The 72,089-nt window shown below is 41.1% G+C and overlaps 5 protein-coding genes and 2 pseudogenes across 5 annotated transcripts in view; 3 read left to right on the top strand and 4 right to left on the bottom strand.

Annotated features, from left to right (window-relative positions):
* The first annotated feature begins 2,045 nt into the window (after positions 1–2,045).
* Positions 2,046–3,597, top strand: LOC113562361. Its single transcript, XM_026971715.1, has 3 exons — positions 2,046–2,255; positions 2,426–2,565; positions 3,245–3,597. The coding sequence occupies exons 1-3, from the start codon at positions 2,084–2,086 to the stop codon at positions 3,371–3,373; spliced, it is 441 nt and encodes a 146-aa protein (XP_026827516.1). The 5' UTR covers positions 2,046–2,083; the 3' UTR covers positions 3,374–3,597.
* Positions 3,598–31,347: 27,750 nt separating this feature from the next.
* Positions 31,348–36,059, bottom strand: LOC113562425. Its single transcript, XM_026971858.1, has 2 exons — positions 35,930–36,059; positions 31,348–32,378 (listed from the first exon to the last, which is right to left on the bottom strand). Exons 1-2 carry the CDS (start codon positions 36,057–36,059, stop codon positions 31,348–31,350), a joined length of 1,161 nt encoding a protein of 386 aa, XP_026827659.1.
* Positions 36,060–40,743: 4,684 nt separating this feature from the next.
* LOC113562424 lies at positions 40,744–42,872 on the top strand (annotated as a pseudogene).
* Positions 42,873–44,626: 1,754 nt separating this feature from the next.
* Positions 44,627–45,250, bottom strand: LOC113562423. Its single transcript, XM_026971857.1, has one exon. It carries the CDS (start codon positions 45,248–45,250, stop codon positions 44,627–44,629), a length of 624 nt encoding a protein of 207 aa, XP_026827658.1.
* Positions 45,251–46,299: 1,049 nt separating this feature from the next.
* LOC113562422 lies at positions 46,300–47,292 on the bottom strand. The gene is made up of 2 exons (XM_026971856.1): positions 47,029–47,292; positions 46,300–46,965 (listed from the first exon to the last, which is right to left on the bottom strand). The coding sequence occupies exons 1-2, from the start codon at positions 47,290–47,292 to the stop codon at positions 46,300–46,302; spliced, it is 930 nt and encodes a 309-aa protein (XP_026827657.1).
* A 5,544-nt stretch (positions 47,293–52,836) lies between these two features.
* LOC113562420 lies at positions 52,837–54,742 on the bottom strand (annotated as a pseudogene).
* A 16,997-nt stretch (positions 54,743–71,739) lies between these two features.
* Positions 71,740–72,089, top strand: part of LOC105278954 — a 4,102-nt gene continuing 3,752 nt past the window's right edge. Inside the window, exon 1 of the mRNA XM_011338418.3 lies at positions 71,740–72,089. This exon is cut by the window's right edge and continues 136 nt beyond it. The gene's annotated coding sequence lies outside the window, so the exon portion shown is untranslated.

The raw sequence follows: 72,089 nt of genomic DNA, 5'->3' as shown, positions 1-72,089 counted from the left end.
TCCGTGATTCAATTTTATATTACAACATCGCCTTTTGTGTCCGAACTTTCGTTCTGTTAAGAAGCTTTATTCAAACGTCCTCATACCAAGTTCGCTTACAAAATATGTTATAAATGTGAAGTGTTTTAAATGTTAAATATATCCTTTGTTGGTCAGAATTGTGTTATATCGTTATTTCATGTAATTATATGGTTCGCTAGTTCCGGCGCGCCATAAAAATCTTTAAAGTGGCGCCATCTACAATTAAATTGATAATATCATTATCTTGCCCCCTCGAAGTTATAAAACTTTTGTCTGAAACATTTTCCCGTATCTTTTAGACTTTACGATATATTTCGATGCGAATGTTAAAATGGGACATCCTGTATATACAGGGTGGCCCATTTTAATTTATACAGTCGATTTTTTAAAACATTAAAAGAGATACGAAAAAATGTTTCAGACAAACATGTCACGATTTCGAGGGGGACATAAGATGATACCATTGGTTTGACCAGTCGTTTGAAGGTCACGCGAAGATCACCTTCAATTTCTTAAATTGAAACCCCAACTTTTTATTGCAGATTCTTATTCTCGATTGAAAAGTAAGTAACTTTTGTCTGAAACATTTTTCCGAAAAATATCATCTTATGTCCTTAAAATGTCCTCAAAACTCATCTTGAAGATCATTTTAAGGACATAAGATGACATTTTTCGGAAAAACGTTTCAGACAAAAGTTGCATGTTTTCTCGCGTAGAATCCGAATCCGTAATAAAAAATACCATGTCTCATTAAAAAAAAATTTCAGACCGGAAGTTAGAATTCTGAAATTTTTTTTTAATGAGACATGGTATTTTTTTATTACGGATTCGGATTCTACGCGAGAAAACATGCAACTTTTGTCTGAAACATTTTTCCGAAAAATGTCATCTTATATTGTAAACCATTTTTGGTTTTCCCGTGTTCTCCATTGAATCAATTTGTCCAAAGATAATGCTGAAAGAATCTATCCGTCAGTTCAAGAGTTTTCATGGAGTGTCAGCCTCCTAATGCGAGTAGAACATAAAACATTTTTAGTTTAAAAACACACATGTTACTCGGGTACATAACGATTAAGTTTTAACCATTCCTATAATACATTATCATAAATAAAACGTATTTTTATCTCGGAAAGGAATTTCCGGGCCTATGCCTTTTTTCATCCTGGAAACAGTCCTGATTCTTTTCTATAATATATTAGATACAATGTTTGTCGATCATACTGACTAACGTGTGCTCGATGGTCAGCACTAAATACGCGATAAACTGCACGCCGACGGGGTTTGTCAGTCATATGCAGTAATAAAGGAGCGTTTCGTCTTGAGATCGTCTGCAGACTCATCAGTAGGGCGTATTTAGTGCTGATCATCGAGCACACGTTAGCCAGTATGATCGACAAAAATTGTATCTAATATATATGAAACTGAACTGGCGATTAAAAATAATATTTCAATCTTTTCTATAATGTTTAAAGTAGTAATTATTTAGTAAAATCAATCCAATCAACGCCGATCTTAGAAGTATAGTATACACGTGTGTAAGTCACACAGACTGTCTTAACAGCATAAACGCAGCAGCGGAATACTCCCGCACACTACCAGTCGCTCAGCTCACTGACCCGGTTAGAGGTTGGCGCTGATTGGATTGATTTTACTCAATAATTACTACTTTATTAAACATTATAGGAAAAAATGGTTCAGGACTTTTCGACTCAATTTTTCATGAGAAACATCACTGTGCAAATAGTAGGCGCGAATTAAATTACACCTTGTATACATTAATTTTATAACATAAAATATTTTATAACATATAGAATAGACAACTTTTAAACAACAGAAAATAAAATTCTTCAGACCATCACTACATTAAATTGTGTTGCTATCTAGACGCAACCCGAATTACTTAGTTAATTATCTAATATATCATTCTAAAGGAATTCTTATATTGTCTCTAGTATTTAATATTAGGAACTTCCTTGAAACTTTATGGATTTTTTACAAAAACTATGTATGTTATAGACACGCACGAATACACCTTCACAGAATAACACTCGATTGCGATCATATGCGTACTATTAATAAAAATTTAAGAAACGAAATAAAGTTGAAGATAATGAACAAGTTTGGTCAGAGAATATCCTTGAACAAATTGTACGAAACAATACTTCGCCAAATCGTATACAATGTCAAAACGAATTTGAACAAAACAACGATTTATTTTACTAAACGAATGAAGGGTAAGTTGCGTGATATAATTAATCTACTTCTTTATAATGAGATTTATTATATTACTTTTATAATAAAATTTATTACAGACTTATTTTAATAAGGTTCATCATAATTTTAATAAGGTTAACTTTATTCTTCAATGTATTGCGGTAATCTATATCTAAAATTTGTATCACAGATGTGAAAGAAAGTTACACAGAAGGATTATCTACGTTTAGCAAACTGATCCAGGAGCACACGCAAAAATTAAGTTTTGTGACACTTTTAATAGAGGAAGAATCGAAACTCCAAAAGTTGAAGCAACACGTCCCAGCAAATGTAGATAACATTTTCATATTCGATATACAGGATGCTCCCGGATTAAATGGTCAAACTGAAAATATAGATTCAGAATATCACGTTCAGAATATATCGTTACGTTAGTGTTGGGCGTGAGAATTTATTGAAAGATAAATACGACGTTATTAAACGTAAAAACGATAAACGAAACTTATATTTATTATCTGCTTGTATCACGACGAACAATGACCATCATAGGCAAAAGAACGTACAACCATTAAATATAATAAGACAAAAGACTTAACACATTCGACAAACTAACGAAAGCAACGCCATCTATTGTAACTCTAACATATTTCTTAACAGGTAGTAATGATTATTTGGTATAAATGGACGGAGCTTTGTTGTCTCCTATTTTTGTTTCGAAGATCAAAGATCATTTACAGGTTTTTGTTCACACCATAAACAAATGCTAACGCTGCTCGCCGTGAATACGTCGTTATATTGCAGCATTTCGATCAAAACCCATCAACAAGTATCCGAACTTTAGAAGTCAATATCTTTTGAACGAAGCGTTTGCGAACATATATCCAGAGGAAAATTTTGTTTTGTTTTCAGATTCTGAATCTATATTTTCAGTTTGACCATTTACTCCGGGAGCACCCTGTATAGTTGTTATATTATATATTTATCATAATCCATATCATTATTTGTGCAGAAGTCGCAGTTGGAAGAGAACTATAAAAGCGATATAAGGAAATTGAAGAAAATTTTTGAAAATCAAATGCAACAGAAATATTTATACCAAAATAATATGAAGAATCTTACATTAAAAATAAAATCATAATGTGCAATATATATAGTTTAGAAAATTACTTTTCCCAAGGGATAAAGATAATCACATTAATTAAATAAAACAATAAGAGGTAAATATATACAATAACGGACCCAGCCTCAATGACCTTGACCTTGAATTATATTGTAGAGGTCACCTCCCTGAGTGACCTTCAAGAGGTTTTAGTCGTCGCTCGTTGTTTATTAAAAAGTTATTAACAAAAGAAGTTTAATAATTTTGCACGAAGTTTGAGCTGTCCACGCGAAGCAAGGACTTGAGTTTGACATATATTACAAAGGTCACCTTCCTGAATAACCCGCACTAGGTTTCACCCTTCGCTCGTTGTTTGGTAAAAAGTTATTAACAAAAATGTTTAATGAATAAAGCATAATTTTACGATACCATATACGTTTATGAAAGAGTATATTTGATGGAATTTTAGCTTTAAATCAGATATAGGTTTGGGTTAGGTTATATTTTCCAAAACTGGAGCCCCGGACACATACGCTCGTTTTCAGCCCGCTTCGTGGGAGGGCGGAGGGAAGGGGCTATGCCCCTCCCCCCGCCGGGATCCGTGGCGTGTACCAGGTGATCAAAATCTGCACGGTGAAATCTGTTACACTGGCCCCGGCGGGGGGAGGGGCAAAGCCCCGCCCTCCCGTGAAGCGGGCTAAAAACGAGCGTGTGTCCGGGGCTCCAGTTTCGGAAAATATAACCTAACCAGGTTAGGTTAGGTTAAGTTAAAGCAGAGAATACTTTGTATTTAACTGTTTGGGCTTTTGGTTAAAGTGAAGAATACTTTGTATTTAACTGTTTGTGCTTTTGGTTAAAGTGAAGAATACTTTGTACTTATATTAAAAGAAACTATTCTATATATTAACAATTCACTGCTTTAAATGACTTTCCTTTCTTCGTTCATATACATATTCGTCGTTTATATCTTTCAATATTCAAAATAACTACTATATTTTCGAAAATTCTTATGTTAATAACTTTTTCATAAACAACGATCGACGACTAAAACCTAGTCCTGGTTATTCGGGAAGGTGACCTTTGTAATATATGTCAATATCATGTTCTTGCTTCACGTGGACAGCTAAAAATTCGTACAAAATCATTAAACTTTTGTTAATAACTTTTTAATAAACAACGAGCGACGGCTAAAACCTTTTGAAGGTCACTCAGGAGAGTGACTTCTATAATATATATCACGGTCAAGATCATCGGGGCTAGGTCCGTTATTGTACATATTTATGAAAATATTAATACTAAGGAAATGAGCAATTATTCCTTTTCTATTTCTATTTGCAGCATAACATAGTGTTACGTCCGGGTTGGCCACCCGGTGTAACGCGAGTCGGTCGGCTGTCAGCTGAGCGCGGATCGGCCGTCGTGGAGAAGATGTGAGCTCTGTGAAGTTAGCACCCCCAATTTCGAATTTGTATAAAATTTTGATAGCGTTCGTTTGTCCACATTTGTCCAACAAAAAATTTCGTTTGTCCACCTCCCAAAACAGAGTTATGACAAAAACATTTTTTGAAAAACTTTTATCACTAGCACCCTCCATGTAAAGATTTCTTTACGTTCAAAGCACCAAACGATTGTCCATGATTAGTCTATGTCTGTCCACTAACAAGTTTCGTTTATCCACCTTCCAAAAAAAGTTACAACAAAACAATTTAAAAAAATTATATTAGCAGTACTCCTATAAAAAGATTTCTTTGTTTTCCAAGCATTTCTAACAGCATTTTCTGCAAGTTGAGCACTGCAATCGTTTGTCCACACGTTGTTTTCGTTTGTCCATGGATAACTTTCGTTTACCCACCCACGGAAATATAGTTATAAACAATTAAAACGAAGTAATTAACAATATCCGCTCTGTGGGCATCTAACAGCATTTTCTGCATTTTGAGCACTGCAATCGTTTGTCCACACGTTGTTTTCGTTTTTTCATGGATAACTTTTGTTTGTCCACCCACGAAAATATAGTTATAAACAATTACAACGAAGTAATTAATAATAACTGCTTTGTGCACATCTAACAGCATTTTCTGCAAGTCGAGCACTGCAATCGTTTGTCCACATGTTGTTTTCGTTTGTCCATGGATAACTTTCGTTTGTCCACCCACAGAAATATAGTTATAAACAATTAAAACGAAATAATTAACAATATCCGCTCTGTGGGCATCTAACAGCATTTTCTGCAAGTTGAGCACTGCAATCGTTTGTCCACACGTTGTTTTCGTTTGTCCATGGATAACTTTCGTTTGTATATTCTATCAATAAAATAAAAGTCACGGAGTATAAAATAACTACCATTTTCAAGAAAAAAAAAGAGGTAAAATTAAAAAGTAGTGTAACGTAAAAAGTTAGTGTTCAATTAGTTTTTAAGAATTTTTTTTATATTATACAGTGCTGGCAAAAAGTTCCGGAACGGTTAAAAATCTTGGAAAATAATGATTTAGTGAAAAAGTGTTTCAAACAAAAAGTGTAGGGCTTAAAAAAATCTATAAGATGATGATATATATTTGACCTTGGTATGACCTTGGAAAGCCCGGTCATGGTCAACATAAAAATCTTAAATGGAAACCCCTATTTTTTATTACATATTTTTGTAGCTCAGCTCGAGAGCTTTTCGAAACGCTATAATAAATTTTTTTCTTTTACGTACTTTTTGACTTATAAGGCTTGAAGTTTACACAGTACCGCCGGCATTAGAATTCCCCAAGGTGTACCGCGTGGAGGTTGCACGGTCGGATTTACACCTCTTTTGTGTGTGTGTGCGTGTGCGTGTGCGTGCGTGCGTGCGTATGTGTGCGTGTATGAGTGTGTGTGTGTTCTTCATAAAACTAACTTCACAAAAATAGTTTATACTCGTATGTACGAACAACGGCATTAATGCCGTCCGAATACCCGTTTGATCGCACACAACGATCGGGTCGCTTACACAATGCCGGTTGTAGGTGAGGTAAACACGAGCGAGCAAAATAGTTATCGGAACACCTCACCTATACACGAGAAAGTTTATAAGTGACGCGCTTTCTTAGTGTGCGTCACACGTATTTTCGGACGGCATTAATGCCGTTGTTCGTACATACGAGTATAAACTATTTTTGTGAAGTTAGTTTTATGAAGAACACACACGCGCGCGCGCGCGCACACACACACACACTCATACACGCACACATACGCACGCACACACACACAAAAGAGGTGTAAATCCGACCGTGCAACCTCCATGCGGTACACCTTGGGGAATTCTAATGCCGGCGGTACTGTGTAACCTTCAAGCCTTATAAGTCAAAAAGTACGTAAAAGAAAAAAATTTATTATAGCGTTTCGAAAAGCTCTCGAGCTAAGCTACCAAAATATGTAATAAAAAATAGGGGTTTCCATTTAAGATTTTTATGTTGACCATGACCGGGCTTTCCAAGGTCATACCAAGGTCAAATATATATCATCATCTTATAGATTTTTTTAAGCCCTACACTTTTTGTTTGAAACACTTTTTCACTAAATCATTATTTTCCAAGATTTTTAACCGTTCCGGAACTTTTTGCCAACACTGTATATGTTTATATGTATATATTTTATATTTGTTACATATTATATTTTATATTTTATATTTTTTTATACAGGGTGTCTCAAAACCTCCGTCCAATATTTTAATAGCGTATTCTAGAGGTAAAATAGAGTGAAAAATTCTAATACGACAATTTCGAGGCTACAATAGTTTTTGAGTTAGAAGCGATCAAAGTTTCCCAATAATATTGCGTAAAGCTCGCGCACTCAGGCCCGTGACTACACGCATACCGATCTGTCATCTGTTATTGATTTTCAAGTCAGGTGATATGGATTTTTACTGCACAGCTGATTTTGTCATTTATTATGTATAGCGAAAACATTTAATTGTTTTAAGTAAAAATTTAAATAATTAATTATCACATTTGATACAACATAATGTTCTTACACATGTGAAAAACGAAATACATTTTCGTTTTAATCAGAAAGATAAAAATTAATTTATTATTATTATTTTTTCTCTTGTGACAGGTTCTGAGAGGAAAATAAGATTAAGTTATCCATTTTATCGAAATATTATTTTTTATTAATATACCTTTAATTGTTTGTAAACGTAAACATTTAGAAAAACATTGTTTCTAAATGTCAGAACCCGTCACAAGAGAAAAAATAATAATCATAAATTAATTTTTACCTTTCTGATTAAAACAAAAATGTATTTCGTTTTTCACATGTGTGAGAACATTATATTTTATCAAATGTGATAATTAATTATTTAAATTTTTATTTAAAAAATTAAATGTTTTAGCTATACATAATAAATAACAAAATCAGCTGTACAGTAAAAATCCATATCACCTGACTTAAAAATCAATAACAGATGACAGATCGGTATGCCTGTAGTCACGGGCTTGAGCGTTCGAGTTTTACGCAATATTATTGGGATACTTTGATCGCTTCTAACTCAAAAACTATTGTAGCCTCGAAATTTTCGTATTAGAATTTTTCACTCTATTTTACCTCTAGAATACGCTATTAAAATATTGGACGAAGGTTTTGAGACACTCTGTATATTATATTTTTTATATTTTGTTATATATTATATTTCTTCCATATTATATTTCTTTGTTAAATATTTATATGTTATTATTATACGTTATACGTAATAGGTATAACGTATTATTATACGTTATACGTAAAAAATTAATGTTTAAGTTTTAAGAACTATTTTTATATTATATGTATTTATATGTATATATTTTATATCTGTTACATATCATATTTTTTATATTTTATTTTTTTTTATATATTATATTTTGTTATATATTATATTTCTTCCATATTATATTTCTTTGTTATATATTTATATGTTATTATTATACGTTATACGTAAAAAGTTAGTGTTTAATTAGGTTTTAAGAACTATTTTTATATTTTATATATTTATATGTATATATTTTATATTTGTTATATATTATATTTTTTATATTTTATATTTTTATATTTTTTATATATATTATATTCTCCCATATTATACTTCTTTGTTATATATTTATATGTTTATATATTTATATGTTATTTGTTTATATGTTATATAGTTTTATATTATATTTTTATATTTTTATGAATATTATATTTATCATATAGGGTGTCCCATGGGAAGTTGCTGAAAGTAAACGATTGGTTCTCCCCTCCATGACTTCAGAAAGGGTCTTACGGTTAACGGTCGTTCATCTGAGTGTCCGCAGTTTTATTCTGATTGTGGTAGATGCAAGTCCGTGCGTGTCAAAATGAGTAATCTGACGACGAAAGAAAAGATTTATCTTGTCGAGTGCTTCTTTTCCAGAGGAAAAGTTTATAGCAATGCTTACAGGGGGTTTCGTACTAAATACGGAACACATAAAGTTAAGAGCGAAAACACGCTGAAAAGGTTAGAATTTATTATTTCTTTAAACGTATGCGTTACGTCACTCCATTTTTTGGCAATAAATCTGCATTAAAATAATGTTTTGTGTTATTTTTATCAGAATTATCGATAATTTTATGCAGTATGGAACTATCCAAGACCGTAGACATGATCTGCCAGGTCCTTCTGTGTCTGTAGCTGCAGAAGAAAACATTGAAGATATTAAGAAGTATTTTGAAGAGAATCCAAATTCTTCCATTCGGAAAGCTGCCCAAGGTCTTGAAATATCCAAAACAACGTTACACAGGATTTTAAAACATTTCCTGAAAATGCATCCCTATAAAATAACATCGTATCAATTACTAACCAAACGCGCTATGACGAAACGTGTGGAATTCTGCAAGACGATAAATGGAATGTTTGAAGATGGAGAACTTGATGCAAAATTGATAATTTACACGGACGAAGCACATTTCTGGCTAAATGGTTATGTTAATAAACAAAATTATAGATTTTGGGGGTCGGACAATCCCAACGTTTCCCTGGCTAAACCTTTACATCGACAAAATATAACAGCATGGGCTGCGATCTCGGTAAAAGGAATTTATCTGCAATTCTTCGAATCAACAGTCACTGGTGAAAGTTACAAGCAGCTTCTCAAAACACAATTCTTCCCTCATGCAAAAAAAGAAGCCTGGTCGGAGGATTTCATTTCATGCAGGATGGAGCGACACCACATCGAACCCAGGAGGTCTTCGAAACAATCCATAAAGTTTATGGCAATCGAGTCATCGGTCTGGGATACTCCAAATTTGCTCAGGGGGGAGGGGGCTAGAATGGCCACCGTACTCGCCGGATTTAAATCCATGTGACTTGTTTCTTTGGGGATACATTAAGGACCATTTTTATGCCGGAAATCCAGAAACAGTGTCAGATTTAGTAGTAGCTATTAAAAAGGTCGTCAGCAACATTAAAGACGACATGTTAGAAAAAGTTTTCACAAGTTTTCGTAAAAGAATTGATTTTTGTACAAATTCAGATGGTGCACACTTTGAAAATATTTATCATTAGCTTACTTGATTATTAACATATTTTTCATTAATAAAATAAACTGATATACAAACATTTTGCTAAATTTTATTTATACCCATTAAAAACTGCAGACTTTCCTCTTTCCAACGCAATTTTTGTTTTTTCAATAACTGCATACGTTTAAAAATGACAGCTGATTAGTTTCAGCAACTTCCCATGGGACACCCTGTATATGCCTTTGTCACATGCGGGTTTTTAACTGTATGCAATTTTCGGCTCATATCGTCGTGTTCCGTCCATACACCTGTTGTATTTCTACAGAAAGCTGTAAAATGTCCAGGTATATATCGTACAATGCCACTTAGGACATATGTCTCATTATCAATTTCAATTTTCTCAGGAATGTTGCTTAACATTATTCCATCTGGATATTTAGTTTTATTTTGTTGAAAAAAGAGTTCAGTATCTATAAATATTGGGTCGTCCGGAAAGTTCGTACCGATTTTTAATAGATGGCGTTGGAACATGTCTGAATATATCAATGTTATTGAAAACATACGATTTATATACATATGCTTAAAGGTGACATTTCAACGCATCTTTAGGAAAAAAGTTGTTTGAGATAAATTGATTCGTGTCAGTTTTGTACTCTTTTGAAGATGGAAGAAAACAAAGAACATTTTAGACACTTGATGCTTTTCTATTACCGGAAAGGCAAAAATGCCTCACAAGCAACAAATTCGATATGTTCTGTTTACGGAGAAGGCGCTTTAGCTGAAAGAACCGTACGTAAGTGGTTCGCTAAGTTTAGAGCTGGTGATTTTAACTTTAAAGACCAAGAACGCTCGGGCAGACCCTCTACTACTGATGATGACCAACTCAAGACACTGATCGAGAATAACCCGCGCTACACGACACGTGAATTAGCAGAGATACTGAAAATATCGAAAACCACTATCCACGATCATGTAGTGAAGCTTGGTTACGTAAGTCGCTATGATGTATGGGTTCCGCATAATTTGGCCGAAAAAAATTTAATGGATCGCATTTCCATCTGCGACTCGCTGTACAAGCGCAACGAAAACGTACCATTTTTGAAGCAATTAGTGACGGGTGACGAAAAATGGATCATTTGCAACAATGTAGAACGAAAAAGATCCTGGGGTAAGCGAAATGAACCAGCATTAACCGCTCCGAAAGCCGGCCTTCATCCAAAAAAAGTCATGCTCTGTGTCTGGTGGGATTAGAAAGGAATCCTATATTATGAGCTCCTACCACACAACCAAACGATAAATGCAGATAAGTACTGCTCGCAACTGGACGAATTAAAGACAGCGATTCAGGAAAAACGTCCAGAATTAGCTAATAGGAAGGGCGTCGTGTTCCATCAGGACAATGCCAGACCTCATGTTTCTTTGACTACCCGACAAAAATTGTTGGAGTTTGGCTGGGATGTGCCACCTCACCCACTGTATTCACCAGACATTGCACCTTCAGACTTTCACTTATTTAGGTCTTTGCAAAATTCTCTTAGCGGCAAGAACTTCAACTCTTTGATCGACATAAAAAACCACCTTGAGGAGTTTTTCGCCGAAAACCTAAGAAGTTCTGGGAGAATGGAATCTTCCAGTTGCGTGAAAGATGGACAAAGGTTGTGAAACAAAACGGTGCATACATAAGACAATAAATATTTATCGACATAAAAAAATGTTGCCTTTGCATTTTCCTTCAAAATCGGCACGAACTTTCCGGACGACCCAATAGATAAAAATTTGGCTTCCTCTTAATTTTTATTGTCGATTGACAAGTTTAACATGGCACTATTTGTGTTTTAAAAAATTGTGAGATAAAAGTAAGAAAATCTTGTTTAATATCTAAAGTATCTGTAGTATTAAAATCTATTATAAACAGTTTTCTTGACTTTACCTGACATTTATTATTAGTGCAAATGTTACTTTCTTCGACGCTACAAAAGTCTATGATAAGTTTATTTAATAACCAATTAGGAGTAGTAGTACAATCGACAATATTGTAATACATGTCGAAGATTGTAGATAAGATCGCACCTCGCTTTTGATAAAGAGAGTTGTTGACACCTTCAGTAGCATATTTCTTTATAAAAGATAAAAATATATTTTCAGAATTTTTATCGATCCAATTTTTAAATTTGGAGTAATTGCAATATGATGTTGTTAATATTTCAACCAAAGAGTCAAAAGCACATGTGTTTTTCACATATAACTTTTTGTCATTAACAATAACTAAATTACAGTTATTTCCATTTCTCAATATTTCATCTTTTCTTTTCCGTAATGGTCTATAGTATGTAAGATTAATATCTGGACGTGACTTTAAATATTTTCCTCTCTGTTTGTTACATTTATTTTCACTTAAGGGCTTCTTTTTTACATTTATTGCTTTGCTTTTCCGTGTTTTTGCGTTTGTGTATATATTTTCTTTATTTGTGTTGTCCTTTATTTCATTCGTATTATTGTTGTTAGTTAAACCAAAATCTTGTGATACGATAGTTGAGCTTATAAAATCGTCAGGCTCTGTATTGTGAGTTGAAACTTGAATATCTTTTAATTTACTTGGCTTTTCACGTGCTTCAGTATTTAAGCCTTTCCAATTTTCTTGTTCTTTCAAGTGAAAATAATCATCTATTTCCTCTAATTCGCCAGAATAAACTTTTCTTTTTTTTGTTATGTTTCTTTCATTTTGTAGTGCAGCAACTTTTTCGTTAGCACGTTTTATCGCAGTATGTTCTAGTTTACATAAACTTTCAATTGACTTGATATGGTGAATAACAAATTTGTCTGGGCGCATTGGTTCATAATTGGACCCTAAATCTGAGTGTTTTAATTCTTTAAAATAGGCTTCACATCTACAAGATGTTGCTACATTAGAGGATAAAGGAAAATATCCTGTCATAATTCCTGTCCAGATAGGAAAGTGTTTTGCTAATTTAACTAAATTGGTTACAAGTTCTGGACAATAAAAAATGTTGTATGTGTCGGTCTCTACAATTTCTTTTGCAATTTTTTCAGCCTGTTCCCTGATATTATTAATAAATGAATTTAAATTTTCGCTCTCATCAAAATCATTTAAGTAATCATATTTCTTGTCATTATCGTCATCAGTAAATGTAAATGATTTTATTCTTTCAAATAAAAACAATCGTTTTTCAGCACAAATTACATCGTTGCCATCAATATCTTGGCCATCGTATTCACTGTACGCAACAATGAATACTGAAGTCAATAATGTAATGAAGTCTTCGATGTTATCACATGTTGATATTATTCCCACACATCTTACAAAAAAATCTTTTACTTTAGGATGTTTTTTATCAAATGCATCTTTACTGCAAATGATTTTAATTAAGTGAGCAATGTCAACTCTAATGTAACATCGAAGTGGATGTTGTAAGTTCTCGCCAGAGATCCATCGGTAGCAATCAGATATACAGGGTGTCCCGGGTTTTAACCGACACACTACGGGAGCATATTCTACTAGTGGAAATAAGAAAAAATTCTTATATCGAGTTTGCTTAGAAATGCTTTATTACAAAGTTATAAACCAATATTGAAAAGAAATATGAGATAAGTAACAACGGAACATAGTGTAGAATTTGGAAGGTCGAAGATGTTTATGTTATGTGTATTCACATGTATTCATGTTCACTATGTTGAAACGATTCAGTATGATTGTTACTTTCACAACAGTAGCTGTTAGATTTCAATCGTCGTGTGAACTAGCAATTACTATCAGAATGCCAAAAGTGTTTTCAAATGAGGAATACACTAATATTCATTTCGTGTACGGATTCTGTGACGGAAATGCACGAGCTGCCGTACGAGAGTATCAACGTAGATTTCCTAACAGGAGAGTACCAGATAGTTCTGTGTTTAGTAATACCCATTTGCAATTACGTAATTTGGGTTCATTTCGACCTATGAATGAATATGATGATGTTCGTTCAGCTCTAAGACACCGACGACCGAAAATGTGCCACTGCAGTTTCGTCAAAACAGCTGGATACAGTTAGACGGTTGTCCATCGCACTATGCTAGACAAGTTAGAAACTGGTTAGATGAACATTATGCTCATAGGTGGATTGGTCGAGGAGGATCGGTTTTCTGGCCTCCAAGATCGCCCGATTTAACGCCTCTTGATTTTTATTTATGGGGAACTTTAAAAAATAAAGTTTACAGTACAGAAGTAATCTCGCTTGAAGATTTAAAGCAACGAATTACTAATTCAGTTACTGAGATGCAACAAAATTTTCAGGAATGTCGTACTGTAACAGATTCTGTACTACGTCGATGTCTAGCTTGTATCGATGTGCAAGGACAACATTGTGAAATGCGTCACTAAATCATTGCGTACATAATTTTTATTTTTGTGAAAAAATCCGTTGTTACGTATCTCATATTTCTTTTCAATATTGGTTTATAACTTTGTAATAAAGCATTTCTAAGCAAACTCGATATAAGAATTTTTTCTTATTTCCACTAGTAGAATATGCTCCCGCAGTTTGTCGGTTAAAACCCGGGACACCCTGTATAATTTTTCAAATTGCGTTCATTGAAAGCCAAGCTTGTAGCATTTAACAGAGCCATAGAGTAATCGCAATCAACTTCCGGAGGTATTGGAGCTCCATATCTTAAGATTTCTCTTAACCAATATGTAATTAAATTCGTGTCGTGTTTTTCGGTAATCATTTGAAATAGTGGTTGGATACTATTTTCACTTTTAATAATAATTTGGTACAAAAATATGTTTTTTTCACCATTTAGTTTATTTATTGCTTTCATTAATTTTCCTGTTGCATCAATTTCAATTTTTCTGACTTTTTTAATTAAAGATTTATATAAATCCATTTGCATGGGCGACCAGTAAAAACAGTACAAATTATCTTTTGAAATTTCTTTTATATATCCTGTATACTGTCCTCGATATTTTAATTCAGTCAATGAATTAATAGCATCAACATTTTTGTTGATACCTAATTCGCGTACGATAGCTTCTTCTTTTATTTTCCTTAGAGTACATTGTCGTGCAATATAAGGTGGTTTAGAATCTCCATAGGATAAATCTTTTACAGCGTCATTTCGCCACTGTCTCGGTTTTTTATTTAAAAGTTCTTGTCCAATAGCAGCTCGAGTATTTCCTTTTATTGCTCGTGTTTTCTCATGCGGTATACCAGAAGTGTCAACTGTATGAACTCTTAAAACAATACCAGTGTCAGGCGCCGGTTCATATAAACAGTGAGCTTTAAATTCTGCTCCGCATTCTTTACAAAAACCATATATTTGTAAATATATTTGTGCATCTGGAGAATCAAATATTTTACTATATTTAAATGTATAAGCACATGGGAGTTTATTTTTAATAAACCAAGCTTCAGAAATAACATCAGTCCAGCCGGTATTAAGAACTATATAAGTTTTTCCATTTCTTCCTTTCTCTTTATATAATTTCGATACAGGATAAATAGTTTTCCATTGCTCATCGGATAAGATTAGATCAAAATATAATTTAGGCAGTTTATTATTAACATTTTCTGCAATATCAAATGGTTGGAATTCTTCAGTGATATCACTTTCATTGGTGATATTAATACTATCTATTACATCTTCTTCGACTGGAATATTGAAATGCTTTTTTAAATTTATTTCCAAATCCCATCGATTATTTCTGACGTAAAAGTTTAAAGTATCGGGTAACAATTTATCAGATATTAGTGCGCATGCATCTTTCCACACTTTATCTGAACGACACTTTAATTTGTGGTTTTCATCAAAAATTTCAAATTTTTGAAGTACCTTCAAAATAACCGTGGAACTTATTAATGCTTTTCTAGGCATTTTTACGCTCGTTTTTTAATTACAAGCTACGATAACAGTGCAACGATAATATTGAAGTGAGTTAGCACTTCAGGATTTAAGTCCAAATTGGATTTAAAACGGAATCGAGGAGTTATAGTTCCGTTCAGGCTATTATCGAGTGCAAGACAACAGTGAGGATTTGGCCGTGTGCCGCTGAGGATAAGACTTGTCTCGAAACCGAGTATGTGAGCGTTAATGAGACCTCAAATGTCCGCGAATCATCAGTTAAAAATACTGGTGATAGGATACGGCTTAGTTTGCTGTCGTAAGAACGATCAACAACTCAACCCAGCAGGTACATCTGACGGAAGTTTCGACTCAAGACTCCAAGGACTATCGACACGAAATACGAGATACGGGGAGAGTTCCGTATAACAGAAAGCTTGCTAACGCAGAGATCGTGACCTGAAAAGGCGATGAGTACCACATTTGTCGTGGGCGCGAGACAAAAGACACATAGAACGCATAGAGTTCCGAGGATCCCGGCGCGCTCGTTTATATTATTCAGCGATGCGAATTCGCATGCGAGTGACGGGACTCGCCGTACGCCGCGTAGCGGCTCCCGCGTGAACTTTGGGCGATCGCGGGAGTTGGGTGAGAGCGAGGCCGGCATAGTTTTTATTTTACTGAAATGGTAGAAAATGTTTTTTCATTTTAATTGTTTATAACTACCTTGTTTATAAAATTTTATGCTATGTGTTATTATGATGTGTGTATTCACGCAGGATCATATTTTTGTGGTTGAATAAACGAAAGTTATCCATGGACTAACGAAAACAACGTGTGGACAAACGATTGCAGTGCTCAACTTGTAGAAAATGCTGTTAGATGCCACAGAGCGGTTATTGTTAATTACTTCGTTTTAATTGTTTATAACTATATTTCCGTGGGTGGACAAACGAAAGTTATCCATGGACAAACGAAAACAACGTGTGGACAAACGATTGCAGTGCTCAACTTGCAGAAAATGCTGTTAGAAATGCTTGGAAAACAAAGAAATCTTTTTATGGGAGTGCTGCTAATATAATTTTTGCAAACTTTTTTGTTGTAACTTTTTTTTGGTAGGTGAACAAACGAAATTTTTTGTTGGACAAATGTGGACAAATCGTGGACAAACGAACACTATCAACATTTTATAAAAATTCACAATTGGGGGTGGTAGTGATAAAATGTTTTCAAAAAATTGTTTTTGTCATAACTCTGTTTTGGGAGGTGGACAAACGAAATTTTTTGTTGGACAAATGTGGACAAATCGTGGACAAACGAACGCTATCAAAATTTTATAAAAATTCGCAATTGGGGGTGCTAACTTCACAGAGCTGAAGATGCGGGTTCTTAGCGACGGGGTTGTCAAGGATATTAATAAACAGTTTGGAATAGACAAAATAAGATCTGACGTGATCTGAGCCGGACGTGTTGTATCTCGCTCGTGAATTTGCAATAAATCGCTTAAACGTTTATCGGAGTGTGATTTCCTTTGGCGTGCGAGCGCTTCCGCGAGTGCGTGAGCGAGTGCGGTTCGCGAGCGTGCGTGCCGAGCGGAATTCGCCGCCCAGACACAACAATATATTTATTACGTTATAAAAATGTATATTAAATCTACTTATTAAATTTTTGCTTTTGTTTTATTTTATTGTCTCATATTTTTGCTTAATATTACTAAGAAATAAAATACTATATTATTATAATACAGTCTTTATTGTAATAAGGGCTTATAAAGTCTGTATTGTAACCGAATGATTACTTTCATGCTTCTTTATATTTGACTTATGTTTTTTTATTTGTGTGTAGAGGTGGCGTTTCGTTTGTCCTACCAGGTTGAATCAAAAGTTCATTCGGATTTTTACTACCTTTTATTTGGCAACCCGTATATCACACATGCGTAATCCAATCCCTGCGCAGTAGCACTCATTCGGTAGAACAGGTTCTCGGCTTCATTTATATACAGGGTCCGGCAAAAGTATGGAAACCCCTAAATTTTACAAAGACAAATGCATTTTAGAGAAAATTACTTCAGACAAAAGTTGTATGGTTTCAAATAGCGCATTACACAGCAATATCAGTATGACTTTGAAAAGTGTTGTCAAGGTCACATGAAGGTCATCTTCAATTTCCTAAATGGAAATCCCCATTTTTTATTGCATATTCTTGTAGCTTATCTCGAGAGCTTTCCAAAACACTATAATATAGCCTTTTTTCATGAAGTACTTTTCGAGTTATGGAGCTTGAAAATTACGGTATCGTGGGTTTGATCGTTTTATGCGCTGTACACACGTCAACACTTTTGCGTCTAGATCGAGTGTATACATTAAGTGTCGACGTGTGTACAGCGCTTGAGACCGTGTTGCTAAAGACAATTGCAGTGTCTCAATTGTTTCTACAATTCACGTATGGACACGTCCAAACGAGTATTGTATGGCGCTCTAGTGTATTTCCAATCAGACGGAAATTTTTAGCGAATGTCGCGATAATGTCGAAGTTTGGCTAGACGAAAGTAAAAACAAAACTTTTAATTTCCCTTTTGGAAGGGCACCCGCACCTATGGGACGTCTCGCAGGCTGATTATAAAAATCGTTCAAGTCGTACAGCTTCAATTGAACAACTCGCGCAGCAATTTAATACTGATTCTAGAGAAATCATCTCTCTTTTTTTCACCCACTCTTCATCCATAATTTTCTTTTTCGTCTTCTATGTTTCCTTTTTATCACGATACAAGCGACTACCACAGCAGCGAGCATATGTTCTTCCATATTGACTGATTTAAATCGACTCCCAGTCTAGCCTAAATGTGGAGAAGTGTAGACAGACGCGATACTTTTTGCCGATATCTAGACCCGACATAAGTGTATGACACTACTCTATCCTCAAAAATTGCAATACGTATAGACGGTAATGACACTGATCTAGACATAAGTGTCCGCTCTAAGTGTAATCGTGTATACGCGCTATTAGAGTACATTCTGAAAGTGGCTTCCATTGACTTCCTGAGAGTATGCCAATCTTTGATAGAACGCAAAAATAGCTCTACGATTATATTCAGCAGATATTAAAGCTGCTTCATCCCTTATCCGCTATCTCAATTCTTGGATGCTTTGAGGTTTTGTTTCGTAAACCTTACTCTTCAGGTAACCCCAAAAGTAATAATCAAGAGGACTTAGATCTGGTGTCCGAGGTGGCCAATCTTTTCCTTCCTCATTTTGGTTCCTTCTTCTTTCTATCTACCTCTGTGAGAAAACCTCATTTAAAATTCGACGTGGTCCTGCACCAAAATGAGGCGGAGCTCCATCATGTTGAAACCATATTTGCTCGTAGTTATTCGGAAAAATATTTTGTATGGCTGGAATTATTTGATCTACAAGTAATCCCTCGTACATTTGAGCATTAAGATTTCTCTCCAAAAACAATGGCCCTATCAAATAAGTATCTATCATACCACACCATACATTTATTTTTGTGGGTATTGCGTGTGAGTTTTCCGCACCCAATTTGGATTTTCAGCTGACTAGAAGCGAACATGCTGATTATTAACCTCTCTTGTCAACGTAAAGGTTGCCTCGTCTGTGAGAACAAGCTAATAAAGAAAGTTGGGCGAGGCATCTATTAGCTCCATCATTCTTGCACAGAAGCGCAAACGAAGCTCATTATCTCCATCTTGCAACTCTTGAACATACTGCAGTTTGTATGGATGTAATTTATTTTTTCTTATAATTCTGTGGATGGACCTGGGAGCAATGTCGTGAACTTGAGCTGCTCTACTAAGAGACATATGGAAATTTCCAATAAAACTCTGCAGAACATCAAGTTGTTCATTGTCATTACTTGCAGATAATGATCTAGAGCGGTTATTTACACTACCAGTTTCTTGAAAACGCTGTATTGTTTTCGAAACAGTGGATTTATTAATTTGACGATTCGGAAAAGTCTCATTAAATAATCGAATTACTTTAGTTAACGATCGTTCATTATTACCGCGTATTATGAGGATAATGATTCTTTCACGCTCCGACAATTCGTTAGCCATTTTTTGGGCAAACGATTAATATTTAATTTATTAATTTCCGACCTAAGAAGACACAAGTTCTCAGCAGAAGCGGAGAGTGCTCTGCTCTGAACGCTATCACTCTATTTGAATGATTATGCGCGACAAAATAACACTCTACACCATGGCGTTTGCATTTTATACCCGTGAAAGTATCGATAAGGGAGTCAGGGGGAGGGGGAGGGGAAGAGAGGGCAATTGGATCGTTGGATGCTTCTATTGGGCCCTCAGGAAGGAATTCAATTCCCCAATGATTATTACTTTTAGATAATGCTGATGCCGGCGATATTGCAACTTTCAAGTTTCATAACTCGAAAAGTACTTCATGAAAAAAGCTATATTATAGTATATTATAATGGGTACCCTCTTAGAATCATCGTTTCCAGTATAAATAGTCCTCTATACAATTTAGCATCTTATTTACACAATATCATGTACAACAATATTGTATTTTCTAGTAGCCATGTGAAGGATAGTTTTCATCTGGTCAATGAATTAAGAAAAATCGAACTAGATTCGGGTTTTGAATTTGCATCACTTAATGTGGTTTCATTATTTACGAACGTACCTACTGATTTGGTTATTAGAAGTATTGAAAAAAGATGGAGCGATGTTTCTGAGGGGACTTCCATTCCGTTAAACGAGTTTGTTATTGCTATTAATATGATACTTCAATCGACTTTTTTTACGTTTAATGGTCGTACATACAAACAGATTTTTGGTACCCTTATGGGGTCTCCCATTTCACCGACGATTGCAGATTTAGTATTGCAGGACATTGAGGAGGAGGCTTTTAAATTACTTGACTTTGAGCTACCTGTGTATTTTAGATACGTGGATGACGTTATATTTGCTACTAGACCAGAGTTTTTTAAATACATTCTTAATTTATTTAATTCATTCCATGACAGGTTACAATTCACTATTGAACGTAGCAGCAATGACGTCATCAATTTCCTAGATATACCAATTATTTTTAAGCAAGGCTTGATTAAGTTCGACTGGTTCCACAAACCTACTTTTTCTGGAAGATATTTAAGTTTTTATTCCCATCATCCGATATCACATAAGCGAAGTGTTGTGTACGGCTTAGTAGATAGGGTATTACGCATTTCCGACCCTGTTTTTCATAAGGATAATTTAAAATTAATTATTGAAATTTTACTAGACAATGGTTATCCGTTAGAATTTATTTTTTCAAATATTAGAAAAAGGATTAAAAAACATTGCTTTATAAATAATACAAATAATACAGAGGAAGAGATAGAGAAGTTTTTTACCATACCGTATATTAGATTCGTTAGTGAGTCTTTGTCGAAGGGAATTAGAAAACACGGTTTTAACATGGCCTACAAATGTGGGAATTCACTGAACAGATTTATCAGAGGAAAGAAGGATAATATAGAAAAAATGTCGCATTGCAATGTTGTCTATAAGATTTCTTGTTGTGAATGTGAAGCATCCTATGTCGGACAAACGAAAAGACAACTTCATACCAGAGTAAGTGAACATAGAAAGGCCATAAATAAAAAATCTGGGTCTCCGTCTGTTATCTCGACTCACAGACTAGATTCAGGACATGATTTTAATTGGACTGACGTTCAGATTTTAGATGAGGAGGGATCTTTCAGAAGAAGGTTGGTATCGGAAATGATCAATATAAAAAAACAAGTAAAGCCGTTAAATTTACAAAGCGACACTGAATTTCTCTCGGAAGATTATCTTCCGATTTTAAATAGCTTCCCTTCTCTATGACTTCATTCCACTTTATTTGACGTTATTCGACTTTATTTGACTTTATTTGACTTTATTTGTATTTTTCTGGGGATATGTACTGTTTTTGTGTATGACCATTACCAGCGTTCGACTCGTGTTCGGCTTCTCTGTACTGCTATTGTACGGTGACAATCAGAGAGTATAGAAGTATTCGGATCAGCTCTGTTTCGGTTTTCTTTTTCTCTTTATAAATTTTTGACACGGTATGTAATTTATGTGTTTAGTGAGTTTTTTTTAATTGTTCTAGTTTCTACAAGTTACTGATATGGAACCTCTTTGCGATAGATTTGATCTACGACGAGTACACCTTAGTGTCTTACACTCTAATGTGCGTTTCTTTAATTTTGGTATGTAAATAACTATTAATTGTATATTCAGTTTGATAATTTTTCCTTTTAACTTCTAATTTGTTATCCAGTTTGGGGTTACACTGAAGATGGTCTAATGAGTAGATCGAAACGTATGTACAAACATTTGAAGAATAAACTACATTGCACGAACATCCAGCACAGCTCATAACTATTTATTTGCGATATTACCAATTTTGAGCTTGTAACAATCATTATCTATATTATAGTGTTTTGGAAAGCTCTCGAGATAAGCTACACGACTATGGAATAAAAAATGGGGATTTCCATTTCAGAATTTGAAGATGACCTTCATGTGACCTTGACAACACTCTTCAAGATCATACTGATATTGCTGTGTAATGCGCTATTTGAAACCATACAACTTTTGTTTGAAGCAATTTTCTCTAAAATGCATAGTCTTCGTAAAATTAAGGGGTTTCCATACTTTTGCCGGACCCTGTATATAAAAACTTTTTATCACATATATACAGATGCGTATACTATTTATTCGATTATTACAATAACAGATTACAATATTACAAATACACGCTGCGTTATTTATCGTTCCCCTCTTGTGTCACCGCCGAATACTGTAGTGCCCCCCACGGGAGGGTGTCAGTGGAGCTGGGTACGACGTACCGTTTGTCGTCGTGCGGGCTGAGGGCGAGCTTCGTCTCCGATATGGTGTAGACGTGATGCAGCTTCGACTGTATCCGCAACTGTCGGCAGGTCATTTCCGCCGATTCCCTCAAACAGCGCGCGTAGTCATCGAACGTTATCGTTCTCTGCACAACGCTCCTGTACACGCCCTTGATCCTCTTCGTGTCCCTCTTTCCGCATACCCTCAGCGCGTACATCTTCGACCTCAACCCGATGAATTCGGTTATGACGGCGCCGTTGTTCTCGTCCTTTATAAGACCCGGTACCTTCTTGTTCCGCAGGGGAATACCGTACGCGTTGTCCGCGGGATAGTCGCTCGTGTCGAAGCGCGCGCTGTCGCGCGTCATTCCGCGTACGCGTCCTCGCACTCGATGTGATATTTCAGGCTGTCCGTGTCCGTGTACATGATCCGACACCTGTCCCCGTACAGCGGCGCCATGTACTCGTAGTGAAACTCGTACAGACGCGTCTTCGAGATGTCCAGTATGCACATGCCCACGTATATCGGCCGATTGAACGTCGCCTTCAGTCTGCGCAGCTCCACGGCGAGAAGATTCTTTCCGAACACGGCTCTGCTGTGAAAGTTCGGTCGCGCGATAAGAGCCTCGGCGCCGTATCTCCCCTCCCAGCGCAGCCGAGTTTAACGTCGACGCGATTTCGCACGTTCTCCATCGTTTTGTCGAACACTGCGTTGTTCATAAGCTTGTACAGGTTCTTCTTGAAGTCGTTCGTCGCGCGCGTTCTAAACCCAGTGTTCAGCTCTATGTAGTCCCGAAGCCATGCAGACTGCGCGAACTCCCACGCGCGGTGAATCCTCTTGATGTGAAGCCCGTGGCGCGTGCATTGCTGCAAGATGCGATAGTGTACAACGTACCGTTTCTTATCGCACAGAGTCGCGAGGAGCTTTTCCTCCCGCTTATTGGGCGGTGCTTCGCGCGTAGGACAGAACGGCAGGTCCGAGTAAGCGTTGTGAAGATGCCGCGGATACTCCAGGTCGACCTCGAAGATGTACCCGGTGGGTGAGTCTGACGGGATCATGCTCAAGTTCAGCGTCGCGATGTCCTCGACCCAGCGAAACCTCGCGCTGGGGAACGGTTGGCACATGGCCCATCCGTACAGATTGTTCACGTCGTAGTACATCAGGTACGTCGACGGCTCGGACGGATCGTAAAACGGCGCGTGCCTGTTGTTGGCTCGTGCGTATCGGTGTGAGCATTGACTCAGGCCACCGCGCACGCCGCGTTCCACAAACAGAACCATATCCACGTCCGTCAGCAGCTCGAACTCGATGCCCGTGTGCAGCAGCATCGCGTCCCACGTGTAGCCCGGTAGGGTGAAGTAGTGCGCCGGGTCGAGACCGTAACTCCGTATACACGTGTCACGGAAATTTTGGAACACATCCGCCAGGAGGAGAACGTCTGTCATCAGGTACAAGTCACTGTACTGTCCAAGAGTCTCAATAGAAAACTTATTCCACACGGTTATCGCGTGCGCGTAATCGTTACCGTATCGTCGATCAACGAACTGTGGAACGACTCACGCGGCGGTAAACACGTTTCGAGCAGTCTCTCGGCGCTATCAACGTACACGTACGGAAATACGCCTTTCCGCGTTAGGAGCTCAAAATCGTCCTCGGAGAGATGTCGAAACTCCGAACGTATGATTCTCATGTGACTCCTGTCGAGATAGGACACCAGTGTGTTGAGACTAGTGCTGAGAAATTTATACTAGTCTATGAACCGCAGTCTCACGCACGTTCCGCACCCGTATCTATCCTTGGTGTTCGCGACGTTCTTCGTGAATGCGATGTACCTCTCCTTCGTCAGCAGTAGTAACTCCACACTACCCTCAAAAGTGTTCGCCACATCCTCGATGATGGAGTGTGCGTCGTACCCGGAGAGATTGTGAAATATCACCGGGATGACGTGTGAGTCCTTGTAGTTCAGATTGCACGTCGAGTGCGCCGGGCCTCTGAAGCGACCGGTAAGATGACAGTGACGCGCACCCGGGTGTCACCCACCGCGAACAGTTTACCGCACACGTGGCATCGCGAAGTCCCTCACGCTCCTCCGGGGTGAGCTCCCTCATGGGCACGTTGGACGAGGATCGCCTTGACGTGCCACGCCAGATCACCGAGCTCCCCGACGAACCACGACACGCAGTCCTCCCCGCCACGCGATCTGTACGTAGACAACGACTTGTCGTACGCGCAGCACACGTAGTATCCCATGCTGAACGCCCTGTGCCGTTGATACGCGCCGGTCTTCGTCGTACCCTCTTCCTCCTCATTCTTCTCCAGCGTACACTCAAGATCGGCGTAGACGATGAACGGTGCGCGCTCCTTCCTCTTGTAGTTCCGGAAGGCTAGCAGTTTATTGTTGTCGCTGGGAAGAATTATCGCGCAGTCATTGATATTCCCACAGTCGATGGTGTGCGCGGACAGTCTCTCTGCGGTTGGGAAGTAATGTAGACCTGCATAACGTTATGATTATTTTTTCTGCGATGTCAGGGGAGAAAGATAGGGAAAGTGTTTATACGAAACCTTACCGATCGCAGATGTACTTTCGCTGATTCTTCCTGCTTAGTTGAGCAGTAACAAGGCGCGACCTGATCCCTGATCCACGCGAAGTGTCCCGGCTGTCCAACGTGGTTGTTGGTCACGTACAGCAGGTTGACGTGTTTGTCTCGCTTGTGGTCGGTTACCCGCAGCGGAACGATAACTCCACGCCTGTCCTCATCATCGGTGAACACGTTTATTGATATTTCGTTCTTGCGCTCGAACTTGGCGATCTGGTCGAGCGTCATGGGAAAGTCTATACCACTGACATCTAACACGGTTGCATAATCGGAGTATTGCACCATCCTATCCGTGTGTGCAGCGCTTGGATGTAGAGCGGCGACTACCGCCCACGCGAAGCACGCATTGCTCGCACGTTGACTACCGCACATTTCACTTGTATCGCGCGCGGTATATCGATGCAACACCCCGCGCGCCTGGGGTTGTATTTGTTCACGTTGACCGTTAGGTTTAGTATCTTGAACAACGCCCACCTGCTATCCCGTTCTTGAAATTCGTCGAGAGACGCCAGAGTGCCTCCATCACGCGCTTGTCGTACCACTCGCAAAGTTCGGACGTGGATAATAGTCCGCAGTTCCTCGTGGCGATCGTCTTTACCGCCGTCGCCTCGCCCGCTACAAACTCGGCGTTGAACGCGGTGTTAACCTTTACACCGTCCAACGTAGCGAGGCTACCGCGTACGCGCTCGATCACCATGTCCCTGGCATCCTCGAGAAATCGGCGCGGCTCGATGTGGCTGTTGTTGATCACCGCACCGGTGAGCACGCGATTCCTAAACGCTGTCTCCACCTCTGTCCAAAAGAGCTCGGTCTGCTCGCCGTGTGCCGCACCCACGTACGAGAATCATCGTCTCAGTCTGTTCCTCACATCCTCCAGCGCGATTTTAGCGACCGCGGAGAACCTCCGTCCGGTTACCGATCGCGCGCTTCCTCCTCGACGATACTCTTCCCGCAATCCTTGCAGGTACTCGTCGCACTTCAGTTCCCAGTCGAAGTACGCGCCAAGCGTTTCAACGCGTCCGGCGAGCTCGGTGAGCTCGCGCTCGTCCATCGACTTCGCGCGGGAGAGAGTTTTATACTTCGGAGCACTTGCACGTCCACACGTCGTTCGCACGTCAAACAATTACGTTCTATATCTTTAGTCTCGTCGTTCATCGACTTAAACCACTCTAGGTAGAACAGGATGCCCTCGTTTCTCACTTCAGTATCATTTTTTGTAATTTCCCCATCCCGCTTTGATAATTCATTCCAATACTTTGTTAATAGCTTCTGATTTTCCTCTATCGACATCATCACCTTTTCACGATCCACTAGTCGATTTCCGCTGATCAAATAGGTATAGGGCGATTCATATAAGCCGTCCATCACTATCAGTTCACAAAACCGCTCGAGACCGGCAGGAATCGTAATGCACAACACTACGTCGCTGACCTTTCAGGCAATGTCCTCCGCGTAATATCAGTAATCCTTTGAATTGTTAAATTCCGACAGATCACCGAATGTGTAACTATCACTATCCTCGTCCTCACACTCTTTCAGCATCCGTGCATACAGTGTCCTTTTCACGTGATGCGGCCAGTTTTCGATAGTCTACCTCTAAATTACGACTCCCTGTTTCAAGGAACGTTCACTGGTTCGACGTATAGCGACTTCGTGGTCGCGCAGAAAACGTACTACGAGAATCGCTGAACGTTCCTGGGTCTTGTTTCTTCAAAAGTATCATCTCCAAGAACGTTGACAACATCTTCTTCAAGAGAGTTTGTAAATAATAGGTTCGATAACCTCAAGTGTGGATTTCAACACTCTTCTTTGCTTACAAGGAAGGTTAGCCAACCCGGAAATTCAGAAAATTCTGAAACTTTGTGTGCATATAGAGTAGTTTATCCGTAACATAAAACTATTTTTTTTCATGCTGAATTACAATTCAAGGGGGTGAAATCACCCCTTGAAGAAAAATGTAGGTATTTCTATTTTGCGAAATAACTGCCAAACGGTGAGATATACAAAAAAAGTTTATACAAAAGTTGCATCTCTTTTATATGTCTACAAAGCTGTGTACGGATAAGTATCGAAAAACTAATGCTTTTCTATTTACCCCCTCCACCACCCCTTAAAATTGAAGTTTTTTACTTCATAAATTTACGTCAAAGTACTTCTCCCTGACCTCTTTTCATACGTCGTAATCAATTTATGTCTGTTATATTTTTAAAAAAATAATAAAAACCTTAAAAGAAAAACTCCCATTCTCAATTCCGCGCGTTTTAGCAGTTTAATTATTAAAATGATTTTAAAAAGTAATATTTAAATTTCTCGTACCGTTGATTTTATAATAGCCTCTTGGTTAATGCGGAAAACAGAAATAAAATGTTTGTTAAAATAATATTCACAACTGTTTATTAAAGCAACTGTATATATGATATAAAAATATAAATCACACGGGATAAGTCGATAAGGCGATAAATGGAGTTTTGCACTATCGCGATCCATTGGAACGTCTTTCCTCGCATTTTTATTAGATTATTTTGTAAACCGCACGATAAATAAGATGTTGCATGAACAAGATATTGCATTTTGACATTAAATGACGCAGATTCATATTGATGCACCGATAACCTTGTCGAACTTTCCGATTTACACAAAAAATGCGGATTGATTCTACAGATTACATATTACATATTGTGTGATTGATTCTTGACTTATTGTTAATATATATTAGTAAGATATTCTGTAGCGATATAATGATGTCACAATATTTAAATCATAATTTATATCAATTTCAATCATTGTTCGCTTATTTCAACAAGGTAGTTTGTACCTATGTTCAACGAATGTATTAATTGATTTTATTAATCCTCATATATATAACATTTGCATTCGTACATTCGTTTTTTGTACATTCTTTATGGTTTACTTATACATTGAAAATGTTATTAATCGAGTACAACAATACAAGTGTTAGTAGTGACAAATACAGTAAAATTTGCTAATTGATACAGTAATGATATTCTTCGTAAACATGTTTAAAACAGAAATATTAGTACACGCTCTATTGTTTAATTATACATTACAATAGTTATATTAGTGCAAAATGATAGATATACTAAAAATTACGGATTGTAATTGGTACAGTAATGATATTCTTCATAAAAGTGTTTAAAACAGAGATAGTCTCCACACCATGCACAGCGTATAAAAGCGGCCATCCCACAAATACTATATTTGGGTATATTCTTTTCATTTTTGAAGTAACAGAAATCTACAGGATTTTGAAATTCGACAGGATGCGTTTCTACATATCCGCTTTTATACCAAGCATATTGAAACAGGTTTTTAAATCTAGGTGAAGAAAACTGATTATGGGTTAGTGATTGCAATTTAATTATTTCATTACGGGAGTATAGATTAACATCTCTCTTCAAGAATTACATTATCCGAAAATGTTCGCACAAAATTTTTCCAAACCCGGAATCCGAACACATCTAAAGGCTGAATCATTCCCGTTGTCTTTTTTGGAATGGTTAAAAATTGTACCTCTTTGTCTTGTGGAATGTCAACTGCTCTAGTTGTCTTGGGCAGTGTCCGTCCATGAATGAGTAACATGCTTTTACGGCCAGTATTCGGTAGATACACTTCGCTGAACCAAGTTTTGAAATGTTCAGACGTGAGTTTTCCTGATTTTGAAGCTTGAATGTAAATGTTAACTGGACGGAAAAGAGTTTCTTCCACCCTCGGGCCAAATGTTCCCGTAGACTCCTTCAAAACTATGTATAGTGGTGAAAGAAGACGTCCACTTGCTGAAATAATAGGCATTATAGTATAACTATGTGTTGTAGAAGATACTGATTGAATCATTGCTTCAACTGTTTTTACTCCTGATTTCGTCAATGTTCGCCTAGAATGTATTTCAAGCTTGAAACCACTCTCGTCTGCATTATAAATTTCTTCAACTCCAAAAACTGGAATGTTTGACTTTACGTTTGAAACAAACGATTTTGCGATATCTTGTAAGTTGCCAATATCTTGAAGCGTAAATTGCGTCCTAAATGTTGTTATCTTGCGGGAAACAATTCTGTGCACATTCTTGAATTTTCAAATCCACCATTTACTTGCCTTGAATTCAGGTAGGTCCACTTGCTCCTTTGCCTCCAAAGCCCATAATCTTAAATTCATGTCATGAACAATAGATTTTCTATCACATGCTTCTTCAAACTTTTGCAGTACATATTCCGTAATAAATGTAAATTTATCTGCATTTGTTCCACCTTTTTCTACACTTGCTTTCCATCTGTATAGCTGCTGTAAGGATTTAACCTTATGAAAACTATTCTGTACGCTAGTTAATGTCCGACGTGCCTTCTTTCCGCTTTTCCAAAACTCTACGGCCTTTCTCTTATAACTCAAGTTGACCTTCCCATCTTCATCATCGACAATACATTCTTCATATTCAAAACTGTCTTCTTCTTCTTTTTCTGCAGGCGTAATGTATTTTACAATTTGTGCTCCATGGGGTTCTGATGGATCAGCAAAATCAAGCACGTAATCATGTTCAAATGATGAACGTACGTCTTGCAAATTTTGTAGAATATCACGAATTTCATTATGCACTTTAATTTCAAAAGGCGTTATAGGTGTCTGTGTTATACTCGCAATTTGAAACGTAGTTGCTAACATGTTTATTATGTTCGCAACATTAACCGGCGTCATTTTCTATCAGGCAAACTTTTCAACAGAATGCTGATTCCTGTCGTAAATGAGACTGGAAAGTAATACTTCCTCGAGCATATTTATATGAATCGAAAACCGCGATTACATAAACTTATTCACCGAAAAAATGTTGGAAAAAAGATTATAAGTTGCACCATTTTCCTCATTTGCGATAGTAGTCCAATCTATGCACCAACTTATCTAATTTTTCGTGTGGTTTGCAAAACAGATAGACACATCCGTATTACGTAAATCGGAAAGTTCGACAAGGTTATCGGTGCATCAATATGAATCTGCGTCATTTAATGTCAAAATGCAATATCTTGTTCATGCAACATCTTATTTATCGTGCGGTTTACAAAATAATCTAATAAAAATGCGAGGAAAGACGTTCCAATGGATCGCGATAGTGCAAAACTCCATTTATCGCCTTATCGACTTATCCCGTGTGATTTATATTTTTATATCATATATACAGTTGCTTTAATAAACAGTTGTGAATATTATTTTAACAAACATTTTATTTCTGTTTTCCGCATTAACCAAGAGGCTATTATAAAATCAACGGTACGAGAAATTTAAATATTACTTTTTAAAATCATTTTAATAATTAAACTGCTAAAACGCGCGGAATTGAGAATGGGAGTTTTTCTTTTAAGGTTTTTATTATTTTTTTAAAAATATAACAGACATAAATTGATTACGACGTATGAAAAGAGGTCAGGGAGAAGTACTTTGACGTAAATTTATGAAGTAAAAAACTTCAATTTTAAGGGGTGGTGGAGGGGGTAAATAGAAAAGCATTAGTTTTTCGATACTTATCCGTACACAGCTTTGTAGACATATAAAAGAGATGCAACTTTTGTATAAACTTTTTTTGTATATCTCACCGTTTGGCAGTTATTTCGCAAAATAGAAATACCTACATTTTTCTTCAAGGGGTGATTTCACCCCCTTGAATTGTAATTCAGCATGAAAAAAAATAGTTTTATGTTACGGATAAACTACTCTATATGCACACAAAGTTTCAGAATTTTCTGAATTTCCGGGTTGGCTAACCTTCCTTGTTAGAAATTAGAGACATTAACTATAAGATAAAGGACCCCGCAGAAATTATATGGAAAATGGATCCCAGTCGAATTAGCTGAAAATTTAATATAACGTAGTTCATAACGTCCTGATGAAAAGTGTCCATAGACTCGAAGTCCAAAAATGGACAGTTTCCGAGTTATAGAGCGTCAAACATCGAAAAAATAGGTTCATTGACTCATGACAGTCGTAACCGTAGACCGTGTGTACGGTCAGGATAATGTGTGCCTATGTGCCTCTCTCTCTCTCTCTCTCTCTCTCTCTCTGTGTGCGCGCGGGCGCCGATTCTTGTGCTGATTCCTCATAATAAAACGTAAAGCAAGTACCGTCGGCATCAGCGTTACCCGATGTGCACTACGAGGAGGTTGCGCGATCGGATTTTGCACATCATTTCTTGGTCCTAAAAAGGGCCGATTGATTTGCAGTTTTGACGTTTGTCTTTAGCAGGTGACCAATCCAGTCATAAAACATAAGCGAGTCAGCAGCTGAGTGACATCCCGATATTCCTTATCCACTATAACGATATCAGTTTCCTGGAACCATCTTGTCATTCTCTCGGCATCTCTTACAAATTCATTTTGCAGAATAGCAGCGTCATTATTCCGACTATCAGAGAAGTACGGCCCTTGAATGTCGAGTATGTAACCGTCAGGTGCAACTATCAGAACAGGTTTGACTAAGTGTCGCCCCTTGTGAACGCAGTATGACTGCCGGAGAGCTCGAAAATTACTACATTTTGGAATATAGCTGTAAGTACCGTCAATGCATGCGATTACTCGGGGAATATGTGGTTCTGGATTATACAGTTCGTTGGCGAACTCCGTGACGTGTCTTTCGATATAATTTTCTCTTGTAATTGCGTCGAATTCAATATTGCTAGGAACAAAACGTTGCATTAAAGATTGTCTGACGGTAGCAATGGCCATACTTGTTGCTTGTCTACTTGGATATTGGAACATAACTTTGAGAAAATCATCAGAAAGTCCCTGACGCATTTTGCATAAAAACGTCAACAGGTCCTTTTTACTAACATATCTGTAGCCTCCTTGACAAGGTATTCTATCACAATAAGCAAATAGTTCTCTAAACTGTACTTTCGTCATAGGGCAAAAACATTCAAATTCATCATCATCCAAACTATTCTCATCGTCAATTCTCGTCAGATTTCTTTCTACATTACAAAGTCCTTGCAAGAATATTTGGAGTTGTGGTCCCCTAATTACGTATGGCCTGTTAACGAAACGCAAACCAAGTAATAAAGGTTGGAGAATAAAACCTCGATCATCTAAATGACGTCTACATGATTTAACGTTTTCGGGAATGTAAATATTTTTTACAATAAAAACGTTAGCTTTGCATTCGACTGAGATCCTGTGTATATCATTAGTGGCATTACAAATCAGACAAGTACTGTTTCTAGTTTGCGTCAATACATTCAATTGCAAGCAAGTAGGATCTTGTTCAATTGCAGCTATTTCGTTACGAATAGATTAATTACAGTTACTGCATATTCTCGTGAGATGTGTAACATCGAGGGGTGGTCTATGAAAACCGTCTCGTCTCCAAATAGCTATTTCACATTTGTCGGCATTCTCATTTCCATCTATTCTAGTCATTAGCCGAGGTGCAAATCTTTTATCACAAACGTAACAACGTAAGAGGTTTCTGAATGCCATATTATTTTAAACGATTTTAAGTCAGATTATTAATATCAACAACGTTATTATCAGAGTTCAGACTTCGATGCCGCTATCTTCACTCCAGCCGTCCAAGCGCCGCGAGAGACAAGTGCCGACTATGCCGGTGGAACGGCCTATCGGCAGATGGGACACCGCCGCGTAGAGTAAATCAATTTTTATTTGTTGCTAACAACACAGGCGCGCGCTCTTTTCAGTATTAATAATGTTTTCGAATAATAAAAACGTTATTTATTATATGCACAATTATCACACTCTACCAAATTGTTAACCTCCACGCGAAGACAGCCGCGCGATGGTAATCTAAACTGAACATAACACACAACGCAAATCGAGATAACCAATCAGCGTCGCGGAAAAGAGGCCTCAACTATTCGATAAAAAAGAATTTCACGAAGTTAACACGCCTCTTTTAGAATAGGAACATTTGTAACAATGAGAAACAAAATACTGGCTGAAATTGTCGAACTTAAACTTTTGGCGTCTATCTGTCAAAATAGCTTTATACTGTGAAAAAGTGCATTCTACATCAAACGAGACAATCGAAATAATGACGCTGCTATTCTGCAAAATGAATTTATAAGAGATGCTGAGAGAATAATAAGATGGTTCCAGGAAACTGATATCGTTATAGTGGATAAGGAATACCGGGATGTCACTGAGCTGCTGACTCGCTTATGTTTTATGACTGGATTGATCACCTGGTAAAGACAAACGTCAAAAATGCAAATCAGTCGGTCCTTTTTAGGGCCAAGAAACGATGTGCAAAATCCGATCGCGCAATCTCCTCGTGATGCACATCAAGTAACACTAATGCCGACGGTACGTGCTTTACGTTTTATTATGAGGAATCAGCACAAGAATCGGCACACACAGACACACACAGAGCCACACACACAGAGACACACACACAGAGACAGACAGACAGACAGACAGAGAAAGAGAGAGAGAGAGAGGCAGGCACACATTATCATGACCATATACACGGTCGACAGTTACGACTGTCATGAGTCATTGAACCGCTGTATTTTTCCGCTGTTTGACGCTCTATAACTTGGAAACTGTCCATTTTTGGATTTTGTGTCTATGGATACTTTTCATCAGGACATCATGAACTACGTTATATTAAATTTTCAGCCGATTCGACTGGGATCCATTTTCCATATAATTTGTGCGGGGTCCTTTCTCATTAAGAAAGTTAATGGTAACTTGCATGATCTTTGGTCTTTTATGCCAAGAAATATTGTTGTTGAGTTTCTTAAACGCAATGAAGAGAGATTCAAGAAGCATAATCTGGTTATTAAGAAGAAATTAGTTAAGAAGTTTAATTTTATGATATATAAATGTGATCTAGTGGATAGCAATTTATCACAATTTTTGAATGTGGATAAAAGCAAGTGGGTTGTTAACAGTTGTGGGAAGGACATTCCTGTCAACGTTTTAAATATTTTATGTTTGGGTGGAAAGTTTGGCATACCTTATGACAACGATAGTAAGAATGATAAGGAAAAGTTAGTACTTGACGTAATTAAGAATGTAGAGAATAAGTGCTTTAAGTGACCTGATGACGTTATTAATGACATTCGGTCTCGTGTTTCTGGTTCGATACATAAATTCTTAACTAAAAGAATGCATTATAGTTCAATCGACAATTATTTTATTAAAGCTTTTAGGGAATGTAAAAAACTTTTTGAAGGACAATAAAGATATAATGGTGACCAAGGCAGATAAGGGACAAATTACTGTTGTGATGGATAAGGGTGAATATTTGGAAAAAATGAAAAAAATTTTATATGATGAGTCTACTTATTTGAAGCTTGACAAGAATCCAACCAAGAAAATTACTTACAAAGTTAATGAAATGATTAAATCTTGGCTTGACTTGGACATTATTGATGTTAACACGTATAAACAAACCGGGGTATCCTTTGAGGATTATTGTTTCGGCAATTGGTAGCCCGTTGTATGGTGTTGCATCTTATTTCCAAAAAATATTAAGTGATTCTATTGACAAACCTAGATCATTTGAGAATGGTTGGACTTTTGTTAACACTATTAATAATTTACACGTTGAACCGTTTGAATCTTTGGTTTCGTTTCATGTGGTTGCAATGTTTACTAATATACCTAAAGAATTGGTGAAAAAAGCTAAAGAGAAAAGATGGTATTTAATTTCCAAAGCTACCAAACTTAGTCTGGGTCAATTTTTATTTGCTATAGATTTCATTTTGGAGTCAACCAGTTTCGTCTTTGACGGACAATTTTATTACAAATTTTTGGCAGCCCTGTGGGTTCACCCTTGTCCCCTGTTTTGGCTGATATGGTGTTAGACGATCTGGAGACTTCCTGCATTGCATTGTTAGACTTTAATATGAAAATATATCGTAGGTATGTTGACGACATTTTCATGATTTTACCCACTGACAAAATCCAACAGGTTTTAGACATATTCAATAACTACCACTCGAGACTTTGTTTTACTGTGGAGATTGAGAATAAGAATTCTATAAATTTTTTAGATACCACTGTTTTACGTGATAATAAGGGTTTGACTACGGATTGGTATAGAAAACCAACGTTCTCGGGACGGTATATTAATTATTTTGCTTCCAACCTTTTACAACATAAGATAAATACTATCACGAGTTTGGTTGACAGGGCAATCCTACTATCGAATGACAAGTTTCATGAAGCAAACATACAAGCAGTGAAATCTATCTTGCTTAACAATTGTTATCCACTGGACTTCATTAATAGATACGTTAAAAAAAGGTTAAAACATATTAGATATAAAAAGATTAATTGTAACAATCAAAGTGTAACTCGTAATAAGGAGAATGATAAAAATAGTAGAATTTTTGTTAACATTCCTTTCATTAAGGGATTTAGTGAAAGCATTTTTCGAATTCTTAAGAGGTTCAAACTGAATGTGACATATTTGGTTAATAATAATTTAGAATGTGTAATCAAACATGGAAAAGATAGACTAACACATGACTGCAGAACCGACGTTGTATACAGAATTAATTGTGCGAACTGTGAGGCCTGTTACATCGGCCAGACAAAAAGGCATCTTAATACTAGGATAACAGAGCATATATCTGATGTAAGAAAGTGTGAAAGCAACTGGTCAATGGTCAGCAAACATAGGGTGAATTGTGGTCATGAATTTAATTGGTCAAACGTTGATGTTCTTCATCAAGAGACACAGTTACGTAAAAGATTGATCGCGGAAATGGTGTTCATTAAACGCCATAAATTGTCGATAAATCTGCAGAAAGATACAGAGAACCTACCTGACATCTATGATATTGTTTTGACTAACATGTAGGATTGTCTTCACTTGTTTGCTGGCCTCGGCTGAGTACTGATGTATTTCTGCTGTGAGCTTGGGTGATGTCATTTTTCAAGTTAATGGTCTCGTCCAGCCAGTAAGTTGGTGATATGGTTTTCATATTTGTCTTTATGATATTTCAATTATAGTATATTTTTAAATTGTAAATTTTCAAACTTTTTATTGTATTGGTAATTTGTAAATTGTTTTTGTGACTGTTTTTAGGATAAGACCGTTGTAAATTTGACATTTGATAAGGACCGGAATCGCGGTCGAAACGTTATGTATATTTTTAAATTAAAGTTGCCAGAGATTGGTCGAAAGAGGAAAAGATTTGAATTATTTCTTCAAGAGAGTTCATATGCTCGTGAAAACCCCACTCTTCCATTTTTACGCGTCCGAACAGCAGGATCAACGGTCACGTACCTATGTCTGCGTGCCCTTGTCACAGACCGCTCCACGCAACCTTCAATCCTCGATCGCTCGGCACTTGGGACAGTCCCTGATCAGCGGCGCCGGTCCGTCTATGTGCATATCCTGCTAGGACTGGTGGTGCGCAACGCACCTGCGGTACCGTCGCACCTCGGGATCGAATCTCAGGTGTTCCGGTAACCTGTTCCACAACCGTTCCATCGTAGTCACCGTATCATTGCAGGAGAACGATCTTCGGAACGTACTGCAACTCACTCGTCAGACCAAGAATCGCTCTAACGTCCGGCAGCACCATGAACATCGTTGCATTTGCTCGATCGGTTGCGCTCCCCATTTTATATACACATCACTTACTATGTCGCGATAACCTCGCGGGAATTCAGAAACAGGATGGGAAAATTCAAAAATAACCGTTGCACCGGAAAACTACATCCGGTGGAAAATTTAAAAATAACCGTGACTACACTACTGCGTGACCGTGAACGTGTTCGAACAGGTTCGAACACGCCCGTACAGGTCCAAGCTTATATCTAAAAAATAACCGTGACACCATCGTTTCGAAATTGCATCATACTTAAAAGTAACAGGAAAACCAAATCCGGTGAAAAATTTAAAAATAACCGTGACGTCACTACGCCACTGCGTGACCTTGAACGTGTCCAAACAGGTTCCAACATGTCCGTGCAGGTTCGAACACGTCCGTGCAGATACAAGCGTATATCTAAAAAATAAGCGTGATGCCATTGTAAACGAAATTGCGTCATACTCAAAAATAACAGGAAAAACACATCCAGTGGAAAATTTAAAAATAACTGTAACTACGCCACTGCGTGACCTTGAACGTGTCCGAACAGGTTCCAACATGTCCGTGCAGGTTCGAACACATCCGTACGGATACAAGCGTATATCTAAAAAACTAACCGTGACGCCATTGTAAACGAAATTGCGTCATACTCAAAGATAACCGTTGCACAGCGGATATCTAAAAATAAACATGACGTCTTCGTCGTCAAACTTGCGTCATACTCGAAAATAACCGTTAAACCACATCCGGTGGAGGGAGAGGGGAAATTAAAAAATAACCGTTAAACCACATCCGCCGGATATCTAAAAATAAACGTAACGTCACTTCTGGTGGAGGGGGAAACCGGAAAACCACATCCGGTGGTGGCGGAAAGCGACGATGGCGCCATCTTCCCTCCCCCTCACCCCCGCTTCCCCTCCCCCTCCAAGCCACGCCCCTTCCCCTTCCCCTCTCCCTCATTGCCCCTGGATTAGAACTCTCCCTATATACCTACTCCTGTAATTATTTGTCTGATAAAGATTTAAAAAATCTTTTTTTTATTTAAAATTTAAATAACTTAAAATTTTTTGTTATTTCAATTTCAGATTTGCCTATTGCGCATACACTAGCATTATAATATTTTTGTGTTATAACAAAGGTAAACAAGAATGCCTAAGTGCCAAACAATGAACTTTTTTAAGAAAAATTAATAAGAACACAGATACGTATTGTCCGCGGCGCGATCGTGAACACGATCACACGGGCGGAGTTGCAGAGATAAATAGGCCGGTACAGCCCAGCGCTGAGCTCGGAAACGGGCGTTGCGCAAATCCGAAGATTCGCTAGAGGGATCGTGGCGGGTGTGGACCAAGTAAATTAGCCAATTGCAAATTAATGCACGTTTATTCACGATAACTGTTGCTGACCGTCGGGACGCGGGTTGATGGTGACCGTCGGACACGCGCGATTCGCGCGATCCGTCGGGAAGCGAGCGATTCCGCCGCGATCTCGGAGTTGGTTGGGCTAGTGCCGACAGATCGTCCTTCCTTGGTCTTAGTAACGATTGTCTGACTGCTGGTGATCGTGCGGTCCAACACCGGTCCTGCCGATGGTTTCGATCAATTCACCGCACGCCCGACGGGACGATGTACAAAAACGACACAGTTCTAGTCTTATGCACGGTTGCATCCGAATTCGCACTGACAATGCGCACACAGATTGCGGAATCAGATCGACGGATCCAACTCAGACCGCGAACGAAATACTCGTCGCGATTACTGCACAGTATACGCAGTTTCGCGAAGCCGAGTACAGAGATACGGAGTACTTTGCGTATAACTCCGGGATGATTCGAGTACGGCGCGGGCCGTAGCAGGCGACAGACTCGTTACTATGATTTAACAGCTGAGCACGGAGGGCAAGAACAGCACCCGACTGACTCGATTCCACAAGCGATCGGCAACGGTTAGCCAGAAATTCGGTTTTTGCCAAAACGTGTGGTCGCGTCTCATTGGCTGATTGCCGATCACGCGTTTGAAGCGAGGCAATCGACATAAACACGAGTCGTTAGAGTCACTAAATTTCGGAGTTCTAAGTATCATCTGCGCGTAGCACAACAACGAACAATGAAGGAAAAAAAAGAACGCGGAACGCTCGGCTTCGTAGATCTAGAACGTTCGATTCTCAATATATATAGTCGCGCACGCCGTTTCGCGAACACGTATTATAAACTTATGAATGAAAATGTTAATATATATTCTGATGCCATTGTTAATTCAACAAAAATTTACAGAATCAATTCTAATAGTGATAGCTCTGACGAGATAAATGATAATGAAAGTTGTATTGCTAATGATTTTTCAGATGTTTTTATGGAAAATAGTTTTAATACTGTTATAAATAATTTCGATAGCCAACCTACTATTTCTAGTATTAACTTTGATGTTAAGGTAGAGAACAATAGTTTAGAAAATAACACAGGCCGACATTTTTAGACTTTTTGTCTGCTGTTTGAATATAAAATATCATTTTCGATGTATTTTTTCACGCTGAACACGAATCCGGCCGCGAAATTGCTCTATGACGTCAGGTTTTTGAGAAAAATGAGGTTAAAAGTGTCTAAAGTTTCTCGATCTGCGGCATCCAATGTGATGTTGAGCAATGACGTATCAGGATATTTGATGTTTCCCTAATGTCGTGCAAAACCTAGGTACCACAAGACGCTGGCAACGTGTGCGCATGTACCCAAAGTGCGAGCTCCAGATTGGATGCCGCAGATCGAGAACCTCCAGATCCTCGGAATGTTGAGATTATTAATTAATAGATGTGATAAAAACGCAATAATTAACACATATACACATATGTTATAAATATCATGCACGCACCCACCCACCTACACCCACACACCCACCCACCCACACCCACCCACACCCACCCACCCCCCCACACACACACACACACACACACACAAAGGGATCAGATACTCGCTACTTCCACGTCGTTGATCCTGGATAACGCTGAAAGCGAGAAAGTATCATAGGCACTATTATCGAACTTTGAGCCTTTCCAGAATAAAAACGGCTCATAGGATTGACTTGTGACAATGGTAACTTTTGATCAGCATTACTTGAAGTACAAACTGGCAAAGTTTCAGCCAATTTTACCGAAAGCCATTTTCCATATGTTTTCTGCGGGGTCCTTTTTGTCCGCCATATTGGATCGGCCATTTTGACTTTTTAAAATATTATTTCAGATTTGGATTCAGCGATCTCAAAAACCTTCATATTAAAATCTTTATTATTCAGTTCTGAAGGTTTGTTCTCCAAGTACATTTCTGGCACGAAATGTTCGTCTGACAGCGAAGTGGTTAACTAGGCGAAAAAAATCCTACGGAGTTTCGAAAAATCGAGTTTAAAGATAAAAGTTGGCACTTTAAGATGGCGAAAACGAAAGTAAAAAATAAAATATATTTTACCAGCGAAAAAAATCATAAAAATGGCAAAAAAACATCACTTTTGACACTTTTAACCTCATTTTTCTCAAAAACCTAACGTCATAGAGCAATTTCGCGGCCGGATTCGTGTTCAGCGTGAAAAAATACATCGAAAATGATATCTTATATTCAAACAGCAAAAACCATGTCGGCCTGTATAATTTGCTTCATGGTTTAAGTCAATGGGCGATTACATTCAATGTGTCTCATGAGTCATTAAGAAAATTATTAAGTTTACTGAAAACGATACTTATTCATTCAAATTTACCTAATGATCTCAGAACTTTACTTACAACACCTCGGAAAACATTTTCCAAAAATGTAGAGCCAGGAATTTATGTACACCTCGGCTTAAAGTTTGCAGTAGAAAAATTAATTTCTAAGGTGGATATTTCCTTAGTATCGATTGATTTACTAGTTAATATAGATGGATTACCTCTTAGTAAAAGTTCTAATAGTCAAATATATCCAATTTTATGTTCCTTATTTAAATATCCTAATAACATTTCTGTAATTGGTATTTACCATGGTTACCAAAAACCTGCTAATGCTAATGAATATCTCTCAGAATTTGTAAAAGAAGCTATTGAAATACAAAATAATGATTTTGTACTTCAAGGACGAGTTTTACCATTTACAATTAAAGGTTTTATTTGTGATGCTCCTGCAAAATCTTTTATAACTTTCTGTAAAGGTCATTCCGGATTTTATTGTACCAACAAGGAAGGTATCCCAGATGTCCCTTTCCGATTTTAATGAAACTTGGTTGGGTTTGTAGAGGGGGTCAAAATATTCGATCCATGTTTTTTTATTGGCAACGAAACATGTTTAAGGGGTGAAATCAACCCTCGAAAATCGATGAAATTTTCGTTTTTCGGCTATAACCATAGAGATATACGAATAGAGCGCGCGAGGGAGCTGAACAAGCGATATACCAATAGAAAGAGAACACTGCATAAAGGCCTTTGTCCTTTTTGTCTTTGCGCATGTGCAGATATAGGAAGACTGTGTATCTCTGTACTTGGTATTTCTATAGTGTTGTGTGGATAATTATTATATTTCTTTATTGAGATTTATATTTAAGTAACATATTTAAGTAATATCATTTTCTAAAATGACAAAAAAATGCTTGATATGTAAAATAGAAGCATCTCCTATTTCCAATTGTAGTTTTCAAATGTAAGTACATATTACTATTTCTAACCTTAAAATTGAATAGGTTACAATAATTCTCAATGATAATGAATGATAAGAATAATAATTTGCAATATGAACAGGTTTCCCAAAAATGAATTATTAAGAAAGAAATGAATGGATGCTATAAATTTATCAACAACTCCAAACTTCAAAACTACATATATATGTAGCGATCATTTTGATGAAAAATCATTTAATTATTCTGATAAATTAAGAAGGAGAAAACAACTACGAGCAAAAGCTGTTCCTGAAAATAAAAATTTAAATTCATCTTATTTATCAAGAGAGAATGTTGCAACAGAGTCTGTAACGGAAAGAGTATTAGTTAGCAGTATTAATAAACCTGAAAATAATACATTAAAGGAGAAAAATTGGGAACAAAATACAGATTGTGATAAAGAGACTGAGATATGTGGAAAACAGATACCTGTGAGTTCTCTCGATAAAGACTCTTTAAATAAGCAAGATTGTTCTCTCGATAAAGACTCTTTAAATGAGCAAGATTATTCATATGAACCAACTAATAGTAATATACGCAATGACTCAAGCAGTAAAAAAAGGTAATTAATTCTTTTTTACAATATAATAAAGTATATATGAAGTACCGTTGTTCGCGGAAAAGCGCGATTAATTCCCGGCATTGCGAGGAACGGGAACTTTCCAGAAGATTCTGGAAAGCTGTTGCGGGCGAGTCGGCTGTTTGCTTATCTCCGCTACCTTGCTAGAAAAGGCGAGGTCGCGGAGACAAACATCATAAGAAACAGCGTAGCCCGGTCGGAGACACGTGTAGGCTCCGGTCGATCAGCTGCTTGGTTGCGAATCAAAACAGCTGATCGCCGGAGACAAGGAACCTTTGTCTAGGGCTGCCCAGAGACAAAGGAGGCGACGACAGTGGGGGGTGGTATAAAACCCCAAACCTCGCGCTCCGAGCTAGCTAGTAGAGAAGCTAATCGCGCGCAATTTATCGACTCATTTTCGGAAAGCGATCAAGCGCTCAACCCGATCTTGATACCGTGTTTTGCATAGTCTGTACTAAAGTGTAAAGTTGTAAATATAATCGAGTGTCATTGTCAGCAATCTTGTCTCATTTGTGGTCGTACGTCCTTGCTAAAGTCTTTCCGACGCGCAAGCATCTCGGCTCATCGCAGCGCGAACAACCGTATATATAATACAGATAATATTATAAAATATTTTAATATAAATACTTGATATTCTTATTTTTAATGTAATTACATTAAATATACATTTAAAAAAATTAAATTTTAGGAAAAATGTATTTACGAACAACAAAGCTGTAAAAAGGGTTCGTTTTATGACTTGTTTCAAAACAGAATATATATCTCGAGAAGATTTTTTCTGATGAAGCTTGGAATCAATTCTTAAGTTTAAAATTTATGAAAGAACAAAAATAGCAGCTGCACATAACAACAACTCACGCAAAGAAAAAAATAACAAGTTTAAAAGTTTTGATAAATGATTTGGAGAAAAAAGAAGAATTCGATGCTGCCGAATATTTAAAGGTTTTTTAAAATTAATATGATGTTATATTTATGTATTCATATTCAGGGTGTATCTTAATAAGTGTGAAAAAGTTTAGGAGATGATTCTTTGTCGAAAATTAAGGGGAGTTTTTCATATAAACATATACTCCTACATTCCTCCCTGTGGAGTTACACTCCTCCAAAAATGGGGGTAAAAATTAGGTTTTTATTTTTTTCTCAAATTAGGAACAAGTTAAAGAAATGGATAAATATATACAACAGGCCTGGCCGCGTTGGTACCCACGGAGCACGCGAAGAGGAGAATATGCCCCCTCTTCGCGCGACTGTCTCGTCTCTAGCGACAACGCGACTGCCGCCGTCTTTTCTTTCTGCCCCCTTCACATGGCTTTTGCAGGCTCGTACGCTCTGCCGTATTCATTTCATATCCGTCACTGTATCAGCAACTGGCCGTCTCAAGCCAAAGCGATCTCAAAGCGATAACCACAAAGCAATACTTAGTTATTCTTCAGATTATTTTCTGTTATTTATCGTTTTTACAGTTTTGCTGTATTGTAATTTGCAATAAAATTTGCGAAATATTTTGCAATTTTTTTAAAGTTTGCTTTTCCGTTTTTTCTCACAATGTTGAAAAGACAAAAGATAAATCCATACTTGGCATAGGAAAATGATTATCTTTTCATTAAGGATAATGATTCATTATTGTGCCTCGTATGTAAAAGTAGATTACAAACATTTCGCAAGTATAATGTACAAAGACATTATACTAAGTTCCATGAGCTGGAATTTCAAAAATATGATGAAGAATCTCGTAAAAAAAGAATAAGCGATTTGAAAAATGAAATAAAATAATTCCAAAGTTTTTCCAAAATGCAAGATTTTAATATTGAGAAAAAAAACAAATTATGCACGCTTCATATGATGTATCGCTCGAAATCGCTCAGAGCAAAGAGAGTTTTTCTAACGGCGTATTGATAAAAAAATGCGCAATTAAGATGGCTAAAATTTATTAGCTGAAAAATTTGAATCTATTTCCCTTTGTCGTCAAACAGTTGTAAGAAGAATTACTAATATTAATGAATATTTATGTAATAAATTGAAAGCTGTAATAGAAAATGCAGTTTATTATTCTTTCTGTTTGGACGAGAGTACAGACATCTGTAACATTAGCCAATTATGTATTTTTATTAGAATAGTACAAAAGGACTTTTCAATTAATGAAGAAATGTTAGGTTTGGCATCATTACACAATACGACGAAAGGAGGAGACATTTATGATGCTTTCATTAAAATATGTAAAGAATTTGACATAGATTTTAAAAAATGTTCAGCTATTAGTAGTATGGTAAGGAAGAGTTCTAACTCATGGGCTCCGAGGGGGGTGCGGGGAGGGGGGGTCTCTGGGCGCGGGGGTATGACGTCACGCGGGGGGTCTTCGAGCGCCGGTACCAGTCAAAGGGATGTTTATGTAAACAGACTACTAGGAATACCATGATATTGTTTTACATAAGCGATAAGAAAATTGCAAGCGCCGATACCCCGGCTGCTATCAATTACGGCAAAGCTGTTACCGCGCGTGAGATAGTTGATAGGGGGGTTTCTCTGGACGCGGGGTATGACGTCACGTGGTGGGGTCTTCGAGCGATGGTACCAGTCAAAGGGATGTTTCTGTAAACAAATCTTTTACGTAGAGGATACTCTAGTGTGTGTGAGGGGAATGAGTGTGAGGAAAAAAGAACAGTACACCTTATACATGTAAAAGAATTTTTTTATTGTATGTTCTCTTACATCGGTGTATCAAAAACCAGAGCGAACAGCTCACAATCTATAATGTGGTTTCCGTTGAAGAATTCGCTGGCGCGTATTGCGTTCGACGCATCCTTCGTCTCAGCGGACGCGATATTCGAAAATTGCGCAACCTTTGCTTCGACTTTATCCACGACACGATCCAACTGAGCGTACGTCAGCTCGATGCAGTGATCCAGGTTAATCATGGTAAGAAACGTCGATTCGGTCATCATCAACCGTACGTCGGACGAATCCAGACACACGAGTTTGGTATCGTTCATCGCACTGAATCGCACCGTCAACGGTCCAACGGTGATAGGACGGCCGCGAACATCCTTGCAGAGACGGTCCTGAATGTCCCATCGTTGTTCGTAGAGTCCCTTCCACGTTTCAAGAGACAGGCTCAGCTCGTTTCCTCGATGATCGCCTATCGCGATCTCGACGTAGCTCGGCGGACCGACGTTGATGCCGATGTCCAGGTACTTATATCCCGTAGCCGTCAGCGCGTATCTCCTGCCCAGTATGCGAACTGCACGACGCGTGGGTAAAACGCTAAGATCACAAAAACAGTTAAGAATAGTTAAAAAATCCAAAAGTATGAGACAAAGGGGAAGATTCATAAACGTACCTAGTACATTGCTTCGGTGGAGCGTCCTGAAGCGGAACGTAATAGTTCATGCTGCTTCCCTCAGCGGAGTACATTGCTGCTGCTGCTGCTGGTTAGGTTTTGCACGCACGTACAGTGGTTGACTCAATACTGAACATGCACGTACGAACGCGTTCAATTCTTCAACCAATTATAAGAAGAGGGGAAGGGGGATTAAACGTTTTTAAGCGCCGATGTCAGCGCTGCGTACGTATAAAGTATGGAATACGGGGTGACGCAATACCGAACCTGCACGAACGTTTCGATGCTTCAACCACTTATAAGGAGAGGGGAGGGGGAATAAATTTTTCAAGCGCCGATGTCAGAGCTGCTTACGTATAAGGTATGGAATCCGTGCAACAACCGATAAAATCTCACGGGAGAGGGGAGAGGGGAAATAAGAAGAATTGTGTTTCATAAAAAAAACATTTTATTTCATATGGTAGAACCACCAATTAAACAGTTTGAATACATTTTGCAAAGCACAATTGGCTACATGTTTGTTACAACGCAAAGTATGCGTAACGTCCAGCTTATTCAAAGATGGTATATCTTCGTAGTGCGTATCGATAGTTTCGATGTAGATGTCCAGGTCGTCATCCAGGAGCAGATTCCGCAGCCATTCGTGTTTCTCGCGTCCCTTAACGTACACGACGGTATATGACGCCTCGTCCGCCACCGCCTCTGTAATCAGATCCTTAGCCCTGTTGTACGGAACCGTTCCATCGTCCCATTGTAGTCCGTGACGATTCGTCATCAGCCAGGACGCATAGCGTCTCTCCGCCTTGGTGAGACCGTACCATGGTACGCAGGGTCCAAAGATACAGTGAGATAGAATATATCCATTTCGCAGCACGGTAAACTCCATCGCGACGAAGTTTCCACTGATGATAAAACCTTGCAGATCCACGAACGTCGGTACGGACATCGTTATTACAACGCGTCGAGAGGACGATTATAATCGTTCTCACTGTATCGCGGATGTTTCTTTTTTATATAACGAGGTTCTCAATGTTGCCACACTTAGGTGATTTTGCGCACAACGTTGGTTAACGGGCTGTATTCGACCACGCGATCGTGTATGATGAGACAGTAGGCCGTCGTATTATCCAGTACGTTCTCCTTGCAATTAAATTCCAATCGCACGTCCACGGTTGCGCTCTTGACTGACTCGTTCTGTCGCGAACAATCGATAACTACGAAAGGTCCGCGAATAAGGAAATTGATAGTGGTCAGGAACGTCTCGTCGCAATCACATCCATAATACGCATTACGGAAACGCGAGTACATCTCGTAAAGGATGGCGGATCTGCCTCTGTCGAAATCCAAATTCATGTCGTCGTATGGGTAACATTCCGAGTTCAGATACAGTTTCACGTTGATTAGTTTGCAGTCGTTGAATACGGTAATGTCTTCGTTCGGTACATTTTTTCGTCCAGTCTGCAACGCGAAGATCACGTATCGCGGCTTCTCAAGTTGCGGCGCGGTCTTAACGGCCCACGAGTGCTTGGTCGTGCTCTGAAGCAGTGGATACTCGTACAGGTCCCACGATCGGAACCCCATGCTAAGGTATCGTCCACTCTCCAAGGTGCGCAGCATCGATAGCTTAGTGACTTCATCCAACAGCACGTGCGGCATTCGCCATTGTATCTTGAATATGTCGATCCGTGGCTGCGTTGCCGCATCCACCTAGACACAATTGTTGTCATTGCGCGATCGTATCAGAATCAACTCGTGACGAGCGTTGATCACCACGTGTTTGTAATCCTCACAAAAGCCTAGCAGCATGTTGAGAGGCACGCAAAAGTTGAAATCTCCCTCCACTACACGCTGATACGCAATGTCCCACCCGGCATTGGTCAGGATTAGAGCTCTATCGGGTGATAACATCGCATAGTTTTTGAGCGTGCTAGTTATGCCAACGTTTTTGTTGCGATCAATCTCCACGCCGTCAAGTTCGTAGCGAATCTCGTCGAACATGAACGCCAAGCAGTTATTTCCCAGCCTTGGAATCATGCCGTCGACTCTGTTCTACACCGTGAATTTGCCCTCGATGTACAGAAAACTTTCATGCGACAGCGTGTACAGATCCTGTTGCTGTATGGGTATTCTTATCTCGTCGCTGTGTCCGAACGTCGTGTTGGCGAACGGATTGTACGTGTGAGTCTCGATCTTGACGATGCGACCGTCGAAGATCGGCTCGTCCCCGATGTTGAAGATCGCGGTCATTTTAGATATTCCATACCGCGAATCCCAAAGATCTCAAATATGCAACGTCCGATGCTGTAAGCCTCTTCTTCTTGTTGCAACGGGATGACCGGCTGTTATCGAATGTTGACGCCGTCGGTCTCGTAAAGATTGTGTTATCGCTCGGTTGCTTCGCTCCGCTCAATACGAGCATCTCACACACGTCGTTATCGGCGTCGCACGTGCAGTCGGATGGTGATCTCTTCTCCACGAAAGTCGAGCAATCGGCCGGTCTGATCGACAACGCGTATCGTCAGATCCGTAATGCACCGTACGATAATTGGCAGGTAAATGATCTGTCTCGGCCTTTCTGATATCTTATATCCCGATGCCACGCTCGGCGAAAATTCGTGTATCGTGTACACGCGCTCGCCGTTGCTATGCGCACCCGCGGTCACGTTACATTCTACGCGAATAATGTTCACGTTGAAAATGTTGATCGACGTGTCCGATTCGTGCCATTCTCCCGGTTGCAATATCCGCTGCGATGAGAATCCCAGCAGTGAGCCAATGTTGTTTGGTTTTTTGAAATTTATTCTGTAGGCGCATTTGATCTCGCTTCTCATCGTATTACGATTAGCGCGGAACACTATCGGGTATTCGCCGCTGGTATCAACCACGTCCCATTCCTCTGATATTGCACGTTTCAAAAACTCAATTATGTCTCGCACTTCGTACGATCCTTCGGGAATCGTAATCTCCGTGTCGTCGTCGGAAAAGTAAAACTTATTATTCGAAGCGTTCACGTTCAGTATCGTGTGATAAGTCTCAAAGTCCATTAGACCGAGCTCGTAATCACCGTCGTTCAAATCTATGGCGGGAAAGTGGTTTACCGCGAGGACGCTGCTCCTCCCGGTCAGCGTGAGTGTCAGCGACATGATGGAGAAACCGCCCACCGAATACTGAATATTCACGACACCTCGTTAGGCTTTAAATTCATACTGATCGTCGACCGTCCGGAGAAACCTAAGACACGATTGTCCGCAGATGTGCTGATCGTAAGTTTGATAGGACGTTCGAGTGTACCGAATCCTCACCGCGTTACGTCCGAAATATTGCACCAGTTCCCTCGGCGGCCGGAGATCACCAAAACTGTCAAAATATATCACGTGGTCTCCCCTCTTTGCGTACGCTACCCAGTGAGTACCGGGACCCGTTGCATTGTCCAGATTCACGATACCGCTCTCGTTTCGGCGCACACCGCTCATCTGTAACGCGTTACGCATGAAAACACCCCTAAAGTACGGTACGCGCATACGTCTTGCCAGTTGATCCAATTGTACGTTGGTGGTTACGCCCGTAGGCATCCTTATCGCTTTTTTGGAGTTTTTTTCTTCGTTGCACCCTGTCCTCGTTTGTACCGGGCGAGATACAGTCCCTGGCCGTTCTTGTACGGAGCGAAATACAGTCCGCGACCTTCCATTGCGCGATGGTGGCGCTGCATTTCTTGCAGTTGATGCTGCATGGCTTTGCTGTCGTTCACCGCTTTCGCGACTCCCGCTGCTCCCGCGGCCAACGATCCGAGCGCACCCAGCATCGGTAGAATCGGCAATATACCGCCGCGTTTCGCTACAGGAAGTATTCGTTTCTTCGTCGTTCTTTTCTTCTTCGTCGTCGTTGTCTCCTTCGTTTTCAGACCCATACCGAACTTCGTCTTGGTCTTCATCGCTGCCCAGACAGCCGTGGAGGCAGCTCTCTCCCAGAGTCGAATCCCTCGCGAAAATGCGTTCTCGCGCTCTCTGGGCGAATATCCTGTCCGCCACGTGTCTCTCGGTGAGATCCCTCCTCCACGAATACGCTATGTCGTGCTCGCGGCACGCCGCGTCCAACGGATTTATACCTGGATCAACTTTGGCTAACCGTTTCTCGAGTCGCGTACCCGGACCGCAAAACTGATAGCCGGGAATGTGCAGCTCGAAAGGAAGCGCGCGATCCAGCAGACCTCCACCTCTCACTGATCCGTTCGTCGCGAGCGCTGGCATTCACGGCAATCCCTGATCAACGGTGCCGGATCGTCGATGTGCGTTTGTTGCCACGGTTGATTGTAATGTTCGCGACAACGTCAGTAAGTCTGCACATCCGAATCCGCCTTTATATGTTCCGGGAGCCTGTTCCACACGTGTTCGATATAGTTCCCGCACACTTGCAACAGAACTACCTTTGGCACAAATTGTAACTGCTCAGCGGTCAAATCGAGTATATCGGAAGAACTCGTCAGCGTGACAAACATTTTGATACTGCGCGATTCGCGGTTTCACGCGCCTATAAATAGGTGACTCCACTTCTTCACCTAAAAGTGACAAAATGAGATTTGTGCGGCAACCATTGACGATACAGGTTACGAACTGCAACGACAGATTACGACTGATGGCGGACAATGAGGAGAAACGCAAACACGGCCCGGTACTGCCGACCACCATACGCGCGATCATCTGCGGCCCCTCGAACTGCTTACCGCAGTAAAACCAACGTTCTGATAAGCCTGCTGGAGAGTCCGCACGGTGTACGTTTCGAGAACGTGTACGTATACTCGAAATCGTTGCAGCAGCCGAAATATCAGTACTTGGAAACTCTGTTGTCGTCGATAGATGAAATCGGTTACTTTACATTCTCCAATAACAGTGACGTCATTCCACCGAACGATGCGCGTCCAAACTCGATCTTCGTCTTTGATGACGTGGCGTACGATAAGTAAGATACGGTGAGAGAATACTTTGCGATGGGGCGACACTCGAACGTCGACTATTTCTATATCTGTCAGACGTACGCGAGAATACCGAAACATCTTATACGCGACAACGCGAACCTGCTGATCCTGTTCAAACAGGATGGTACCAACTTGAAACACGTGTACAACGATCACGTGAATACCGACATGTCGTACGATGACTTCTGTGCGTTGTATCGCAGTTGTTGGCAACGCAAGTACGGTTTCGTAGTGATAGACAAGGACAGCCCGCTCGCTAACGGTCGATACAGAAACGGATTTAACGTGTTTGCGATACCGCGGAACGGTTAGTCGATGATCGACAACATGGTTGGGAGTACTGATATTCGTGAGCGTGAAAAGATCGCGAGGGCGATTGAGAAAACGAGCGAATCGATCCGCAAGAAACATCGTGCTCTGAAGACCGGTAAGATCGAGAACAATATCGTGGCGCGGAGACACCTCGGACCTATTATCGAGCCACTGCAAAGAATCGTTGACAACTCGAGCACGCGTGCGATAAAGGATGAGCCGGGCGTGGCGGATAAAGTACCCTCGAAGCGCGAGCCGGACGTAGAGCTCGTAGTACCACTCATCCGGAAGCGTGAGAAGAAGAACGTGATAAGGAGTAGCGTAAAGAGGAAACGAGCGAACGACTCGTCGGATCGCGAATCAAACGAATCGAAACAGCCGCGAATAGAATCGAGCGATGCACCGGATTCGCCAACGATAACCTCTACGCCGCGCGCGACGATCGGAGCCGTACAACCGCCGCCGATGAATCTTCCAACCGAGGACGAGAACGTTTTCGAAATCACGAACGATTCGTTCGCGACGTCCGTTAAACGAGAGGTGCAAACGTCAGAGGGTCAGGAGGCGTTGCGGGCTCAATTGGGCCCGCTGAGTCAAAAGTATGTTGAGGCTGTCATACGCGGTGACCAAGACATAGATACCGTTTACGGAGTTTATTTGGACATCGATGGAATGAAGTTCGGTAGTCTTCGATTCGAGATAGACCACGACGATAACATACTTCTCGACGATGTGCGATACAGAGGTACACCTGGTCTTTACGAGCTGATTTTCAAGAGATATCCCGACGAGAACGTGTTCACGGATAACGATTTGGAAAAGTACAGGAGCATGCTGGTTGTGACGAACGCGTATGGACGCGACCACAGCGCGCGGGGTCAGGTAAAGAGTAACAGGGGGTACAAGTACAAACACGTAATCGCGCCGTTACTGCCATCTGAACCCACGAAGAAAAAGAAATCCGGACTAGGATTACCTCGTACCATGACACTGAACGACAACGTGATCGACTACGTGCACTGGGACGATCCCAACGAGCTGGTGGATCGCCTACGATTGCTCGACGCTTCGCGTCAGGCCGAAAACAACTCTCACGACAACGAGATGCTGTCGATCATCGAGGAACTTCGAGAAACTGGTATCGTTATAAATTGACATGCGTATCGTCGAGACGAACCAGTCGAGCAACGTCATTCGCATCGAAGAAATATCTCTCTCACCAAAATTTGAACATGAAGGATTACCAGGGCGCGCTAAACGATCTTCGAAAGGGGCTCACAGATTTCCAAAGAGTAGTCAACGAATACAACACTCCTCCCCCACTCCCCCCGCGGGACACGCTAAATAATCTTCGACAGGCGCTCACGGATCTCAAAAGTATGGCTGAAGAAGGCAAAAGACAGGGCCCTCAAGTCCCTCCGCGGAGACTCCCACTTCCCCCGCGGAGCTCCAGCCTCAGCGAATCGCGCAACAAGTAACAGGCGACCGCGAATAGCTCACCAACAGGTACCAAACAGGTACCGAACAGCTCAAAAACAGATATCGAACAGGTACCGAACAGCTCAACAACAGATATCGAACAGCTATCGAACGTGTACGAACGTGTATCAAACAGCTAACGAACAGTTAACGAACGGTTATCGAACGTGTATCAAACAGCTAACGAACAGGTACAAACTTGTTTGAACGTGTACCGAACGAGAACGCACGTTTTAAGAATCGCGCGGGTGATATCATTATAAAGTGACACGCGTATCAGCAAGACGAACCAGTCGATCAACGGCACTCGCATCGAAGGAATATCTCTCACCAAATTTGAACATAAAGGATTATCAGGGCGCGCTAGACGATCTGCGAAGTATGTCCGATAGCAAAAGAGAGGGCCCTCCAGTCCCCCCGAAGAGCATCCCTCCCCCACTCCCCCCACGCCGCCCTCCCCCCATACCGCCCCCGCAGAGCTCCAGCCTCGGCGAATCGTCCTGGAATAACTCTGGAAGGAATACAAACCCCTTCCTTCCCCCGCGGAGCTCCGGCCTCGGCGAATCGCCCTGGAATAACTCTGGAAGGAGTACGAACCCCTTCCTGTAGTAACGGACGACCGCGACAACAGCTCAACAACAGGTACCGAACGTGTATCAAACAGGTAGCGAACGGCTATCGAACGTGTATCAAACAGGTATGAACGGCTATCGAACGTGTATCAAACAGCTAACGAACGGCTCAGGAACAGGTACGAACGTGTATCGAACAGGTACCAACGGCTTTGTAACGTAATGTAACTATCTTCGCGCATATTACGTGCCGACCAGTCGATGATTTGTACCCGTCAAAACATGAATTCCGAAGGACGTAAGAAGGGTGCCGTTAGTTCCGAGAAGCGGCAACTCGTCGAGGAGCTGCATGCCCCGGCGAGACGAAATTTTCCACGAAGACGCGTCATAGTTCAGGGATACGATGACCTGTGGCAGGCAGACTTAGTCGAGATGCGCCCGTACTCGCGTTTCAACAGAGGTTACCACTACATACTCACCATCATCGATGTGTTGAGCAAGTACGCATGGGCCGTGCCGCTCAAGAGCAAAGGCGGAAGCGAAACGGCTGCGGCTATCGCCCAGATAATTCGAGAGAGCAAGAGATGTCCGAAAAACTTGCACACCGATATGGGGAAGGAAATTTACAATACCGACGTGCAACGACTCACGAGGAAACACGACATCAATCATTATTCCACGTATTCGGTGTTGAAGGCATCGGTCGTCGAGCGATTCAATCGTACGCTGAAAAACGCCATGTGGCAGATGTTTACGCTCAACGGAAATTACAAGTGGGTCGACGCGCTACCGCGGCTCGTCAAGGAGTACAACACCCAAAAACATCGAACGATCGGCATGCGACCCGTCGACGTAACCCCTGCGGAGGCTGAGAGACTCTTAGCTACTGTATACAGCGCGATAAAGATAGCGGCTCCAGCAAGGTTCAAAATAGGCGAGTCGGTACGCGTCAGCAAATACAAGACGGTCTTCGAGAAGGGTTACGTGCCAAACTGGACCACCGAGGTATTCAAGATCGTCAAAGTACAACGTACCAACCCCGTGACCTATCTGCTCGATGACTATCGCGACAAACCGGTTGCCGGAGCGTTCTACGAGCACGAGTTGCATCGCGCGAGGTATCCGGACGTGTACCTCGTGGAGAAAGTACTGCGCAGAAGAGGTGACGAGGTCTACGTGAAGTGGCTGGGATTCGATGGATCGCACAATTCGTGGATACACAAAGACAATGTCGTTTAATACTTTTATTATTATTTTTCACAAACGTATAAAATATATAAATGTATAACTATATGACAGTATATTGATACATTATATGAAAACATATGGAATACAATAACTCTTTATTATCCTTATCCTACATATTTTACAACGGTATCCGGAAATGTCCCCACGGTAACGTATCGGTCGTATCGGGTACGACGTAGCGCTTATCGTCGTACGGACTCAGAGCGATTTTCGTCTCGCGAACGGTGTACACGTTATGCAGCTTCAATGTTATACGCGATTGATCTCGAGTCATTTCTATGTAGTCTTTCAAACACTGCATGTAATCATCGAACGCTATCGTTCGCGCGACTACATTCGTCTTAACACCTTTCGCTTTCTTCGTATCTTTTTTACCGTCTACTTTCAAAGCGTACATTTTCGCTCTGAGCCCCACGAATTCCGTCATGATCGCGCCGTTGTTCTCATTTTTCATTAAACCTGGTACTTTTTTATTCGCGAGCGGTATTCCGTATACGTTGTCGGATGCGTAATCGCTTGTACCAAATTGTGCAATGTCGCGTTTCATTTGCTCGTACATGTCCTCGCACTCGATATGATAAATTAAACTGTCGGTATCCGTGTACGTAACCTTACACTTCTCGCGATAAAGGGGTAACATGTACTCGTGGTGAAATTCGTACAAACAGACCTTGGATACGTCGAGGATGCACATACCCACGTAGATCGGTTTGTTGAACTTCACCTCGAGCTTACGCATCTCGATCGCGACCAGGTTTTCCGAAAAGACGCTGCAACTGTGGAAATTCGGTTTCGCGATCATTGCCTCCGCGCCGTATGGTCCGTTCCATTTCGTTAATAGTTTAACATCCACGTGATTGTGCACGTTCTCCATGGTTTTACCGAATACCGCGTTGTTCATTAGTTTGTACAAATTTTTCTTAAAGTCAGTTTTCGCTGCCGTTCTAAATCGCGTATTTAGTTCGATGTAATCGCGAAGCCATGGAGATTGCGCGAATTCTAATACGCGATGTATTTTTGTGACGCGAAGACCGTGACGCGTACACTGCTGCAAGTTGCGATAATGAATGACGTACCGCTTCTTATCGTACACAGTTGCGAGCAGCTTATCCTGCCGTTTACCCGGCGGCTTATCGCGCGTCGGGCAGAACGGAAGGTCGACGTGCGCGTCGTGCAGCTGTTGCGGATACTCGAGATCGACTTCGAGAATGTACCCTTTCGATGAATCAGGAGCGATAGCGTTCACGTCGAAATTGGAAGTGTCATCGACCCATCGAAATTCGGCATAGGGCAGTGGTTGACACATTGCCCAACCGTACAAGTTATTAACGTCGTAATACATGAGATACGACGAAGGTTTCGATGGGTCGTACGACTGCATGTACTTGTTGTTGGCTTGCGCGTACCTGTTCGAACATTGGCTCAGGTCGCCGCGTATACCGCGTTCTATGTACATGACCATATCGATATCGGTAAGAAGTTCGAAGTTTATACGCGTATGCTTGAGCATCGCGTTCCCCGTAAAACCGGGCAGAGTGTAATATACGTGGGATCAAGACCGTAACTATTGATGCAGCTATCGCGGAAATTTTCGAATACGTCGGTCAACAACAAGACATCCGTTTTCAAGTACAAATCGCTGTACTCGCCGAGCGTTCAAATGGCGAACCGCTGCCAGATGTTCTCGGCGTGCGCGTAATCGCTCTCGGATACCGTATCACCGGTCAGAGAACTATAGAACAATTCGCGCGGCGGTAGGCGAGTATCCTCTAATTTTTCGGCGCAATCCACGTACTCGTAAGGGAACACGCCCTTTCGCGTAAGTAAATCAAAGTCGTCAGCCGACAATTTTGCAAATTCGGATCGTACGATTCGGAGTTTATCGTTATTTAAATAAGATGACAATTTATCGAGACTGCTGCTTAGGAATTTAAATGAATCAATGAACCGCAATTGCATGTGGTTATGCCATGTTTTATTGCCATCGAACCCGTAAACGTGTTTCGTGAACGAAATATACTTTTCTTTATTAATAGGCAATACATCGACATTGCCCTTGAAATTGCTAGCCAGTTTTTTGACACTGAAATGTGCGTCGTAGCCGGATAAATTATGGAACACTATCGGAATAGTATGCGAATCTCTGTAATTTAGGTTACATTTCGCGTGCGCGGGACCTCTGTACCGACCGGTCAGGTGGCAATGATCACGAACCCGCGTGTCGTCCGGCGCGAACGGTTTCTCGCAGATATGATACTGCGTCGCGCTATTGAATTTTTCGCGCTCATCTTGGGTTAATTCTACCATGGAGACATTTCTCGACAAAGTCGCTTTCACGCGATACGCTAAACTTCTTAATTCTTCGACGAACCACGATATACAATCGGTATCGCGACGGGATCGGTACTCGGATAGCGAGTCGTCTTAGGAGCACCGCACATAATACCCGATGCTGAATACCCGGTGACGCTGATACAGCTTCGGGTCGTCCTTCTCCTCCGTCTTCTGCAGGATGCACTCCAGATCGGCGTACACGACGAACGGCATTCGTTTCTTCCTGTTGTAGTTGGTGAAACTTAGCCACTTGTCCTCTTCGTTGGGTAAGACGATGGTGCATTCGTTCATCTTGCTGCAATCCACGGAGTGGGCCTCCAATCTCTCATTAGTGTAGAAGTAGTGTAGACATCTGCAAGAATAAAAGAAAGTACCTATTAATTCCTGACATTGCATACGTATTTATTCATTATATACAGGTATACTAACGCTACTTACCGATCACAAATGTATATTTGCCCATTCTTCTTATTTATCTGGCAACTCACTAAGCGCGATAGATTCTTGATGCACGCGAAATGTCCCACGTTGTTGTCCTGCGCATCTTGCACGTACAGCAGATTCGCGTGCTCATCCTTCTTCTCTTGGATGGTATACACGTTTATGGAGATGTCGTTCAGACGTTCGAACTTCACAATGTTCTTCAGCGTTATGGGAAACTCTATGCCCTGGAGATTCAGCACCGTCGTGTAGTGCGGGTACGAAGATTCGCGTTCCGTGTTTCTTTCCGCAGGATAAAGAGCGGCGACCACTAACCACGCGAAGCACGCATTGTCCATCGTTCGCACGTTCACCACTGCTTTCTTCGACTTTATCTCCTCCGATACCTTGATGTAACATCCCGCGTGCAAGGGATTGTACTTGTTCACGTTGATGATCAGGTTCAATATACGCGACAACGCCCATCCGCTATCGCGCTCCTGGAACTCTTCGAGGATTGCCAAGGTGGGCTCGATCACGTGCTGCTCGTACCATTCTTGCAGATCAGACGTAGCGAAGAGGACACGATTTTTCGTGTTGATGCTTTTATTAGCGGTCTTCTCACCCGACACGAACACACCGTTGAACACGGTATTCACTTTTACGCTGTTGTATTGTTCAATAGCGTTGCGCACATGCTCCAGCACTATGCTTCTAGCGTCTTCCAGGAATCGTCGCGTCTCGATGTAATTCGCGTTGATCACCGCACCGATTAATATACGGTTTTCAAACGCGGTATCAATCTCTCGCCATGAGAGTTCTGCGCTGGAAGGCTGTTCGGCGTAATCACCACCACCACCACCACCACCACCGAAATGTATAAAGCGTCTTTTCAAACGCTTCTTCAATCCCTCGAGCCGCGCGATTCGAGCCACTAACGATTGTATATTTCCGATGGATAGCCGCGGACGCTTGGCACGACTCTTTTCTTCCAATTGTTCAATCCTCCAACAGGTCATGTTCACTCTGCTCCATGTTTCCGTAGCACTTCTCACTGACAACTTTTCTATGGAACGCTCGTAACCAACTGTGGTGCTAAACCTTTTTTTCCGTTTGATTATATGACATCTCCGTCTCTTTCCACCCTGCGGCCACATTCTTTGATTGCAGCCGACGGTTGAAGACCCACGTGCCAGAGGACACTTGAGAGGACACCCGCCCCGCCCCACACCCTTCCGAGCCCCATGGGTTAGAATCCGGGTACCGGCGCCCCGAAGAATTTTTAACGGATTTTTTTATCTATCGAATATCTCATGCGCGGTAACGTCGTTTGTCGTAATTGATAGCAGTCGGGGTATCTCTATCGACTATCTCACGCGCGGTAACGTCTTTGTCGTAATTGATAGCAGCCGGGGTATCGGCTCTTGCAATTTTCTTATCGCTTATGTAAAACAATATCATGGTGTTCCTAGTAGTCTGTTTACATAAACATCCCTTTGACCGGTACCGGCGCTCGAAGACCCCCCGCGTCCAGAGATCCCCCCGCACCCCCCCTCGGAGCCTTTGTGTTAGCGGACCCCCCTCCCCCTCCCTGCACTCCCTCGAAGGTCCTGCCCCCTCCCCGCACCCCTCGGAGGTCCTGCCCCCTCCCCGCACCCCCCTTCGGAGCCCCTGAGTTAGATCTCTCCCTTACCATACTACTGACACATGACTTTTAAGCGTATTGTAAACGTTAGGGAATCTTTTATTCACTTGATCTATTTTGTCATTAAACTCTGCAACTCTGCTGTCTATTTTCCGATCAAGACTGTCTCGGTGGAAATCTAACATGGCGATTTTTTTCTGCATATCGATGATTTCCTTCTTGAGCTCTTCATATTTAACTCCTAAAGTATCGATGCTCTTCTCCATATTAGATTTTGCAGCAATGTTATCACTCGTCTGCAATAACGTTTCAGACTCGCTGATCGTCATCTTCGCGTTACAAGTAACACCGCTCGATTGACTCACGTGCCCGATGGTACGTTCAATTTATAATAAGTCCATCCTCGCGAAGTTCGTTCCACGTTCGATACACGTTCAAACACGTTCGTTCCACGTTCAAACACGTTCGTTAGCCGTTGTTGAGCTGTTTATACACGTTCGATACACATTCAAACACGTTCAAAAGCCGTTCGCTATCTGTTCAAACACGTTCGATACACGTTTAAACACGTTCGATATACGTTCGTTCCACGCTCTTAAAACTTGCGTTCTCGTTCGTTCCATGTTCTTAACTCGTTCGTTCCACGTTCTTGACCCGTTCATCAGCGTTCAAAAGCCGTTCCTGAGCCGTTTATACACGTTTGATACACGTTCGATGCGAGTGACGTTGACGGATTGATTCACCCCGACGATACACGAGTCAATTTATTATGAGGCCAGCTTCGCGAAGTTCCTCGATGATCGACAGCATCTCGTTGTCGTGAGAGTTGTGTCCAGCTTGACGCGAAGCGTTGAGCAATCGTAGGCGATCCACCAGCTCGTTGGGATCGTCCCAGTGCACGTAATCGATCGCATTGTCGTTCAGTGTCATAGCGCGGGGTAATCCTCTTCCGGATTTCGTCTTAGGTTCAATTGATAGTAACGGTGCGATTATGAATCTGTACTTGTGTCCCTTGTCACTCTTTACCCGACCTTGCGCGCTGTGATCGCGTCTATACGCGTTCGTCACCAGCAGCATGCTCCTGTACTTTTCCAAATCGTCATCCGTGAACATTTCGTCATCGGGAAGTCTCTTGAAAATCAGCTCGTACAGACCAGGTGTACCTTTGTATCGAACATTGTCGAGAATTATATGATCTTCGTGGTCTACATCGAACGGCTTACAACCGAACTTCATTCCATCGTTGCTCAAATAAACTCCGTAAACGTTATCTATGTCTTTGTCACCGCGTATGACAGCCCCGATGTACTTTTAGCCCAGTGGATCCAATTGAGCTCGCAACGTTTCTTGACCCTCTGGCATTTGCACTTCTCGTTGAACGGACGTCGCGAACGATTCGTTCGTGGTTTCGAAAATGCTCTCGTCCTCGGTTGGAAGATTCATCGGCGATTGTACGGTTCCAATCGTCGTAAGCGGTGTAGAGGTTATCGTTGGCGCATCCGGTGCATCGCTCGATTCGGTTCGAGGCTGTTTCGATTTATGTGATTTGCGACCCAACGAGCCGTTCACTAGTTTTCTCTTTATCCCAGTCCTTATCACATTCTTCTTCTCACGCTTCGGGGCGCGTAGTATTTCAAGCCCTACATCTGGCTCGCGCTTCGGGGTGTAGGGTACTTCAACCGCCACGTCCGACTCGTCCTTCACCGCACGTATACACGAGTTGTCAACGATCTTTTGCAGTGGCTCGATAATAGGTCCGAGGTGTCTCCTTACCGCGATATCATCCTCGAATCTACCAGTCTTCAGAGCACGATGTTTCTTGCGGATCGATTCACTCGTTTTCTCAATCTCCTTCACAATCTTTTCACGCTCGCGTATATCATTGCTTCCAACCATGTTGTCGATCGTTTGCGTTTCACCCCGACAGGATATCGACGACTAATCGCTCTGTGGTACCGCAAATTCGTTAAATCCTCTTCTGTACCGCCCGTTAGCGAGCGCACTATCCTTGTCTATCACTAAGAATCCATACTCGCGTTGCCAATAACTGTGGCACAATGAACAAAAATCACCGTACGGCATGTCGGTATTCACGTGATCATTGTACACGTGTTTCAAGTTGGTACCATCCTGTTTGAATAGGATCAGCAGGTTCGCGTTGTCACATATAAGATGTTTCAGTATTCTCGCATACGTCTGACAGAGATAGAAACAGTCGACGTTTGAGTGACGTCCCATCGAGAAGTATTCTCTCACCGTATCCTGCTTATCACACGCCACGTCATCAAAGAAGAAGATCGAGTTTGGACGTGCCTCGCTCGGTGGAATGACGTCACTGTTATTGGAGAATGTAAAGTAACCGATTTCATCTATCGACGACAACAGTTTCCAAGTACTGATATTTCGGCTGCTGCAACGATTTCGAGTATACGTACACGTTCTCGAAACGTACACCATGCGGACTTTCCAGTAAGCTTATCAGAACGTTGGTTTTACCACAGTTCGAGTGGCCACAGATGATCGCACGTATAGTGGTTGGCAGCACCGGGCCATGTTTGCGTTTCTCCTCATTGTCTCCCATCTGTCGTAATCTGCCGTCGCAGTTTGTAACCCGTATCGTCAATGGTTGCCGCACGAATCCTATTTTGTCACTGCTAGGTGCGGAGTCACACTCATATTTATAGACGCGTGAAACCGCGACTCGCTCAGTATCAAAATGTTTTTCACGCTAACGAGTCCTTCCGATATACTCGGTTTAATCGCTGAGCAGTTGCAATTTGTGCCAAAGGTAATTCTGTTGCGGGAGTGCGAGGACTATATCGAACACGTGTGGAACAAGCTCCCGGAACATATAAAGGCGGATGCAGAGGTGCAGACTTACCGTCGTTGTTATGAACATTACAATCAACTGTGGCAACGAACGCACATCGACAGTCCGGCACCGTTGATCAGGGATTGCGGTGAATGTCAGCGCTTGCGACGAACGAATCAGTGAGAGGTGGAAGTTTGCTGAATCGCACGATAAACGCGCTTCCTTTCGAGCTGTACATTCCCAGCTATCAGTTTTGCAGTCCGGGTACACGACTCGCGAAACGGTTAGCTAGAGGTAATCCGGGCATAAATCCGTTGGACGCGGCGTGCCGCGAGCACGACATAGCGTATTCTCGGAGTAAGGATCTCACCGAGAGACACGCGGCGGATAGGATACTCTCCAAAAGAGCGCGAGAACGCATTTTCGCGAGGGATTCGACTCTGGGAGAGAGAGTCGCCTCCACGGCTGTCTGGGCAGCGATGAAGGCCAAGACGAAGTTCGGTATGGGTCTGAGGACGACGAAGAAGAAGAAGACGAAGAAACGGATTCTTCTGGTGGCGAAACGCGGCGGCATGCTACCGCTGTTGCCGTTGTTGGGAGCAATCAGATCATTGACCGGCGGAGCGGCGGGAATCGCCAAAACAATGAACGATAGCAGGGCCATCCAACGTCAGCTAGAAGAGATGAAGCGTCATAATAGAGCCATGGAAGAGATCAAGCGTCATAATACGGCTATGGAAGGACGTGGACTTTATCTCGGTCCGTACAAGCATAGACAGGGGATCTCGACGAAGAAAAAAAAAACGTTAAAGAGACGCTAGAATTACCATTGGGTGAGACCATTAATTTACAGTTAGAGCAACTGGCGAGGCGTATGCGTGTGCCTTTCTTTCGCGGCGTTTTCATGCGCAATTCTTTACCGATGAGCGGTGTACGTCGAAACGAGAGCGGTATCGTGACTTTGGATGATGTGGATGGCCCCGGTACTCATTGGGTAGCGTATGCAAAGAGATGCGACCGCGTCCTATATTTCGACAGTTTCGGTAATCTTCAACCGCCCAAGGAGTTAGTCCAATATCTTGGCGGCAATGCAGTGAAGATCGAGTACAACCGCACATCCTATCAGAAGTATAATCAGAGAATTTGCGGTCAATTGAGTCTGCAGTTTCTCTAGACAGTGGACGAATTTAAGGTTTGACGATCCAGTGCAGTGGCTCAGTATTCTCTCTGCATTTTGTGAAACATGTCGTTGACACTCACGCTGACCGGGAAGAGTAGCATCCTCGCGGCAAACTACTTTCCAGCCATAGATTTGAGCGATGGTGATTACGAACTCGGTCTGATTGTCTTCGAAACGTATCACACGATACCGAACGTGAACGCTTTGAATAATAAATTCTACTATGGTGATGATGATAAGGAGATTACGATTCCCGATGGATCATATGAATTGAACATAATAAACCAATATCTAAACCGCACGCTCATACACTCGCAACGTGTGAAACGTCCCGTTGACGGTGCACGACGCAGCATCACGCATCTGACGAAACGAAAGGACGACAACGATGAGGATTATTCGATAGTATTGCGCGCTAATCACAGTACGATGAAGAGTGAAATCAAGTGCGCATACAGAGTGAATTTCAACAAACCTAACAACATAGGATCGCTGCTAGGATTCTCTGCGAATCGTATCTTACAACCGGGAAAATGGCACGAATCGGATGTGCCGATAAAAATAATGAATGTAAACATTATTCGTGTGGAATGCAGCGTGACTGCCGGTGCATACAGCAATGGCAGACGCGTGCACACGATACATGAATTCTCGCCGAGGGTGGCACCAGGATATAAGATATCAGAAACGCCTGCGCAGATCATTTACCTTCCGATCATCGTCAGGAGCGTTACGGAGCTAACGATACGCGTTGTAGATCAAGAGGGACGACTACTCGATTTTCGCGGCGAGGAGATTACCATTAGACTGCACGTGCGGCGGCGGCAAACGTAACAGAACGTGGGAGCGTTGGTGATGCTCGTGTTAAACGACAATTTTGCGAGAGGTAATATTTTTCCGATGAAGTCAACTGCTGTTACGGTATCAAGTGATAATACAACTCAACAACCTGATAAAAGAAGGAAGCTCACCGCATCGAACGTTGCATTTTTGAGATCTTTGGGTTTCGCGGTACGAAATATTTAAAATGACAGAGATTCTCAACATCGGGGACAAGCCGATCTTTGATGATCGTATCGTAAAAATCGAGACTCACACGTACAATCCGTATGCCAATACGACGTTCGGACACAGCGACGAGGTACGAATACCCATACAGCAACAGGATTTATACACGTTACCATGCGAGAGTTTTCTCTACGTCGAGGGTAAATTAACGATAAAGAAACCCGCAGCGAATAAGCGTGTGGTATTGGAGAACAATTGCGTAGCGTTCATGTTCGACGAGATTCGCTACGAACTCAACGGTGTGGACATAGATCGCAGCAGAAACGTTGGAATAACCTCCACTCTGAAAAACTATGTATCTCTAACAACAACAATGAATGAGATGTTGAAGAATGCCGGATGGGATATCGCGAATTTTTCAAACGGTGAAAAGGGCCACTTCAACTTTTGTGTACCGCTTAGAATGCTGCTGGGATTTTGTGAAGACTATAGGCGTGTGGTGATTAATGCACGTCATGAATTGATTCTCATACGCTCACGCAACGACAATAATTGTCTAAGAGGAGATGCCGAAATTCAGCCTGAGATTGAATTACTCAGAGTACAGTGGCGTATGCCCCACGTCGCATTGAATGAGATCAACAAGCTGGCTATGCTACGAACTCTGGAGAGTGGAAGATTTCTAAGCATGAGTTTCCGCTCGTGGGATCTGCAAGAATTTCCTCTGCTGCAGAGTACGACTAAGCATTCGTGGACCGTCAAGGCAACAACGCAACTCGAGAAGTCGCGATACGTCATCTTTGCGTTGCAAACTGGTCGAAAGAATAACATAACGAGATCGATAACTCGATTCGACGATTGCAAATTAACTAACGTGAAACTTTATCTAAACTCGGAATTTTATCCATACGACGATTTCGGCAAGAAGAGATACGCCATCTTGTATGATATGTACGCGCGGTTTTACAAATCATATTATGGAGGCAATCATGATGAGGCGCTTCTTCTCATCGACAAATTTGGATTTTGCGGCCCCTTCGTCATCATCGATTGTTCGCGACAGAGCGAATCTGTGAAGACTACCACCGTTGACGTGCGATTAGAGGTCGACTGCATGGAAGACATACCGGCAAATACTACAGCCTACTGTCTCATCATACACGATCGCGTGGTCGAATACGCCCGTTGACCAACGTTGTGCGCAGAATCACTTAAGCGCGCGACAACATCTAGAACCTGACATATATAAAACATGCGCGATTCATCGAAAACGATTGTAGTCGTCTTCTTCTCAACGCGTTGATACAACAACGACCAACCATGTCCGTACCACGTTCGTGGATCTGCAAGGCTTCATCGTCGGCGGGAACTTTGTCGTGAAGGAGGTTGCCGTGCTGAGAAATGGAAATATTCTCTCTCACTACATTTTTGGACCTTGCGGACCATGGCGCGGTCTCACCAGAGCGGAGAGATCGCAAGCCTCTTGGCTGATGGCGCATCATCATGGAATGCGATGGGAGGATGGAACGATTCCGTACTGTTGGGCTAGGCGTTTGATCACGAAGGCGGTGATGGACGACGAAGCACCACCCATCGTATACGTCATGGGACTCGAGAAACGCGAATGGTTGCGGAATCTGCTTCTGGATGATGATGATGATATCTACATCGAGACTATTGACGCTCACTACGAGGACATACCATCTTTGAATAAACTGGACGTTATACACACTTTACGTTGTAACAAACATGTATCACACTGCGCTTTGCAAAATGTATTTAAAATGTTTAACTGGTGGTCTCAGCATAAAAATAAAATATATTATATATAAAATACGTTTTCCATTTTTTACTTCCTTTTCTCCTTTTACAGTAAAGAATCCCCTCCCCAATTGCTGTAAAGAATCCCCTCCTCTGCTAAAAATTGTATACATGTTCGAACCTGTTCGCGCACGTTTGGTTTAGATAATCCCCTCCCCTTGTTGCGGTAAAGAATCCCCTCCCCTGTGGTAAAGAATTGTATATATACGCGTTCAGACGTGTTCGCGCACATTCAGTTTTACATCAGCCATAGCGTGTGAAAAACCTCGATTCCCGCAGCAGCAAGTACACCGTTCAAGGAAACAGCATGAACTATTACGTTCCATACGTTCCGCCTCAGGATGCTGAAACTCCATCGAAAAAATGTACCACGTAAGTTATAGAATTCACCTTTGTCTTATACTTTGATTTTTTTAATTTATAGAGAAAGTATTTTTATTCATGATTTTTTTTCCCATAGCGTTTTACCCACACGTCGTGCGATTCGCATACTGGGCAGGAGATACGCGCTGACGGCTACGGGGTATAAATATTTGGAAATCGGTATCAACGTTGGTCCGTCGAGCTGTATCGAGATTGCGATAGGAGATAATCGCGGGAACGAGCTGATTCTGTCTCTCGAAACGTGGAAAGGACTCTACAAACAACGATTGGATATTCAGTACCATCTCTACAATGATGTTCGCGGTCGCCCTATCAGCGTTGGACCGTTGACGGTGCGATTCAGCGAGAGTCCAGTGTGTGATACAAAACTCATATATCTGGAATCATCCAACGTACGTTTGGCGATGACCGAATCGACGTTCTTCACTATGTTCAACCTGGACCGATGTATCGATTTGATGTTCGGCCACTTGAACCGTATGGTCGAAAAGGTCAACACAAAGTTCGCACAATTTTCAAATATGGCGTCCACCAACCCTAAAAATGTATCGAACGCCATACGCGCCAGCGATTATTTCGATGAGAATCACATTATAGATTGTGAACTGTTGGCTCTATTTTTTAGTAAACTACACATATAACATGTAAAAATATTATTAATAAAAAAATACTGTTCTAAGCATAAATTGTAATATTATTTTTCCACACCTATTTCCCATTTTTCCTCACACGAGTGCATCTATGAGACATTCAAAGTATTAACTCTTAAAGGGAAGCTGTAGTCATCTATATTATCGACATGAGTGATTTTTATGGGGATCTTGGAGTATCCCGTATTACCGATAAAATAGATGTCATTTAAAAAAAATCTTTTTATCGGTAAAAGAGAAAAAATTCGATTTATTTATTTTCTATAAGGTTTTTTTCTAAATCAAATCTTTAGAGTGTGTAGAATTAGGGGCAAAAAGATTTTTAACGATGCAATTTTAACGAAGATATGAGCAAAAGTACAGCGCAAGATTAGGTCTTTAGCATGCAAAGGAATGGAGGTGATGGAGGTGATGGAGGTAGCGAATAAATTGATGTAGATGGTACTATTTTTATATAATTTTTTATTTTATATAATTTTTATTTTACATAATTTTTATTTTACATAATTTTTTCATTTTACATAATTTTATATAATTTTATATATATACATAAAAATATTCTTATATTAGTCGAGCGAATTCCTCCTCTAGCTCCACTCTCTCTTCTCGTATATAATTTCTGTAATTACAAAAGTCGCTTATTAGTTAAAATAAAAATTGAAAAATAGAAATTGAAAAATAACAAAACTTACCAATATCATCTTCCTCCGCGAATCGCACGCGCCTTGCAATGCTATCATCAAATATAATTTCTGAAACAAAAGTCGTTTATTATTTACTGAAACTATTGCAACTGAATTTATCCTGTTCTGAACGCAGTTGTATGATAGTTCTAAAACTCACCTATATCATCGTCATCGTCCTCTTCCTCGTCCTACTCATCGTCTTCCTCATCGTCCTCTTCCTCGTCCTCTTCCTCGTCCTCGTTGTCTTCCTCATCGTCCTTCTCATCGTCCTCGTCCTCCTCCTCGTCCTTCTCGTCGTCCTCTTCCTCGTCCTTCTCGTCGTCCTCGTCCTCCTCTTCCTCATCGTCCTTCTCGTCGTCTTCCTCATCGCCTTCTATCCTTGCCCTCTTTAGTGCATGCAACATTTCTGAAAAACGATCGTTTAGTAGTTATATCACAATATAATACTATGTAAAAATATATAAAAAACTCACCTATATCTTCCTCGTTCCTTTGTCTTTTTCGGAACTCTTCCTCAATCGTCATTTGATTGCTATCATCTTCTGAAAAAGTGTATTATTTTATTAATCATAGAACATACTATAAAAATATGTAAAAGAAAGAATGAATAAATAAAATACTCACCGATATCATCCCAATCTTTTCAATTTTCTTCTGCCCATTCATCCTCTCCATATAAATTACGCAGGTTGAATATGTCGTCGTCGACATCCTGTCTCGTCCACAGATTGTCAATGTATTCTACATCGGCCCTCTTCCCCTTCCTCTCCCACCGTGTCCACTTCGTGTTCTCAATGTTTATAAATCCCTTGATAGTAATATTGGCTGGATCTATAATCTGGAAAAAGGATATAACAATAGTATAAATATATGTATGTATGCAAGTATGTACGGATGAATGTATATACTTACCGGTGAGGGATCGAATTTAATAACGACCTCGCGGTATAGTTTAACTTCTTCTAAGGGCTGGTCACCCACCCATATATACTGAAATATAAAATAAAATCAAATAAAATAAAATAAGAAATAAAAGAAAAAGTGTGTAGATGTTAGCATGCAAACGGTTAAACAATGTTTCTTGAATATGTTACTTACCCCAGTATGCGGGTATTGGACCTTTATCAGATCCACGATGTTTCGACAACTCTGCAGCTCCATTTTTCTCTGATATGCAGCCCACATGTTCTTATTTCTTGCACTGCACTGTTCGTCCAGAAACTAAAGATTGAATAATTGAACGGGAAAAAATTTTTGACCCGTTTTTATAGCCCGTAGAAAAAATACTAGTAGGGCTAGCGATTTGCTAGAGGCAAAGGTGGAGACTTTGCGCGAAAAGTGATTGGTTTCAAAATTTGCGGGAGATGGAACTTGGTGAGGAGGAGATTTGTTGTTAATTTTTAGGGACGCAGATAATAATCTCCCAACAGCGAGCGATTTTCCGATAGAAAGAAAGTTTAGGATTTAGATAAAAATATTTTTCGTGCTATCGAGTACGTTGAGACACCATACTAGGTCCAGCATCAATCACGATAAATGTCTAGACATAAGATATAATCTAAAAATGACTTGCATATGTCAAGATCGAACCTGAAGCGGGTCACCCATATAACCACTCAATCAATCACCTGAACCACGCAGATTACCATAAGGTTTGAAAATTGCACTCTTCTTAGCTTATCCGCCGGACATTATCTTACGATATATTATAAGATATGAAACATTCCAGCAGCCGGGTTTCGGCGCTCAAATGGGATTAGTGCCGCAGAGTCATAATCTTAAACAATAATCCCTTGAATAAAGATAAGTGCCGCAGGGTCATTAAACATACCCTTCGTGACGTCATATCCCCCTCACCCTCCCTCCCTCGGCTTAGGACCCCCGCCGGCCCAGAACCGACCTGGGTTAGGCCCTATCTAACCCCCTCCCCAAAAGTGAGTTAGAACCCACCTATACTATCTACTTACGTCAAGTGGCTCGGAATGGACGCGTCGCACAATTCTTGGATCAGTCGGGACAATGTGTTGTAACAAAAAAATATTTATCATCAGTACAATAAAAGATTGCGATAATATAAACACACGCTGCGTTATTTCTCGTTTCCTTATATAGAACAAAATTTTAACACAATATATGAATGGGTAATACTATTTATTGAATCATAACATTAAAATAGTACAATATTACATATTGTATAAAATATTCTATTTTATAAAAAACCTTAATCACATAACAATAAACGATTACAATATTACATACGGTATATGAAAAAATTTTATCGTATATACGAATGTGTATTATTATTTATTGGATTGTAACAATAAAAGATTACAATATTACTTACGATGTAAAAACATTTTATTACGTAAATACGAACGATTATAACAATACATGATTACAATAAAAGATACGATATAGTAAATAAAATATTTTTATCACAGTAATACGAACGCGTATTACCGCGATATTATAAACACGCGTCACCGCGGAATACCGTAGTGCCCCCACGGGAGGGTGCTGGTGGAGCCGGGTACGACGTACCGTTTGTCGTCGTGCGGGCTGAGGGCGAGCTTCGTCTCCGATACGGTGTAGACGCGATGCAGCTTCGACTGTATCCGCGACTGTCGACAGGTCATTTCCGTCGATTCCTTCAAACAGCGCGCGTAGTCGTCGAACGTTATCGTTCTGCCCACGACGCTCCTGCACACGCCCTTGATCCTCTTCGTGTCCCTCTTTCCGCGTACCCTCAGCGCGTACATCTTCGCCCTCAGCCCGATAAACTCGGTCATGACGGCGCCGTTGTTCTCGTCCTTCATGAGACCCGGCACCTTCTTGTTCCGCAGGGGCATACCGTACGCGTTGTCGGCGAGGTAGTCGCTCGTGTCGAAGCGCGCGACGTCGCGCGCCATGTCCGCGTACGCGTCCTCGCACTCGATGCCGTATATCAGGCTGTCCGTGTCCGTGTACATGATCCGACACTTGTCGCCGTACAGCGGTGCCATGTACTAGTAGTGAAACTCGTACAGACGCGTCTTCGAGATATCCAGTATGCACATGCCGATGTATATCGGCCGGTTGAACGTCGCCTTCAGTCTGCGCAGCCCCACGACGAGGAGATTCTCCCCGAACATGGCCCTGCTGTGGAAGTTCGGCCGCGTGATAAGAGCCTCGGCGCCGTGTCTCCCGTCCCAGCGCGTCACGAGTTTAACGTCCACGCAATTACGCACGTTTTCCATCGTCTTACCGAACACCGCGTTGTTCATTAGTTTATACAAATTTTTTTCGAAATCGTTTTTCGCGACCGTTCTAAATCGCGTGTTCAACTCTATGTAATCGCGGAGCCACGGAGATTGCGCGAATTCTAAGACGCGATGGATTTTCGTGACGCGAAGCCCGTGGCGCGTGCATTGCTGCAAGTTGCGATAGTGTACGACGTACCGTTCCTTATCGCGCAGAGTCGCGAGGAGCTTTTCCTGCCGCTTATCGGGCGGTGCCTCGCGCGTCGGACAGAACGGCAGGTCCGAGTGCGCGTCGTGAAGATGCCGCGGATACTCCAGATCGACCTCGAGGATGTACCCGGTAGGCGAGTCTTGCGAGATCGGGCTCACGTCGAGCGTCGAGACGTCCTCGACCCAGCGAAAACCCGAGCTGGGCAGCGGCTGACACATGGCCCATCCGTACAGGTTGTTCACATCGTAGTACATGAAGTACGTCGACGGCTCGGACGGATCGTACGACGGCGCGTATCTGTGTTGGCTCGCGCGTATCGGTGTGAGCATTGACTCAGACCGCCGCGCACGCCGCGTTCCACGAACAGCACCATATCAACGTCCGTCAGCAGCTCGAACTCGATGCCCGTGTGCAGCAGCATCGCATCCCACGTGTAGCCCGGTAGTGTGTAGTAGTGTACCAGGTCCAGACCGTAACTCCGTATACACGTGTCGCGGAAATTTTCAAACACATTCGCCAGAAGGAGAACGTCCGTCTTCAGGTACAGGTCGCTGTACTGTCCGAGAGTCTCGATAGAAAACCTCTTCCACACGGTTATCGCGTGCGCGTAATCGTTACCGTATCGTCGATCAACGAACTGTGGAACGACTCGCGCGGTGGTAAACAAGTCTCGAGCAGTTTCTCGGCGCTATCGACGTACTCGTACGGGAATACACCTTTCCGAGTCAGGAGCTCAAAATCGTCCTCGGAGAGATGTCGAAACTCCGATCGTAGGATTCTCATGTGACTCTTGTCGAGATAGGACGCTAGTTTGTCGAGACTGGCACTGAGAAACTTGTACGTGTCTACGAAGCGCAGTTTCACGCACGTTCCGCACCCGTTCCCGTCCTCGGTGTTCGCGACGTTCTTCGTGAACGCGATGTACCGCTCCTTCGTCAGCGGTAGTAACTCCACGCTACCCTCGAAAGCATTCGCCACGTCCTCGATTATGAAGTGCGCATTGTAGCCGGAGTAGGGATGTTCGATTCCGATTCGATTCATTAAAAGATCGATTCTTTTGGTCCAAAAATCGATTTTTTGAATCGATTCCTGGCTATTCGATTTTTTTGTTAATCGCTTCTTTACCCTAAGAATCGAATCGAAGAATAATTAAATTTGTTTTGAAAAGTTCTTTTTCTCTCTTTTTTTTCTTATCTACCGCACTATTTATGGCCTAGTTTACACCGATCGTTTGATCAAGTAGTGCATTTGATCAGCCAATAATGACTAAACGAAATTATTATTTACTATTTATTACCAGTATTTATTACTAGTATTTATTATTAGTTATTTTCTATTTGATACGCGTATAAGGCCTCCGGCAGACCAGCGCGATGCAAGACGCGAAGCGCGATATCCAATGAGCGTACAGCTTTTCCATAAGAATTGTATGCTGATTGGATATCGCACATCGCATATCGCCCGTCGCGTGTTGCGTCGCACTGGTCTGCCGGAAACGATCAGTTAACCTAATGGTTTCAACCTTAGACGAGTGTAAACTTTAGATAAGTGTGTGTGTGTGTGTATGTGCTCCCTAATAAAACACGAAAACAATCGTCTGAAGTGTCTTCGAGTCGACTGGTAGGCAGTGGGCACGTGTACGGCTCTGATAATCGAAAGACGAGTGCTTTCCAGTAATGTATACAAACGACACTGTGTAACACAGTGTGTTAACTGTGCTTTTTAACTTGTGCTTTCCAACTACGACATAAGTCGACACAATTGTACATAGCTGAGATGTGTTCGAATACTTCGAATGTGTCGACTTGTGTCGTAGTTGGAAAGCACAGGTTCGCACACATTACAATGTCGCCTGTAT

The sequence above is a fragment of the Ooceraea biroi genome, chromosome 8 (assembly GCF_003672135.1).
Source record: "Ooceraea biroi isolate clonal line C1 chromosome 8, Obir_v5.4, whole genome shotgun sequence".
Taxonomy (NCBI): Eukaryota; Metazoa; Arthropoda; class Insecta; order Hymenoptera; family Formicidae; genus Ooceraea; species Ooceraea biroi.
The sequence above is the reverse complement of the archived record's forward strand: the minus strand, read 5'-3'. Positions and strand labels throughout refer to the sequence as shown.

Bases quoted from the DNA above. Each gene is read 5' to 3' on its own strand.
- LOC113562422 (XM_026971856.1), bottom strand. From the start codon at position 47,292: ATGATTCCAAGGCTGGGAAATAACTGCTTGGCGTTCATGTTCGACGAG. The intron at 46,966-47,028 runs GTGATCAACGCT...AATTGTGTCTAG, and splicing joins GTGAGGATTACAAACACGTG to GTGGATGCGGCAACGCAGCC.
- LOC113562423 (XM_026971857.1), bottom strand. From the start codon at position 45,250: ATGAATCTTCCCCTTTGTCTCATACTTTTGGATTTTTTAACTATTCTT.
- LOC113562425 (XM_026971858.1), bottom strand. From the start codon at position 36,059: ATGAAAACCATATCACCAACTTACTGGCTGGACGAGACCATTAACTTG. The intron at 32,379-35,929 runs GTTAGTCAAAAC...GTAACGAAATAG, and splicing joins AAGTGAAGACAATCCTACAT to CTGCAATTGAACAAGATCCT.
- LOC113562361 (XM_026971715.1), top strand. From the start codon at position 2,084: ATGCGTACTATTAATAAAAATTTAAGAAACGAAATAAAGTTGAAGATA. The intron at 2,256-2,425 runs GTAAGTTGCGTG...TTTGTATCACAG, and splicing joins TTTTACTAAACGAATGAAGG to ATGTGAAAGAAAGTTACACA. The intron at 2,566-3,244 runs GTAGATAACATT...TTATTTGTGCAG, and splicing joins AGCAACACGTCCCAGCAAAT to AAGTCGCAGTTGGAAGAGAA.